This window comes from Chiloscyllium plagiosum, unplaced genomic scaffold (genome assembly GCF_037043375.1).
Source record: "Chiloscyllium plagiosum isolate Xiang-an unplaced genomic scaffold, Cpla_swu_hap1 HiC_scaffold_7, whole genome shotgun sequence".
NCBI classification, from domain to species: Eukaryota; Metazoa; Chordata; class Chondrichthyes; order Orectolobiformes; family Hemiscylliidae; genus Chiloscyllium; species Chiloscyllium plagiosum.
Genome location: NW_028270145.1, coordinates 116,453,713 through 116,525,801, shown reverse-complemented (window position 1 = coordinate 116,525,801; position 72,089 = coordinate 116,453,713). Strand labels below are relative to the sequence as shown.

At 44.1% G+C, this 72,089-nt stretch overlaps 1 protein-coding gene across 2 annotated transcripts; it reads right to left on the bottom strand.

Annotated features, from left to right (window-relative positions):
- Positions 1-23,933: 23,933 nt before the first annotated feature.
- Positions 23,934-64,039, bottom strand: cxcr1 (chemokine (C-X-C motif) receptor 1). 2 transcript variants are annotated; one of them, XM_087989421.1, is made up of 2 exons: positions 63,868-64,039; positions 23,934-25,792 (listed from the first exon to the last, which is right to left on the bottom strand). In XM_087989421.1, the coding sequence occupies exon 2, from the start codon at positions 25,787-25,789 to the stop codon at positions 24,728-24,730; it is 1,062 nt and encodes a 353-aa protein (XP_087845547.1). In that variant the 5' UTR covers positions 25,790-25,792; positions 63,868-64,039; the 3' UTR covers positions 23,934-24,727. The 2 variants fall into 2 exon arrangements, with proteins under 2 accessions (XP_087845547.1, XP_043550316.2); XM_043694381.2 differs by lacking the exon at positions 63,868-64,039 and adding an exon at positions 36,793-36,944.
- Between the last annotated feature and the right edge of the window lie 8,050 nt (positions 64,040-72,089).

Genomic DNA, 72,089 nt, shown 5'->3' with positions numbered 1-72,089 from the left:
TATTAGGTAAGTACATGAATAAGAAAGGTGAGATGGAAATGGACTAAGCACAGACAGGTGGGATTAGTTTAGTTTGGGATTATGGTTGGCATGGACCAAATGGTCTGTTTCCATGCTGTATGACTATGAAACTATGACAAATAGAGAGAGAAAGTGAGGACTACAGATGCTGGAGATCAGAGTCAAAAGGTTAGTGCTGGAAAAGGACAACAGGTCAGGCAGTATCCAAGGAGCAGGAGAATCGATGTTGCATTCCTGATGAAAGGCTTATGCCTGAAATGTCATTTCTCCTGCTCCTTGGATGCTGCCTCACCCACTCTATGACAAACTCAAGGTAAGAATTTAATTCAGGTTTAACATATTCTAACAAATGTCCTAGAAACAGAAAACTATTGACTAGTTTGTCGGAAGATACTTCAACAAAGGGCATGAGTGTGCTTTCTCTGAAGAAGACCAAATTGGTAATCACCTCTACGCCAATTATGGTCTTCAGAAAGGATCTTCTGGGCAAGGATAAGGGTGATGGCCATTGACATATTATTTGGAGGTGAATAGAATCTAAAGGCCATCATAACAATTACATGTTTAGGTGCTGTCAATACTACTGCAGTCAGCAAAAAACAAAAGACCAACAAGGTTGCAGTGTGACATTGACAGGATGCAGAGATGGGCTGAGAGCTGGCAGATGGAATTCAACCTGGATAAATGCGAAGTGATGCATTTTGGAAGGTCGAACTTGAAAGTTGAGTACAGGATTAAAGACAGGATTCTTGGCAGTGTGGAGGAACAGCGGGATCTTGGTGTGCAGGTACATAGATCCCTTAAAATGGCCACCCAAGTGGACAGGGTTGTTAAGAAAGCATATGGTGTTTTGGCTTTCATTAACAGGGGGATTGAGTTTAAGAGTCGTGAGATCTTGTTGCAGCTGTATAAAACTTTGGTTAGACCGCACTTGGAATACTGTGTCCAGTTCTGGTCACCCTATTATAGGAAAGATGTGGATGCTTTGGAGAGGGTTCAGAGGAGGTTTACCAGGATGCTGCCTGGAATGGAGGGCTTACCTTAGGAAGAGAGGTTGACTGAGCTCGGACTTTTTTTGTTGGAAAATAGAAGGAAGACAGGGGACCTAATTGATACAAGATAGGCATAGATAGAGTTGATAGCCAGAGACTTTTTCCCAGGGCAGAAATTGTTAACACAAGGGGTAATAGTTTTAAGCAGTTTGGCAGAAAGTATAGAGGGGATGTCAGAGACGGGTTCTTTATGCAGAGAGTTGTGAGAGCATGGAATGCGTTGCCAGAAGCAATTGTGGAAGCAAGGTCATTGGGGATATTTAAGAGACTGCTCGACATGCATATGGTCACAGAAATTTGAGGGTTTGTACATTAGGTTTACCTTACATGAAGATCAATGGTCGGCACAACACCGTGGGCTGAAGGGCCTGTTCTGTGCTGTACTGTTCTATGTTCTATGTTCTAAGATTGATAGCAGATGTGGTCTGTGAAACATACATAAAAGCCAACCAGCTTTTCCTCACATCTCCAAACCATGTGGAACATTGGACATGCTTATGCAGGAAATCTAGTTTCAAAACGATCCAGACCCCAGAAGAAAGCACAGGTGAACAACAAGAGAGTATGATACCACAACACTGGCAGCAGGAGAATATTAAGAAGGATACAAAGACAAGCTCATTGATGCAGTACATAGTTAACAGAAGAATAGACAAATGTCAGATGATCATACTCTCTACATTCTAGCTGAGACTTCCTCAAGAATCTCCAGTAAATTAGTCAGATAAAATTTCCCTTTCATGAAACCATGTCAGGGCTTTGGAAAGATGCCTTGTTGTCAACCACATACACTATGTCAATGGTACAAGACAATCAGAAACATTTACATAGCTGTTATGAAGATGTGTGTGTACCTTTAAGAGAGTGAAGGGCTTGGCAAGTACACTGAGTGCTGGAGAATTTACAAAGTAACATTGGATTCAGAACAATAGCACTCACTGAGTCGCTATGAGACAAAAACACAAATTCGAATTCGGCCAATTGGTTTAAATTATACCCCGAAAAACTATCAAACTTCAATCCAATTTGAATTGAGTATATTGACAATTTTAAAAGCCAATGACATAATCCAATGCTCTGGGGGTATATGACCAGGAAAATTGAACAGTTGAGAGGAGAGCTGCCAAGCGCAGCATGTAAACAGACTTCTTGAAAAACAGCTCTCTTAAAAGTACCTTTTCAATCAGTAACCTGTGACACAGAAATTCTTAAGAAAAAGAAAAGAAGACACAGGAAAATCTGAATAGAAGAATGAAAGCTGCCTGGTTTTGAGATAAGAAATGTGATTTTGTAAATCTTAATAGGGAGTTTTATCGGACTAGTATTATAGAAGGTAAAAGATAGGTTAGAGGAAGAAATCATAAATAGTGGTTAGTTAATTATTCTCTGTTACACTTTAAGAAATAAAGTTGTTAATTTTTACTTTAAATAGTCCTTGGCCACTCGATCTTTTGCAGATTACTACATGGGATAAATCTTTTCTGTGTTGCTGATTTTAAATTAATCAGGAGAGTTTACCCCGTGTCGTAACATAGCATAATTGACCAATCTTAAAAGCTAAAATCAACACAGGAGCTGATGTCCATACATTATCATTACTCTTCCTGAAAGAAATGTACCTGAGAAAGTATCGTCCCTGTCAGAAAAGTGCCACATGATTTAGAGATGTGAGGAAAAGCTGGGTGGCTTTTATGTACGTTTGAAACCACATCTGCTATCAATTATGTTGGTCTTGTGTTTGACTCAATTATTAAGGAAGTAATAGCAGTATATTTGGAAAATCATAATCTAGTCAAGCAGAGTCAGCATGGCCTCATGAAAACGAGGTTGTGTCTGACTAATTTACTGGAGTTTCTTGAGGAAGTCTCACCCAGAGTGGATAGAGTGGAACCAGTCGATGCGATACATTTGGACTTCCAGAAAGCATTCAGCAATGTACTTTATGAAAGGTTAAGTCATAAGTTAAGGGCCCACAGTATTGAAGGTAGTACATTGGCCTGGGTGCAGAATTGGCTGATGGGCAGGAAATAGTGAGTGGGGATAAGGGTTGGTAACCTATGAACGGTGGGGTTCGACAGAGATCAGTTCTGGGACTGCAACTGTTTACAATAAATATTAATGACTTGGAGTGAGGAATGAATGTAATTCAGAGAATGTAATCCATACAATGAATGTAACCCTGACAAATTTGCATTTCACACAAAAAAACAGTGGAAAAGCGAGTTATGAGAGGGATAGCGGTTACAGAGAAATATTGATCGGTTAAGTAAGTGGGCAAATAGTTGACAAGTGGAGTACAATAGGGGAAAATATTTTTCATTTTCAAAGGGAGAAAGAAAGAACAGTATTATTTAAATGGAGATAAACTGCAGAAAGCTGCAAAACAAAGGGACTTGGGGGGGACTTGTACATGTAACACTGAGAGCTACCACTCAAGTGCAGCCAGATAATAAGGAAGGCTAATGGAATGTTGGCTCTGATTTCAAGGGAGCTGGTGTATAAGACTAGGGAAGCCTTATTGCACCTGTACAAGTTACTGGTGAGACCTCATTTGGAGTGCTGTGAACAGTTTTGATCCCTTACTTAAGGAAAGATATAATTTCATTTGAGGCTGTTCACTAGGATGATCCTTGATATAGAGAGATTGTCTTATGAGCAAAACCTAAACAGACTGGGAATCTTGTCACTGGAGTTTAGAAGAAGCTACCTGATGAAGAAGCAATGCTTCAAAAGCTAGTGCTTCCAAATAAATCTGTTGGACGATAACCTGGTGTTGCTTGTTTCAATACAGTTTTTGGCACGCAATTTCCTGGTTGTAAACCACCTTTTCGACTGGGACAACACATCTATCCTGGGACAGGCTAAGCAAAGACAAGCCAGAGAATTCCTAGAGGCCTGGCACTCCAACCACAACGCTATAAACAAACACATAGATCTAGATACCATCTATCAACCCCTCAGAAAACAAACAGGAAATGACATCACCACAAACCCCAGGAACCCCATCCAGGACAAACATATAAATAGAAAGCAGGAGACAATAGCTTCGCTGAACTTGGAGGTCACCACTGATGATGTTACCTAGCCAGGTAATGAAATGTCTGGGTATCAAACTTACAGCTCAGCGAGCCAACCTACACCCTAAACCTCAACCTGAGCTACAAACCTTCACAAACCTTGGGACAAACCTATCCAGCACTATCAGCAAGTGCTCCCTAAACAGCCTCCATATTTCTGTTGTGCTTTTCCCTGAGAACATATGTTCCCAGTGTAGGCACCCCAGTTCCTGCCTAATAGCATTGTACTTCCCCCGCCCTCAATTAAATATTTTCCCGTACCATCTGCGCCTATCCCTCTCCATGAGTAAAAGTCAGGGAGTTGAGATCACTATCACCAAAATGCTCTCCAACTGAGAGATCTAACACCTGGCCTGGTTCATTACCAAGCATCAAATCTAATATGGCCTCCCTTCCAGTCAGCCTATCTACATATTAAGTCAGGAATCCTTCCTGGATACACCTGACAAAAACTGCTCCAGCCAAACTATTTGAACTAAAGAAGTTCCAATCAATATTAGGGAAGTTAAAGTCACCCATGACATCAACCTTGTTACTTCTGCACCTTTTCAAAATCTGCCTCCCAATCTGCTCCTCATGTCTCTGTTGCTATTAGAGGATCTGTAGAAAACTCCCAATAAAGTGACTGCTCCTTTCCTGTTTCTGACTTCCACCCAGACTGACTCCTCGATGACCTTTCTTTCTGCAGCTATGATACTATCCCTGATTAGCAATGCCACTAACTCACCTCTTTTACTCCCCCTATTCCTTTTGAAACATCTAAACCTTGGAACATCCAACAGCCATTCCTGTCCCTGTGATATCCAAGTCTCTGTAATGACCACAACATCATATTTCCAAGTGTTGATCCACGGTCTAAGTTCATCACCCTTATTCCTGATACTTCTTGTGTTAAAGTAAGCACACTTCAACCCTTCACACAGACTACTACTTAGCGCAATCAACTGTCTACCCCTTCTCACAGACTCTCTGTACGCTATATCTGGCTATTCATTAGCTATTCCTTCCTCAGATCCATAGCTCCGATTCCCACCCCCCTGCTAAATTAGTTTCAACACTCCCGCAGAGCTCTAGCAAACCTCCTGCCCAGGATGTTGGTGCCCCACCAGTTCCGGTGCAACTTGGAGTTCCAGGATTTTGAGCAGCGGCAGTGATGGAACAGTGATCTATTTCCAAGTCAGGATGGTGAGTGGCCTGGAGAGGAACTTGCAGGTGGCATTGTTCCCCTATATCTGCCACCCTTGTCCTCCTAGATGGAAGTAGTCCTGGGCTTGGAAGGAGCTGACTAAGTAGCCAAGGTGAATTTCTGCAGTGCATCTTGTAGATGGTACACATTACTGCTACAAAGCTTCATGGTGGAGGGAGTCGATGTTTATGGTTATTGTACCAATCAAGTGGGCTGCTTTGTCCTGGATGGTGCCAAGCTTCTTGAGTGTTGTTGGAGCTTCACTCATCCACACCAGTGGGGAATACTTCAACACAGTCCTGACTTGTGCCTTGTAGATGGTGGACAGTAATTTGGCAGCCAGGAGTAGAGCTGGATCCCTAGCCTCTGACCTACATTTATAGCCACTGTATTTATATGCCGAGTCTAGTTCAGTTTCTGGTCAATGGTAACCTTCAGAATGTTGATAATGGGGGCACAGTGATGGTAATGCTATTGAATGTCAAAGGGAAGTGGTTAGATTGTCACTTGCCACTTTCCAGCCCAAAGCTGGATATCATTTAGAATACTGTGTACAGTTCTGGTCGCCACATTACTACAAGGATGTGGACGTTTTGGAGAGGATACAGAGACGGTTTACGAGGATGTTGCCTGGTATGGAAGGTGCTAGCAATGAAGAGAAGTTGAGTAGGTTAGGATTGTTTTCATTAGATAAATGGAGATTGGGGGGGGGGACCTGATTGAGGTTTACAAAATCATTAAGGGTATAGACACGGTGGATAGAGACAAGCTTTTTCCCAGGGTGAAGGATTTAATAACGAGAGGTCACGCTTTCAAGGTGAGAGATGGAAAGTTTAAGGGGGGTACACGTGGCAAATACTTCACACAGAGGGTGGTGGGTGTTTGGAACACGTTGCCAGCAGAGGTGGTAGAGGCAGGCACGGTAGATTCATTTAAGATGTGTCTGGACAGATGCATGAGTAGGTGGGGAGCAGAGGGATACAGATGCTTAGAAATTGACTGAGAGGTTTAGACAGTACATTTGGATTGGCTCAGGCTTGGAGGGCCGAAGGGCCTGTTCCTGGGCTGTAAATTTTCTTTGTTCTTTGTTCATCCAGATCTTGTTGCATTTGAACTTGGACTGTTTCACTATCTGAAGAGTTGTAAGTGATGCTGAACATTGTGAAATCATCAGTGAACATCCCCACTTCTGACCTTCTGATGGAGGGAAGGTCATTGATGAAGCAGCTGAAGATGGTTGGGCCAAGGACACTCCCCTGAGGGACTCCAGCAGAGATGTCCTGGAGCTGAGATGACTGACCTCTAACAACCACAACCATCTTCCTCTGTGTCAGATTTTATTCTAGCCAGGTGTTCCAGTAAAAACTAAATAATTTGATCCTAAATTTTTCAGGTTCAGATTCTTTTTGAAAGATGCATGGCTCCTGGTCTATCCATTTACTAGAGAACTCCAGGAGTTCATGATACTTAGGATGCCAAGTTGACGATACTATCTCTGACTATTTGGGCTATCAGTTACCCAAGGCATAATTAGCAGCCCATGGACAGGGTTACTGAGAGTGTACCTGACTCTTTGTAAAGCTGGTGATGTCGTGATCTTTGGTCAGAGAATTAATCAGAGGATGACCACAATGATGGCAGTAGCACCATGACATAAAATGCCAGGTCAAGGTCAGCCTTAAAATCCTTAATGGAGGCCATCTCAAGACAAGATGTTTAAGATCAAAGGCAATAACCTAATGCTGACCCCACAGAATAAAGAGGATCTGCAACTTTTTTGTGAAATGTTTAACCTCCTGTCATCATATACCCAACTTCATGGAAAAATATTCTTCACTGAGAGATTTGCTCAAATGGATATCCATTTTATTAAGAACAGAACGGGCCATGGAAGAATATCGGAAGAGTAGGACAAGTCTTAAACGAGGAATCAAGCGGGCTAAAAGGGGTCATGAAATAGCTTTAGCGTGCAGAATTAAGGAGAATCCCAAAGCATTTTATTCTTATAGAAGAAGCAAGAGGGTTACTAGAAAAAGGATTGGTCCACTAAAGGATAACGAAGGAAGGCTGTGTGTTGAACCTGACAGAATGGGTGAGATTCTGAATGATTACTTTGCATCAGTGTTCACTGAGGAAAGGAACATGATGAATGTTGAGATTAGAGATAGAAGTTTGATTAGTCTGGATCACATTGAATAAGTAGGGAAGAAGTGTTGGATAGGCTAGAGGTTATTAAGGTGGATAAATCCCCAGGACTGGATGGGATCTAACCCAGGTTGCTGAGGGAGGCGAGAGAGGAAATAGCTGGGCCTCTGACAATTATCTTTGTGGCATCCTTAAACACAGGTGAGGTGCCGGAGGACTGGAGGGTTGCTCATGTTGTCCCCCTGTACAAGAAGGGTAGTAGGGATATTCCGGGTAACTACAGACCAGTGAGCCTGACATCGGTGGTGGGAAAGTTGCTGGAGAAGGTACTGAGGGATAGGATGTATTTATATTTAGAAAAGAATGGGCTTATCAGTGATAGGCAACATGTTTTGTGAGGGGGAGATCGTGCCTTACCAACTTATTAGAGTTCTTCGAGGAAGTGACCAAGTTGATAGATGAAGGCAGGGCTGTTGATGTCATATACATGGACTTTAGTAAGGTGTTGATAAAGTTCCCCATGGTAGACTAATGGAGAAAGTGAAGTCACATGGTGTGCAGGGTGTTCTAGCAGGTGGATAAAGAACTGGTTGAGCAACAGGAGACAGAGAGTAGTAGTTGAAGGGAGTTTCTCAAAATGGAGAAAGGTGACCAGTGGTGTTCCACAGGGGTCAGTTCTGGGGCCACTGTTGTTTGTAATATACATAAATGATCTGGAAGAGGGCACTGTTGGTATGATCAGCAAGTTTGCAGATGACAAAAAGATTGGTGGAGTAGCAGAAAGCATAAGAGACTGTCAGAGAATACAGAAGGATATAGATAGACTGGAGAGTTGAGCGGAAAAATAGCAGATGGTTTTCAATCCAGACAAATGTGAAGTGATGCATTGAGGCAAGTCTAATTCTAGAGCAAATTATACAATGAATGGAAGAGCCTTGGGAAAAGTTGATGAGCAGAGGGATCTGGGAGTGCAGTTCCATTGTATCCTGAAGGTTGCTGCACAGGTGGATAGAGTGGTCAAGAAGGCATATAGTATGCTTGCCTTCATTGGACAGGGTATTGAGTATAAGAGCTGGCAAATCATATTAACATTGTACAAGACATTGGTTCAGCCGCATTTAGGATACTGTGTACAGTTCTGGTCGCCACATTACCAAAAGGATGTGGACGCTTTGGAGAGGATGCAGAGAAGGTTTACGAGGATGTTGCCTGGTATGGGAGGTGCTAGTTATGAAGTAAGGTTGAGTAGGTTAGGTTTATTTTCACTAGTAAAAAGGAGATTGAGGGGGACTTGATTGAGGTTTATAAAATCATGAAGGGTATAGACAGGGTAGATAGAGACAAGCTTTTTCCCAGGGTGAAGGATTCAATAACAAGACGTCACGCTTTCAAAGTGAGAAGTGGAAAGTTTAAGGGGGATACATGCGGCAAGTACTTCACACAGAGGGTGGGCATCTGGAACGCGTTGCCAGCAGAGGTGGTAGAGGCAGGCACGGTAGATTAATTTAAGATGCGTCTGGATAAATGCATAAGTAGGTGGGGAGTAGAGGGATACAGATGCTCAGAAATTGACTGAGAGGTTTAGACAGTAAATTTGGATCGGCTCAGGCTTGGAGGGCCGAAGGACCTGTTCCTGCGCTGTAAATTTTCTTTGTTCTTTGTTCTTATGCGACAAAATGACCATCTTCAATTCTCTGATGCAGGTTCTGGCTGACTGCGATACTGCAACCCCCCCCCAGAAAGAATGATTCTGGAAGCAGATGAATCACATAAAAGCCGAGACTTGTGTCTTTTGCAAGGTGAACTTTTCTTGCTTTTGGTTCAAAACTCCAATAATCTGTGCAACGCAATAGTCAATATGGAGCCCAAGACATTTGCTCTGGTGTTTGGCATCACTCAGTTATCTACTTGCATATTCAGCATTGAATTCATTGTTGAATCAGATCATAGGAAATTATAAATGATCTACTAGAAAGCACCAATGTGTGCCCCACATTTACAGTGTTTTCTTGTTGAGATGCACAAAATATGACTTTGATGACATGATTACATCTGAGGCCTTGAACAAAATGTCCAATACACACAAAAGCCAAGACATTCCAACGACATAGGCAGGAAGAAAGGTGGCGATCTAAGGCAGAAATTCAGAGAGCTATGGTGGAATCTTAGAGCTAGAATAAACAGAGTTGTTATCGCTGGTTTGTTGTCCGTGCCAGGATCTAGTGAAGCGAGGAACACAGAGAGAGCAGAGCTGAACACGTGGCTGCAGGGATGGTGCAGGAGGTCTCTTTCTGAGGAAGAAGGGACCTCTACAAACAGGATGGTCTTCACCTGAATCAGAGGGGTATCAATATCCTGGGGGTTTATTTACTGGTGCACTTCAGGGGGGTTTAAACTAATGCAGCAGGAGGATGGGAACCTGAATTGTAGTTCCAGTGTACAGGCGGTTGATGGTAGTGAGGTCAGGGATAGGTTTATAAGGTCGCGAGAGGGCACCAGCAATCAGGATGTTGGTTTGAAATGGGTGTACTTCAATGCCAGGAGCACCTGGAATAAGGTGGGTGGACTTGCAGCATGGGTTGGTACCTGGAATTTCGATGTTGTGGCCATTTCAGAGACATGGCTAGAGGAGGGACAGGAATGGTTGTTGCAGGTTCCAGGATTTAGATGTTTTAGTAAGAACAGCGAAGATGGTAAGGGAGGGGGTTGGGGTCCGTGGTGGTGATGATGGCATTATTAATCAAGGGTAGTATTCCAGCAGCTGAGATAACATGTAAGGACTCATCCACTGAGATAGTTTGGGCTGAGGTTAGAAACAGGAAAGGAGAGGTCACTTTGTTGGGAGTTTTCTATAGGCCTCTGAATTGTTCCAAAGATGTAGAGGAAAGGATAGCAAAGATGATTCTCGATAGGAGCGAGAGTGACAGGGTAGTTGTTATGGGGGCTTTAACTTCCCCAACATGGACTAGGAAGACTATAATTCAAGCAGTTTAGATGGATCAGTTTTTGTTCAATGTGTGAGGACAGTTTTCTGACACAGTATGTAGACAGACCAAAACGGGAGATGCCATATTGGATTTGGTACTGGGTAATGAAGGTGTTAAAGTTGGAGGTAGGTGAGCACTTTGGTGATAGTGACCACAATTTGGTTATGTTTACAATAGCAATGAGCAGGGATAGGTATATATTGTGGGGAAAGAGGTATAACTGGGAGAAAGGCAATTATGATGAGATTTGGCAAGATTTAGGAGAGAGAAGGAAACTGCAGGGGATGGACACACCTGAAATGTGGAGCTTATTCAAGGAACAGCTGCTTCAGGTTCTTGGTAAGTGTGTACCTGTCAGGCAGGGAGGAAGTTGTCGAGAGAGGGAGCCATGGTTCATTAAAGAAGTTGAAGCTCTTGTCAAGAGGAAGAAGAAGGCTTATCTGAGGATGAGGCATGAAGGCTCAGATGGGGGATTGAGTGTTATAAGTTAGCCAGAAAAGATCTAAAGAGAAGACTAAAAAGAGCTAGGAGGGGAGATGAGAAGTTGTTGGCAAATAGGATCAAGGAAAACCCTCAGGCCTTCTATAGGTATATCAGGAATAAAAGAATGACTAGAGTAAGATTAGGACCAATCGAAGATAATAATGGAAAGTTGTGTGTGGAATCTGAGGACACAGGGAAAGCATTTAATGAATACTTTACATCGGTATTCACAATGGAAAAGGGCAGTTAGTGAGAATATGGAGATTTGGCTACTAGATTAGATGGGATTGTGGTTGACAATGAGGAGGTTTTAGAAATTTTCAAAGATCTGAAAATAGATAAGACCCCTGGGCAGGATGGGATTTATCCTAGGATTCTCTGGGAAGCCAGGGAGGAGATTGCAGAGCCTTTGGCTTTGATTTTTATGTCATCATTGCCGTCAGGAGTAGTGCCAGAAGACTAGAGGATGTGGTGTATATGGACTTCAGTAAGACATTTGATAAGGTTCCACATGATAGGCTATTGCATAAAATATGGAGTTTCGGGACTGAAGGTGATTTAGCAGTTTGGATCAGAAATTGGCTAACTGAAAGAAGACAGAGAGTGCTGGTTGATGGGAAATGTTCATCCTGGAGCTCAGTTACCCAGTGATGTGCCGCAAGGATCTGTTTTGGGGCCACTGCTGATTGTCATCTTTATAAATGATCCTGATGTGGGCATGGAAGGATGAGCTAGTAAATTTGCGGATGACACTAGGGTGGGAAGAATTGTGGATAGTGCCAAAGGATGTTGTGGGTTACAGAGGGACATAGGTAAGATGCAAAGCTGGGCTGAGAAGTGGCAAATGGAGTTTAATGCAGAAAAGTATGAGGTAGTTCACTTCAGAAGAAATAACAGGAATGTAGAGTACCGGGCTAATGTTAAAATTCTTGGCAGTGCAGATAAACAGAGAGATCTTGGTAGATGAACAGATAGATTATGGGTACATAACTCCCTGAAAGTTGCCACCCAGGTTGATAGGGTTGGATAAGAAGGCATATGGTGCATTGGTATTTATTGGTTGAGGGATTGAATTTTGTAGCCACGAGGTCATGCATCAACTGTACAAGACACTGGTAAGACCACACCTGGAGTATTGCATACAGTTCTGTTCACCACATTATAGGAAGAATGTGGAAGCTTTGGAAAGGGTTCAGAGGAGATTTACTAGGATGTTGTCTGATACGGAAGGAAGGTCTTACGAGGAAAGGCTGAGGGAACTGAGGCTGATTTCGTTGGAGAGAAGAAGGTTGAATTAATCGAGACGTATAAGACAATCAGAGGGTTAGATAGGGTGGACAATGAAAGCCTTTTTCCTCGAATGGTGAAGGCTAACACAAGGAGGCATAGTTTTAAATTGAGGGGTGTTAGATTTAGGACAGATATCAGGGTAGTTTCTTTACTCAGACAGTAGTAGGGGCATGGAACGGCTTGCCTGCAACAGTAGTAGACTCGCCAAATTTAAGGGCATTTAAACGGTCATTGGATAGGCATATGGATGAGAATGGAATAGTGTAGGTTAGATGGGCTTCAGATGAGTTTTACAGGTTGGTGCAACATCGAGGGCTGAAGGGCCTGTACTGCGCTGTAATGTTCTATGTTCTTTGTTCTTTGTTCTATGTTCTCTGTTCTTCTTGATCTACACATTGATGCTGCAGACTCGAGGACTGAAGACATTCTCAGTGGTTCCAGAACAAGAGGGAACAGTTACAATCACATTGAAGATGAGTAACTACAAAAGTTCGAAAGACCATTCAGCAGTCATGGCCTGAGTTTACTAATGAATATTCCTGTGAATATACTTTCATTTTGACCATAGAAACAAACTTGTTTTTATTGCAACATGATTTTGCAAGGCAAACCAGTTCTAATACCAAAAACATTACAATGTCATCACTGTGTTACCTTAGGGACATGCAGCTATTGAACACACAAAGCAGTTAGCAGGTCAGTCTGTGTACTGGCAGAGTTGAATTCGGGCATTCAACAACTCATGAATGCATGTGAGGTCTGCCAAACATTATCAGCCCTGCTATAATGTTCTACCCACTCATTGGATGAAAATAGCAGCTAATTTATTCACACTCCATGGAATCATAGAATCCCTACAGTGTGGAAACAGGCCCTACAGCCCAACAAGTCCACAGCAAATCCCCAAAGAGTAACCCACACAAACCCAATCCCCTACCCTATATTTACCCCTGACTAATGCACCTAACCTACACATTCCTGAACACTATGGGCAATTTAGCATAGCCAACTCACCTAACCGGCACATCTTTAGATTGCGGGAGGAAACCAGAACACCTTGAGGAAACCCATGCAGACACGGGGAGAATGTACAAACTCCACACAGTCACCCAAGACTAGAATTGAACCTGGGTCCCTGGAACTGTGAGGCAGCAGTGCTAACCACTGAGCCCCAGTGCTGCCCATAATTGCATACTTGAGACAGAAGATTTCTCAAAATTTCCTTTTCCTAATAAGTGCTAATAACATGAAGACTATTTTAAGTTTGTTTGGTGTCCCAGAACCAATAAGGAAACAGAAAGGAAATCCCAAACGCACTTACCAGGAAATGTGGGCAACATGTGTGCAGCACGGTGGCACAGTGGTTAGCACTGCTGCCTCACAGTGCCAGAGACCCGGCTTCAATTCCCGCTTCAGGCTACTGTCTGTGTGGAGTTTGCACGTTCTCCCTGTGTCTGCGTGGGTTTCCTCTGGTTTCCTCCCACAGTCCAAAGATGTGCAGATTAGATGAATTAGCCATGCTAAATTCCCCTTGTGGTAGATATAGGGGAATGGGTCTGGGTGGGTTGCTGTTTGGAGGGTTGGTGTGGACTTGTTGGGCTGAAGGGCCTGTTTCCACACTGTAAGTAATCTAATCAAATGTTGGCCTACATTTTTTCCAGTCTACAGATCAGATTGAAACAATGTGGTTTCATGCCTCCCCTCCTGCCCCCCCCCACCCCCCCCCCCCCCCCCCCCCCCACCCACCACCTCTCCAGCATACTCCTGGCAAATGTCCAAGCTATTGAAAACAAGCTGGACAAACTTAAAGCTAGACTCGCCTACCAAAGGATGCTTTCCTTCATTAGCCAGGGCATGAATATAGGAGCAAGGAAGTCTTACTTCTTTGCTCCCACAACCTCTGAGTGGAAAATTCCAGAAGTTCATAACCCTCTGAGTGAAAGGAAATTCTCCACATTTTGGTTCTAATTGGTACCCCCTTATATTTAAATTCTACTTTGTATATCCCTTTTAGTATTTTATAAGTTCAATGAGATCACCTCTCAGTCTTTGCAAGTCTAGAGAATACAGGAACAGTTTGCCTAAACACTCTTCACAAGATAGTCCTACCACCCTGGGAATAAGGCTGGTGAACCTTCACTGGACTCCCTCTATGGCAATAATATCTTTCTTGAGGTAAAGAGAACAAAATTCTGTCTCCTCATTGTTTGAGCTCTGACCCACTAGGGTGATGGCATCAGGTAATTTGTAAATGGAGTTAGCAATGAATTTGGTCACCTTAGGGTACAGGTGTTGAAGATTATTTTGGAGGAGATGTCACCTATCCAACCAGCTACACTATCCATGCGTCTCATAGTTTTATACACTTCTTTCAGGGTGCCCCTCAGTCTCCAAAGCTCTTGGGAAAACAATCCAGGTTTGTCCAACATCTCCCTATAGCTAATACACTCCAATCCAGGCAACTCTGATAAATTCTTTTGTACCCTCTCCAAAGCCTCCCCATCCTTCCTATAGTGTGACAAACAGAACTGCACACAATACTCTAAATGTGGCCTGACTAAAGTTCAATATATCTCCAATATGGCAACTTTTATACCCTGTGGCCAAACTGTCTCTTTTAAGCAGCTATGGACTTGCCCTTTCCACCTCAATCAGATCCCTTTGTGTATCAATGCTAATATGTCTTGTCCTGCAAATCTCTTGCATTTGACCTTCTAAAATGCACCACCTCACACCTGTCTGGATTAAACTCCACCTCCATTTCTCCAGCCAATTTCCCAACTTAACTTTCCTAATATTCCCCGACACTTATACATACACACACTCAAAGAAAGAAGACAAGGTACCACTATTATGGGTGGAGAAGGAAGAAGGGTCAGAAAAGCTCAGTTTTGGCACTACTATGGATCACTGACATGAATCAGTTGTTTTCTTTCATTTCCCTTTGATTCCTTTCAACTCTTTGGTGAGGACACGAGGTTGTGAACATGCCAATTCTTGATCTTTTGCAGTTCTTGGCACACATGCCCATGTCTGATAACATGTCTTACCTTTACTGTTACAAATTCACTTTTGGCTAGATTTATTACTAAGCTAGCAAACTGCACTTACTTAAACAGGTTCTCTAATTGCTTTCAATATGTTAGTGCATATTATGACATCATTTAAATAAATTACATGGTTAGATACTTTAGCTTTGACTTGATTCATAAGTATCCAGAAACTAATTGTGACATTTCGACATAAATGGCATCATTCAACATTCTTATAACCCATTCTGTTTAACAAAGGAGCTATCTCTTCAGCTTTTGTTGTTAAGTAATCTTCAATAGATAAATTTTAGAATGAAATGAAGAACTGCCACCTCTGTTGATATATACTTATAACCCGGAATCTGTTTAAATTACTGCATTTACTTTTCTGTGGTCTATGTGGAATATAGTTGATGCATCTCGTTTAGGAACCAACAACAGCAATATCTTTTCCCACTTGTAGCTCACGGTGCAAAACATATCTCTGAAACGGTACAAAGTTAGAAAGTGCAGATGTACAAAGGGATCTAGGTGTCTTCTTGATAAGTCATTAAAGGCTAACATGTACATCCAGCAAGCTATTATGAAGGCTAATGGAATGTAAGCCTTTATCACAAAAGGATTTGGACAGGAATGGTGTAGTCTTGTTTCAATTGCAAAGGAGTTTGTTTCCAGTCTAGTCAGTACTCTTGAGTTGGACCGAAGAGTCTGTTTCCATGTTGTGTGACTCTTTGATTCTTACCAATTTTTATGGATGGACTTTCCAAAGCATCCTATCCAGATGCATCACAGTTTGGCATGGCAACTACTTTGCCCAAGATGGCTAGAAATAACAGAGAGTTGTGAACACAGTCCAGTCCATCTCAAAAACACCATTGATTTATACAATTAATGGTAGGGTCTTGGGTAGTGTTATAGAACAGACAGATCTAGGAGTTCCGGTATATAATTCTTTGAAGTTTGCACCACATATAGATAGGGTAGTTAAGAAGGCATTTAGCATGCACTTCTATTGTGAATAGAAGTTGGGAAGTCATGTTGAGATTGTACAGGATGTTGGTGAGATTTCTTCTGGAGTACTGTGTCATATCCTGGTCTCCAAATTACAGGAAGAAGATTATTAAATTGGAGAATTTGCAAAAGAGATGTTGCTGAGAACGGAGGGTTTGAATTTATAAGAGAGGATGGATAGCTGGGAGTTTGTTTCCTTGAGTGTAGGAGGTTGTGGGGGGGAGTGGCCTTATGAAGGTTTATAAAATCATGAGAGGAATAGATAAATGAATGACAGGTGTCTTTTCCCTAAGGTGGAGCATTTCAAGAAGGGAGGGCATTTTTTTAAGATGAGAGGAGAAAGTTTTAAAAAAAGACATGAGGGGCAATTCTTTTACACATAACGGTTTGTGTGTGGAATGAACTTCCAGAGGAAGTGGTGGATGCAAGTACAGTTACAACATTTTGTTAACTACACGAATAAAAATGTTTAGAGGAATTTGGGCCAGGCGTAGGTGGGACTAGTTTAGTTTGGGATTACAGTTGGCTGGACTGGTTGGACTAAAGTGTCTGCTTCTGTGCAGTAGAACTCTACAACTTCCCACTGCCTTGAGAAAGTAGGAAATATAATCAAAGACCTATCCCACCCCGGTTATACTCTCTTCCACCCTCTTCCATCTGGCAGAAGATACAAAAGTTTGAAAGCATGTGCCAACAGTTTTAAGAACAGCTTCTCCCCTGCTGTTATCAGAGTTTTGAATGGACCTCTCATTTATTAAAGTTGATTTCTCTCTGCACCTTCTCTGTCGATGTCACACTATATTCTGCATTCTGTTCTATTACCCTGATGTAATTAGGTAAGGTATGATTAATCTGGTTAGCATGCAATGCAATACTTTTCACTGTATCTCAGTATACATAACTATAATAAATTTAATCAAATAAGCATATTTACGGTAAGAGTGATTACTGGAATAAAGCCAGAGACCAAAACAGGATTTAGAGACAGAGGCAGAGGGGATGAGTGAGGTGTTAAATTAATTCTTTGCATTTATCTTTATCGAAGAGGAGGATTCTGCCCAGGCCATGGTGATAAAGGAGGAAACTCTGTCACTAGATGATGTTAAAATTAATAAGAAGTATTGGATAGATTGTTATCACTTAATGTCAACAAAACACCAGGGCCAAGGATTTGGAAGCTAAACATCACACAACACCAGCTTATGGTCCAACAGGTTTATTTGGAAGCACTAGCTTTCGGAGAGCTGTTCCTTCATTACCTTCACAACCACCTGATTAAGGAGCAGCAGTCCGAAAGCTAGTGCTTCCAAATAAACCTGTTGGACTAGAACCTGGAGTTGTGTGATTTTTAACTTTGTACACCCCAGTCCAACACCGGCATCTCCAAATTGTAAGGATTTTGAAGGAAGTGAATGTAGAAATTACAGAAAAAGTCACATGGATAAAGATGAGTTGGGTTAGGAAGAATCAGGCAGATAACACTAGGTTCCCCTGTGGTCCTGCTCTGTAATTGATCTTCCATTCTTGAAGCTGAGGAAGGCACTGGTACTTCAAGGGAATGCAGTCAGAGCCAGGCTTCTGGCATCACATGTGATCTGATTGCACAGGAGGGAAGGAAGAAGAAAGCAGGAGTAATAATGATAGGGGATTCATTAATTAAGGGAACAAACAGGCATTTCTGTGATTGTAGACAAATATGCCATTGCGTGGAGATGGTGCCCAGATAGAGAGAAAGAAAGTTGGGCAGACAAAGGGATCATTGACACCATTCCAAAAATACCATCCCTTTGTCTGCTCTCTGGTCTCCATCTCCACCTATCACCTATTTTTCCCTTCGTCCAATTCTCTGTCGCCAGCATAACACTTAGACTTATAGCTTACACTTTAAGCAGGAAGTGAGTTACTGACCATTGAATTCCTTACCTCTGACCTGCACTTGCAACCACTGCATTTATATGGCTATTCTAGTTCAGTTTCTGGTTGATGATAACCTTTTAGGACATTGATTGCGGAAGATTCTGTGAAAGCAATATTATTGAAAGTCAAGAGATGATGGTTCGATTTTTCTCTTCTTGGAAATGGTCATTGTCTGGCACTCGTGTCACACAAATGTTACATGCCACATGTTAGCCCAGTCCCGGAAGTGCCCAAATGTTTCCCAGGTCCAACTTGTCAAAGGCTGCAGCCAAGTCGAGTAGGACAAGGAGGAAAAATTTACCATTGTCAAATTCTCAAATGATGTCAATGATGGCATCTTGACTGTACTATAGGCGCCTTAACAGTCTGAGGGAAATAGAAGAGCAGATATATAGCCAACTTTCAGACAAGCGTAAAAATAATAGGATAGTAATAGAAGGGAATTTCATCTGCCCCAACATTAACTGGTAGAGGAGCAGGAGGCTGGAAGAACTCAGCAAGCCAGGCAGCATCAGGAGGTGGAGAAGCCAATGTTTCGGGTGGCTTGCTGTGTTCTTCCAGCCTCCTGCCTATCTACCTTGGATTCCAGCATCTGAAGTTTTTTTTTGTCTCTAACCATGTTTGTATCACTGCAAAGTGTCTGCCTCCAACACTATCTGGACTGGTCATTATGTGAAAGGTTTAGCAGGAGTGGAAATTTTAAATGCATCCAGGATAGCTTTTTAAGTTAGTACGGAGAAGGCCTTACATGAGAGAGCGTGATCCTGGATTTAATTTTAGATAATAATGCTGGGCAAATGGTTGAAGTATCAGTGGGAGAGCCAATATATTTATACCATATGATTGAGCTACTGTCATGATACTGTGACTGAACAACTAGGGTATTATTTAGAAGTCTTCTAGGAGAAAGTGAGGACTGCAGATGCTGGAGATCAGAGCTGAAAATGTGTTGCTGGAAAATCACAGCAGGTCAGGCAGCATCCAAGGAGCAGGAGAATCGACGTTTCGGACATGAGCCCTTCTTCAGGAATGAGGAAGGTGTGCCAAGCGGACTAAGATAAAAGGTAGGGAGGAGGGACTTGGGGGAGGGGCGTTGGAAATGCGATAGGTGGAAGGATGTTAAGGTGAGGGTGATAGGCCAGAGTGGGGGTGGGGGCGGAGAGGTCAGGAAGAAGATTGCAGGTTAGGAAGGTGGTGCTGAGTTTGAGGGTTGGGACTGTGAAAAGGTGGGGGGAGGGGAAATGAGGAAACTGGAGAAATCTGAGTTCATTCCTTGTGGTTGGAGGGTTCCAAGGCGGAAGATGAGGCGCTCTTCCTCCAGCCGTCATGTTGGTATGGTCTGGCGATGGAGGAGTCCAAGGACCTGCATGTCCTTGGTGGAGTGGGAGGGGGAGTTGAAGTGTTGAGCCACGGGGTGGTTGGGTTGGTTGGTCCGGGTGTCTCAGAGGTGTTCTCTGAAACGTTCCGCAAGTAGGCAGCCTATCTCCCCAGTATAGAGGAGACCACATCGGGTGCAGCGGATGCAGTAAATGATGTGTGTGGAGGTACAGGTGAATTTGTGGTGGATATGGAAGGATCCCTTGGGGCCTTGGAGGGAAGTAAGGGGGGAGGTGTAGGTGCAAGTTTTGCATTTCTTGCGGTTGCAGGGGAAGGTGCCGGGAGTGGAGGTTGGGTTGGTGGGGGGTGTGGGCCTGACAAGGGAGCCACGGAGGGAGTGGTCTTTTCGGAATGCTGATGGTGAGGGGAGGGAAATATATCCCTGGTGATGGAGTCTGTTTGGAGGTGGCGGGAATGAAGACGGATGATATGATGTATATGGAGGTTGGTGGGGTGGTAGGTGAGGACCAGTGGGGTTCTGTCCTGGTGGTGATTGGAGGGGCGGGGCTCAAGGGCAGAGGAGTGGGAAGTGGAGGAGATGCGATGGAGAGCATCGTCGATCACGTCTGGGGGGAAATTGCGGTCTTTGAGAAGGAGGCCATCTGGGTTGTTTGGTATTGGAACTGGTCCTCCTGGGAGCAGATTCGACAGAGACGAAGGAATTGCGAATATGGGATGGCGTTTTTACACAGGGCAGAGTGGGAGGAGATGTAGTCTAGGTAACTGTGGGAGTCAGTCAGTTTATAGTAAATTTCCGGTTTGATTCAGTCGTCCAAGATAGAAATGGAGAGGTCTAGGAAGGGGAGGGAGGAGTCTGAGACGGTCCAGGTATATTTGAGGTCGGGGTGGACGGTGTTGGTAAAGTGGATGAACTGGGAGCACGAACAGTCATCGATGTAGCAGAGGAAAAGGTGGGGGGTGGTGCCAGTGTAGTTGCGGAAGATGGACTGTTCCACATATCCTATGAAGAGGCAGGCATAGCTGGGGCCCATGCGGGTGCCCATGGCTACTCCCTTGGTTTGGAGGAAGTGGGAGGATTGGAAAGAGAAGTTGTTCAGAGTGAGGACCAGTTCAGTCAGTCAAAGGAGGGTGTCAGTGGAAGGGTACTGGTTGGTATGGCGGGAAAGGAAGAAGCGGAGGGCTTTGAGTCCTTTGTGATGGGGGATAGAGGTGTACAGGGACTGGATGTCCATGGTGAAGATAAGGCGTTGGGGACCGGCGAAGCGAAAATCATGGAGGAGGTGGAGGGCGTGGGTGGTGTCCCGAAAGTAGGTGGGGAGTTCTTGGACTAAGGGGGAAAGGACCGTGTCGAGGTATGCAGAGATGAGTTCGGTGGGGCAGGAGCAGGCTGAGACAATGGGTCAGCCGGGACAGTCAGGTTTGTGGATTTTGGGCAGGAGGTAGAAACGGGCGGTGCGGGGTTGTGGGACTATGAGGTTGGAGGCGGTGGATGGGAGATCCCCTGAGGTGATGAGGTTATGGATGGTCTGGGAGATGATGGTTTGGTGGTGGGAGGTGGGGTCATGGTCAAGGGGGCAGTAGGAGGAGGTGTCCGCGAGCTGGTGTTTAGCCTCAGCGGTGTAAAGGTCAGTGCGCCAAATTATTACCGCGCCTCCCTTGTCTGCCGGTTTGATAGTGAGGTTGGGGTTGGAACGGAGGGAGTGGAGGGCTACACATTCCGAGGGCGAGAGGTTGGAGTGGGTGAGAGGGGTGGAGCGGTTGAGGCGGTTAATGTCGCAGTGGCAGTTGGCTATGAAGAGATCGAGGGCAGGTAAGAGGCCAGCACAGGGTGTCCAGGTGGATGGGGTGTGTTGGAGGCGGGAGAAGGGGCTGTCAGAGGGTGGGCGAGAGTCTTGATTGAAGAAGAAGGCACGGAGGCGAAGGCGGCGGAAGAATTGTTCAATGTCTCGCCAAGTATTGAACTCGTTAATCCAAGAGCGTAGGGGAATGAAGGTGAGGCCTCTGCCGAGGACAGCCTCCAACACACCCCATCCACCTGGACACCCTGTGCTGGCCTCTTACCCGCCCTCGATCGCTTCATAGCCAACTGCCACTGCGACATTAACCACCTCAACCTCTCCACCCCTCTCACCCATTCCAACCTCTCACCCTCGGAACGTGAGCTCTCCACTCCCTCTGTTCCAACCCCAACCTCACTATCAAACCGGCAGACAACGGTGGCGCGGTAGTAGTTTGGCGCACCGACCTTTACACCGCTGAGGCTAAACACCAGCTTGCGGACACCTCCTCCTACTGCCCCCTTGACCATGACCCCTCTTCCCACCAACATCATCTCCCAGACCATCCATAACCTCATCACCTCAAGGGATCTCCTATCCACCACCTCCAACCTCATAGTCCCACAACCCCGCACCGCCCGTTTCTACCTCCTGCCCAAAATCCACAAACCCGACTGCCAAGGCCGACCCATTGTCTCAGCCTGTTCCTACCCCACCAAACTCATCTCTGCATACCTCGACACGGTCCTGTCCCCCTTCGTCCAAGAACTCCCCACCTACATTCGGGACACCACCAACGCCCTCCACCTCCTCCATGATTTTCGCTTCCCCAGTTCCCAATGCCTTATCTTCACCATGGACATCCAGTCCCTGTACACCTCCATTCCCCATCACGAAGGACTCAAAGCCCTCCGCTTCTTCCTTTCCCGCCGTACCAACCAGTCCCCTTCCACTGACACCCTCCTTCGACTGACTGAACTGGTCCTCATTCTGAACAACTTCTCTTTCCAATCCTCCCACTTCCTCCAAACCAAGGGAGTAGCCATGGGCACCCGCATGGGCCCAAGCTATGCCTGCCTCTTCGTAGGATATGTGGAACCGTCCATCTTCCGCAGCTACACTGTCACTACCCCCCAATTTTTCCTCCGCTACATCGATGACTGTATCGGCGCTGCCTCATGCTCCCACAAGGAGATTGAACAGTTCATCCACTTTACCAACACCTTTCACCCCGACCTCAAATTTACCTGGACCGTCTCAGACTCCTCCCTCCCCTTCCTAGACCTCTCCATTTCTATCTCGGGCGACTGAATCAACATGGACATTTACTATAAACCGACTGACTCCCACAGTTACCTAGACTACACCTCCTCCCACCCTGCCCCCTGTAAAAACGCCATCCCATTCTCCCAATTCCTTCGTCTCTGTCGCAGGAGGACCAGTTCCAATACCGAACAACCCAGATGGCCTCCTCCTTCAAAGTCCACAATTTCCCCCCAGACGTGATCGACGATGCCCTCCACCGCATCTCCTCCACTTCCCGCTCCTCCGCCCTTGAGCCCCACCCCTCCAATCACCACCAGGACAGAAACCCACTGGTCCTCACCTACCACCCCACCAACCTCCATATACATCGTATCATCCGTCGTCATTCCCGCCAACTCCAAATGGACTCCATCACCAGGGATATATTTCCCTCCCCTCCCCTATCAGCGTTCCAAAAAGACCACTCCCTCTGTGACTCCCTTGTCAGGTCCACACCCCCAACATCCCAACCTCCACTCCCGGCACCTTCCCCTGCAACCGCAAGAAATGCAAAACTTGCGCCCACACTTCCCTCCCTACTTCCCTCCCAAGGCCCCAATGGATCCTTCCATATCCACCACAAATTCACTTGCACCTCCACACACATCATTTACTGCATCCGCTGCACCCGATGTGGCCTCCTCTATATTGGGGAGACAGGCCGCCTACTTGCGGAAGTTTCAGAGAAAACCTCTGAGACACCCGGATCAACCAACCCAACCACCCCGTGGCTCAACACTTCAACTCCCCCTCCCACTCCACCAAGGACATGCAGGTCCTTGGACTCCTCCATCGCCAGACCATACCAACACGACGGCTGGAGGAAGAGCGCCTCATCTTTCGCCTAGGAACCCTTCAACCACAAGGGATGAACTCAGATTTCTCCAGTTTCCTCATTTCCCCTCCCCCCACCTTGTCTCAGTCCCAACCCTCGAACTCAGCACCAACTTCCTAACCTGCAATCTTCTTCCTGACCTCTCCGCGCCCACCCCCTCTCCGGCCTATCACCCTCACCTTAACCTCCTTCCACCTATCGCATTTCCAACGCCCCTTCCCCCAGTCCCTCCTCCCTACCTTTTATCATAGACCACGTGGCACACTTTCCTCATTCCTGAAGAAGGGCTCATGCCCGAAACATCGATTCTCCTGCTCCTTGGATGCTGCCTGACCTGCTGCACTTTTCCATCAACACATTTCAAAGTGTCAGCATTATGAATTTGCTCAGAGATACAGAAAGCAGAACATTATGGTAACAATAATGCAAAGATGACCATCTCAAAGAATGGCCAGAGAGCCTTAGAAAACAAGGAATCACACTGAAGGAATTCAATCTTTATTTCTTAAGTGATAATATCATCTAATAACTGTTTGTTAACTCAGCTAGAGCTTCAGTACAAACCCTTTATACACATGTGGAGAGACAGAAACAATTAGATTAGATTAGATTACTTGCAGTGTGGAAATAGGCCCTTCAGCCCAACAAGTCCACACCGATCTGCCGAAGCGCAACCCACCCATATCCGTTCCCCTACATTTACCCCGGCATCTAACACTACGGGCAATTTAGCCTGGCCAATTCACCTAACCTGCACATTTTTGGACTGTGGGAGGAAACTGGAGCACCCGGAGGAAACCCATGCAGACACGGGGAGAACGTGCAAACTCCACACAGTCAGTCACCTGAGGCGGGAATTGAACCCGGGTCTCTGGCGCTGTGAGGCAGAAGTGCTAACCACTGTGCCACCGTGCCGCCCACAATGCAGCACATACCAAGGAGTGAGCCCTCTACAGGCAGAGTGATGGGCTAATCTTCAACTCAACAAATGCATTGGAGGTGCCGGTGTTGGACTGGGGTTGGACTTCATCATGTGGTTGTGAAGGTGATTAAGAGCGCTAGTACTGAACTTGTTGGACTATAACCTGGGGTTGCGTGATTTTTAACTCAGCAAATGAAGGGGCTGTCATTCTGATCTATTTTCTAAATAGAACTTAAAAACTAGCATTGCTAATCAATTAGTTACTAAGTCAGTTATTCCTTTTCATCTCTTGCTTTTTCTTTTAAGTTGCCATCTTGCTGATAGTTTAATAGTTATGTCACAAAGATTCTACATGACAGTTGAGGAAGAGGATGCAGATCTCATATATCGTGAATCATTGCTTTGCTTCATGATTCCTTTTGTAACCAAGAGTTTGACCAGATGCCTCCTGAATTTCACCCCAATAAACCCATATATGATTGGGTTAATGCAGCTGTGCAAGAATCCCAAACTTTGAGTTACAATGAGAGCTCTGTCAATGTGATTACGCTTCTCACAAGTCTCAGCAATGAGTTTGCTCCTCATCAGTGTGTCGATGAATACCGTAATATTGTGTGGGAACCAACAAATGAGAAAAGCCAACACCACCACGATGATGACTTTCATGGCTTTATGTTTCCGAAATCCCTTCGTTTGACACAATTTCTGGATTGTCGCACTGTAGCAGAATACCATGGCAACCAGAGGGATAAGAAACCCAATAAAATGCCGCAAAAATCTGGTGATTATTCTCCACGTTTTTGCTGATTCTCCATCAAGTGTCTCATAACACATCTGTCTGTTGGAACCAGGTGGAGTATATTCACCCTTGTATAAAACTGATAAAGACAGAACCATAGCCAGCAACCAAACAGTAGCACAAACCAGCATAATTATAAATGGTCTCTTCTGCTTGTGGGATTGTGTAGCATAGACAATGGACAGATAGCGATCAATACTGATACAAGCCAGCAATAAAATCCCACTGTAGAAGTTAATCTCCTGTAACATGCTGATAATTTTACACATGGCATCACCAAACACCCAGCCAGATATGGCATCCACTGCCCAAAAAGGCAAGGTCACGGCAAAGAGCAGATCAGCCACTGCCAGATGAAGCAGGTAGATGTCTGTGGATGAGATGGTCCATCGATTATAAAGTAGGACAGTCATTACAATAATATTCCCTGTCACAGCGAGGAAGCACACCAGGCTATAGATAACAGCCAGAGCTGTGTTGATTGACTCATTCACGACAGAAGTACAGGGCGACGTGTCTGAATCAATTTTGTAACCATCATAATTATTTGTATAATTTTCAAATAAATCACCAAAGTCAATATCTCCAAATTCAAACTGCTTGATGTCCATTTTCTGAAAGAAAGAAGATCAGGGAGTGAGAACAATCTATAGATAATAGCCAGTGTTGCATTCATTGATTTGTTTCTGGTGAAAGTACGGGAAAATGTGTTTCAATCATCATCAACTTCAGCATGACCAGCATAATTTAGATCGGAGTGGTGCTGGAAAAGCACAGCAGGTCAGGCAACATCCGAGGAGCAGGAAACTCGACGTTTCAGGCTAAAGCCCTTCATCATAGCTTTAAATTAAGGGGGGGGTAGATATAGGACTGATGTTAGGGGTAGGTTCTTCACTCAGCGAGTCGTTAGTTCATGGAATGCCCTGCCAGTAACAGTGGTGGACTCTCCCTCTTTATGGGCATTTAAGCGGGCATTGGATAGGCATATGGAGGATAGTGGGTTAGTATAGGTTAGGTGGGCTTGGATCGGCGCAACATCGAGGGCCAAAGGGCCTGTACTGCGCTGTATTCTTCTATGTTCTATGTTCTATCATAAATGATCAGCATAATTGTCAAACAGCTTGTTCGATTTGTCTCAAGTCTCTTTCCAAAAGCAAATTAGCTGTAACTGAAGAATCAGAATAAAGCCAATTTATGATCTTTTAAGAAACTTTGTAACTAGGCACACATAGAGAAACCAAATGCACACAGGAACAAAGGGCTTATGAGCAGGAGTCGACCATTTGACCCTTCAAGCCTGTCATGCCACTCAATAAATTCAAGGCTGGTGGCTCTGAAGGCCATTTCCTGTCAGTCTCATTCTCACGCTCCTCCCCCTCTTTCTGCATAACTCTCAATTCTGTTGAATAGAACCGTACAGCACAGGGACGGGTCATTTGGCACTTTCTGCTGAACATGATGCCAAATTAAACTAATCCCTTCTGTCTGCCCATGATCTATATCCCTCCATTCCTTGCATATTCATGTGCTCATCTAAAAGCCCCTTAAACCCCATTATAATATCCGCCTGCACCACCATCCCTGGCAGTGCATACCAGACTCCTACCATCACTGTATAAAAATCTTGCCCCTCACACCTCCTTTGAACTCCCCCTCATCTAAAATGCATGCCCCCTAGTATTAGACATTTCAACTTTGGGAAAAATATTCTAACTGTCAATCTTGTCCATGCATATCATAATTTTACAGACTTCTATCAAGTCTCCCCTCAGCCTCCACCACTCCGGAGAAAAGTACCAGAGTTTTTCTAGCCTCTCCTCATAGCTCATACGCTTTAATCCAGGCAATATCTTGGTAAACCTCTTCTGCACCCTCTTCAAAGCCTCCACATCCTTCCTGTAATGTGGTGATCAGAATTGAACACAATATTACTGAAACATTTCCCATGAGTTCATCATACAGCTAAGTTGCAATGTGACTTGTAAGTCAGACACAAAGAGACTACAAAGAGGTATGGACAGGTAAACTGAATGGACATCAAGGCAGAAGATGGTTCAAATTTCTGTTAAAAATCACACAACACCAGGTTATAGTCCAACAGGTTTAGTTGGAAGCACTAGCTTTCGGAGCGCTGCTCCTTCGTCAGGTCATTGTGTCACACAACCACCTGATGAAGGAGCGTCGCTCCAAAACCTAGTGCTTCCAATTAAACCTGTTGGACTATAACCTGGTGTTATGTGATTTTTTAACTTGGTACACCCCAGTCCAACACCGGCATCTCCAAATCAAATTTCTGTGATAGCAAATCCCTCATCTCAGCCTATTCCAAATTCTTAGACTGTGACCCCTGGCTCTTGACTTCCCGGTTATTGGAACATCATTCCTGCATCTTCCCTGTCCAATCCTGTTAAAATTTTATCGGTTTCTATGAGATCCACCACTGATCTCCAGCAAATAAAGTTTTAATCAATTCAACCTCTCCTCATCCGTAAATCTTGTTGTCCTAGGAATCAGTCTGGTAAATGTTTGTTGCACAGCCTCCTGAGCCAGGATATCTTTCTTCAGAGAAGAAGACCAGTACTGCACACAATACTCTACTGAGGTGCATGTAACAATAATAAATCAAATCAAAAATTGAATTAACTCAAATTAGTTCCCTGTTTAGGGTTTTTAATCTGATTCAGTCAGGGACCCTGGCTGGCATATAAAAAAGAGAGTGTCAGAGATACTGACACTCTAAGAGCTGACTGTGAAGAGTCTGTACTAAAGTCAAGAATTGTTCATCAGGAAATAAAGAATGTCTTGGTGATGGATACCAACCTCTGTGGAGTTGCTCATTAGTATTCATTAGAATGGTGTAGCAAAATGCAGGGGATGGGGACAATTGAAAGGTGGAGCTGGTTTAAGGAACAGATATTGTGTGTCTTTGATAGGTATGTCCCTGTCAGGCAGGAAGGAAGTGATAAGGTAAGGGAACCATAGTTTACTAAAGAAATTGTATCTCTTGTTAAGCAGAAGAGAGAGGCTTATGTGACGTTGAAACAAGATGGTTCAGTTGAGGCGATGGAGAGGTACAGTTAAGCTAGGAAGGATTTAAGAAGAGCAAGGAGTGGATATGAGCAGTCTTTAGCAGGTAGAATAAAGGAGAACCCTAAAGCTTTCTATAGATATGTGAGGAATAAAAGGATGAGTAGGGTAGGAATAGGGCCAGTCAAAGACAGAAGTGGGAAGTTTAGTGTGGACCCTGTGGAGATCGGAGAGGTACTAAACGAACATTTCTCATTGGTTTTCACTCAGGAAAAGGAGAATATTGTAGAGGAGAAGACTGAGATACAGGCTATTAGACTAGAAAGGATTGAGTTTACTAAGGAGAAGATGTTACAATTCTAGAATGTGTGAAAGTAGATAAGTCCCCTGGGCTGGATGGGATTTATCCAAGGATCCTCTGGGAAGCTAGGGAGGAGTTAGCGGAGCCTTTGGCCTAGATCTTTGAGTCATCATGATCTACAGGTTTAGTACCAGAGAACTGGAGGATTGCAAATGTTGTACCCTTGTTCAAGAAGGGCAGTAGAGATGACCCAGGTAATTATAGACCAGTGAGCCTTACATCTGTTGCAGGAAACGTTTTTGAAAGTTTAAGAGATAGGGTTTATAATCATCTAGCAAGCAACAGTTTGATTGGAAATAGTCAACATGGTTTCGTCAAGGGCAAGTCATGACTCACAAACCTCATTGAGTTTTCTGAGAAGGTGACCAAGCATGTAGATGAGAGTAGGGCAGTTGACGTGGTGTACATGGACTTCAGTAATGCCTTTGATAAGGTTCCACATGGTAGGCTGATGGAGAAAATGCAGAGGCATGGGATTGAGGGTGATTTAGCAGTTTGGATTAGAAACTGGCTATCTGAAAGAAGGCAGCAAGTGGCGGTTGATGGAAAATATTCAGCCTGGAGTCCAGCTACTAGTGATGTGTCACAAGGATCTGTTTTGGGAACCACTGCTGTTTGTCATTTTTATAAATGACTTGGACGCAGGCATAGGTAGATGGGTTAGTAAATTTGTAGATGACACTAAAGTCAGTGGAGTAGTGGACAATATGGAAGAATGTTGCAGGTTGGAGGGGGACTTGGATAAACTGCAGAATTGGGCTGAGAGGTGGCAAATGGAGTTCAATGCAGCTAAATGTGAGGTGATTCACTTTGTGAAAAATAACAGGAAGGCAGAGAACTGAAACAATGGAAAGATTCTTGATAATGTGGATGTGCAGAGGGATCCTGTTGTCCATGTATATAGATCCCTGAAAGTTGCCACCCAAGTTGATAATGCTGTTTCGAAGGCATACAGTGTGATAGGTTTTATTGGGAGAGGGATTGAGTTCTGGAGCCATGATGTCATGCTGCAACTTTACAAAACGCTGGTGCGGCCGTACTTGGAATATTGTGTACAGTTCTGGTCATCCCATTACAGGAAGGATGTGGAAGCATTGGAAAAGGTGCAGAGGAGATTCACCAGAATATTGCCTGGTCTGGAGGGAAGGTCTTATGAGGAAAGTCTGAGGGACTTGGGTCTGTTCTCATTGGAGAGAAGAAGGCTAAGAGACGATTTAATAGAGACATACAAGATGATTACAGGATTAGACAGGGTGGACAGTGAGAGTCTTTTTCCTCGGATGATGATGTCAGCTTGTATGAGGGGACATAGCTGCAAATTGAGGGGTGATAGATTTAAGATAGATATCAGAGGCAGGTTCTTCACTCAGAGCCTCGTAGGGGCATGGAATGCCCTACCTGCCAATGTAGTTAACTCAGCCATATTAGGGACATTTAAACAATTCTTGGATAAGCATATGGATGATGATGGGATAGTATAAGGGGATGGCTTAGATTAGTTCACAGGTTGGCACAACATCGAGGGCTGAAGGGCCTGTTCTGCGCTGTATTGTTCTATGTTCCTTTGAGTTTGAGCATGTTCCGCCTGTGCCGTATGGTATCAGTCACAGAATCACAGAAGTGATGCAACAGAGGAGCCATTCATCCCAGCATGCCTCAAAGGATCATTATGACTTAGTGTCAAACCCTTGTCTTTTCCCTGTACCCTTTCATGTTGCTCTCTTCAAGTAATCATTGAAACCCTACTGAATATCTCAATTGTCTTCATCTCCACCAAATTTCCAAGGAGTGCATTCTAAACCAGAAAATCTCATTGTGTGAAAAAGATATTTGTCACATCACATTTGTTACATTTGCATATTACTTTAAATCTGTATCTTCTACCTTATTGATACTTTTAAAATCAGGACAGTTTCTTCCTTATCCCCACATCTATTTCGAAGATTTTGAAATATTCTATCAGATCTTTGCTTCGCCATTTTCTATTCATTCACGGGATGTGGATGTTGCTGGCTCAGTCAGTATTTGTTGCCCATTCCTAATTGCCCAGGGGGCAGTTAAGAATCAACCACGTTGCTATGGGTTTGGAGTTACACGTAGGCCAGACAAGATAATCATGGCAGATTTCCTTCCAAAAGGACATTATTCAACCAGATGGGTCTTTTCAGAAAATTGGCAACAATTTCAAAGTTATCATTAGACTTCTTATCCCAGCTTTTTATTGGATTTGCCATGCAGGATTTGCCATGCAGGATGAACATGGGTCCCTGGGATATTACCTGGACTCTGGGTTAATAGTCTAGTGATATATATATATATATATATATATATATATATAGTGATATATATCCCTGTCTAAACCAGGGATCATCCTACTGAACCTTTTGTGAACTGCCCCCAGTGCAATAATAGCTTACCATAAATATGGGGACTAAAACTACTCACAGTACTCCAGATGTGGTCTTACCACACCTTGGACACTTACAAAGTCAGAAGTCACACAACAGCAGGTTATAGTCCAAAAGGTTTATTTGAAATCCAAGCTTTTGGAGTGCTGCAGCTTCCTCAGGTAAAGTGACTTACTGTTACAGTAAGACTTCCCTACTCTTTTACTCAAACCCCCTTGAAATAAGGGCCAACATTCCATTAGCCTTCCTGATTACCTGCTGCTCCCATATGTGAGCTTTCTGTGCCTCGTATACAAGTCATAGAGTCGTAAGAGCCATAGAGATGTACAGCACAGAAACAGACCCTCTGGCCCAATCCATCCATGCCGACCAAATATCCTAAATTAATCTAGTCCCATTTGCCAGCAATTAGCCCATATCCTTCTTAACCCTTCTTATTCATATACCCATCCAGATGCCTTTTAAATGTTGTAATTGTACCAGCTGCCACCATTTCCACTGGCAGTTCATTCCATACACGCACCACCCTCTGTGTGAAACAGTTGCCCCTTAGATCTCTTTTAAATCTTTTTCCCTCACCCTAAACCTATGCCCTCTAGTTGTGGACTCACCCACCCCTGGGAAAGTGCCTTATCTATTCACTCTATCCATGCCCCTCATGATTTTATAAACCTCTATAAGATCACCCCTCAGCCTCCCACGCACCAGCAAAAACAGCCCCAGCCTATTCAGCCTCTCCCTATAACTCAATGCTCCAACCCTGGCAACAGCATTGTAAATCTTTTCTGAACCCTTTCAATTTTCACAGCATCCTTCCAATAGCAGGGAGACCAGAACTGTATGCAATATTCCAAACATGGCCTAATTAATGTCCTGTCCAGCTGCAATATGACCTTCCAACTCCTTTACTCAATGCTCAAGGAACTATGAACCTGCACTCTAAGGTCTCTATTCAACAAAATTTCCCCAGGACCTTACCATTAAATGTATAAGTTCTGCCTTGATTTGCCTTTCCAAAATGCAGCACCTCACATTTATCTAAATTAAATTCCATGTACAACTCCTTGGGCCAAGGGCCCATCTGATCAAGATCCTGTTGTAATCTGAGGTAACTTTCTTCGCTGTCCACTACCCCTCCAATTTTGGTGTCATCTGCAAATTTACTAACTATACCTCCTATGTTCACATCCAAATCATTCATATAAATGACGCCCTTTGCATTTCAGCTTTCTGCAGTTTTTCTACATTTAAATAATATCCTGTTCTTTTGTTCACCTTTCCAAAATGAACAACAATCTCGTGTTCTCCCAATGTTTGTATGAGTTTCTTCTGGGTGTCCCAGTTTCCTCCCACAGTCCAAAAATGAGCAGGTAAGGTAGATTGGTCATGCTAAATTGCCCTGTAGTGTCTAGGGAAGAGCAGGTTAGGTGGGTTAACCGTTGTAAAATGCAGGGTTACAGGGATTGTATTGGGGTTTGATCTAGATGGGATCCTTTTCAGAGGGTCGGTGCAGACTCGATGGACTGAATGGCCTCTTTCCACACTGCAGGGATTCTATGATTTATTATTCAAATTTTCACAATTATATTCCATTTGCCAGCTTTTTGACCATTTACTTAACCTATCAATACCTCTCTGTGAACTATGAACTCTCACAGGTTGTTATGGTAACAGAGATACCTACTCTGAGTAATGAATACAGATGATGGTATATTTAGACTTCCAAACGATGTTTGATAAAGTGCCATGTGGACTTGTCAGCAAAAAAATTAAGCTCACATATTAAAAGGTAAGGAATTAGAACTGATCAGAAATCAGATGAATTGGAAACAGAGAGTGGCAGTGAACAAATGTTTTCTGGTTTAGATAAGGTAATCCAAGATGGAGGACAGGAAAAATTTCTGCTGTAAGAGCTGCTCCTTTTTTTGAGGTATTTAAGGTGTTGGAGGTGATTTCCTCGAATTCCAGGAGCAGCAATTACTGTTTTATATGCTGTTGCATTGTTTTGGAACTTTGGGAAAAAAAAGTCAAAACAACAGCAGTTTAAAAGGGAAAAGAGCAGACAACGGAAGCACATGGTGAGGACAGTGCAGGAGAGAGAGAGAGAGAACCTGCACAGTTACTGCCTTTGCTGTTTGAATTTGTATATCGCTGGACATCAGAGTGCATCTGGGAAAATTAACAAACAGTGAAATTCACAACTAATCTTGGAGGAACTGTTGGGCGAATTTCACAGCACAGCATCAGATAAGTTAATTGTTGTTTTAAGTCTGTCCAAGAGAAAGGCTGCAGTAGTGAGTATAGTGGATTCTTTCTTGATTATATGTTTTTGGAGATAAGTTTCTTGATTAAACTTAAAATATAAGTCATAGCTATTAATTTAACCTGGGGCAGTGTTTGTAGAGGAATGAGACGGTGTTATTTTCTGGGTCTGTAGATTGTGAAGGAGCAAAAATGGCCTTTGCAGTGATATGTACTTCTTGTCAGATGTGGGGATTTAAAGAGAGTTTAAGGGTTACTGTGGATTATATCTGCCATAAATGCTGTTGGATACAAACCTTACCAGATAGAGTTGGAGAGACAGATAGAAGCGATGAGGAATTTGCAACAGCAACAGTATGAGATGGATGGCAGTTATACGAAGGGGGGAAAGTCTCAGATACAGTCACATAGATGGGTTAACTCCAGGAAGGGTAAGAGAGGTAGGCAGCTAGTGCAGGAGTCTTTTGTGGATATACCCATTTCATACGGGTATGCTGTTTTGGAAAATGTAGGGGGTGATGGATTCTCAGGGGAACGTAGCACGAACAGCCAAGTTTCTGGTGTTGAGACTAGACCTAATAGAATGAGGAGGATGTCAGCTTCCAAGAGATCAATTGTGTTAGGGGATTCTGTAATCAGAGGTACAGACAGATGTTTCTGTGGCCAGCAGAGAAAAAGCAGAATGGTGTGTTGTTTCCCTGGTGCCAGGATCAAGGATGTCTCAGAGAGGGTGCAGCATGTTCTCACGGGGGAGAGGGGCCAGCAGGAGGTCATTGTCCACATTGGAACCAATGACATTGGAAGGGAAAAGGTTGAGACTCTGAAGGGAGATTACAGAGGGTTAGGCAGAAATTTAAAAAGGAGTCCTCAAGTGTAGTAATATCTGGATTACTTCCAGTGCTACGAGCTAGTGAGGGCAGGAATAAGAGGATAGAGCAGATGAATGCATGGCTGAGGAGCTGGTGTATGGGAGAAGGATTCACATTTTTGGATCATTGGAATCTCTTTTGGGGTAGAAGTGACCTGTATAAGAAAGACATATTGCACGTAAATTGGAAGGGCACTAATATACTGGCAGGGAAATTTGCTTGAACTGCTTGGGAGGATTTAAACTCGTAAGGTGGGGGGTTGGGACCCAGAGAGATAGTGAGGAAAGAGACCCAGAGAGATAGTGAGGAAAGAGATCGATCTGAGACGGGTATAGCTGAGAACAGAAGTGAGTCAAACAGTCAGGGCAGGCTGGGACAAGGTAGGGCTAATAAATTAAACTGCATTTATTTCAATGCAAGGGACCTAACAGAGAAGGCAGATGAACTCAGGGCATGGTTAGGAACATGCGACTGGGATATCATAGCAATTACGGAAACATGGCTCAGGGATAGGCGGGACCGGCAGCTTAATGTTCCAGGAAACAAATGCTACAGGAAGGATAGAAAGGGAGGCAAGAGAGGAGGGGGAGTGGCATTTTTGATAAGGGATAGCATTACAGCTGTGCTGAGGGAGGATATTCCCGGAAGTACATCCAGGGAAGTTATTTGGGTGGAAGTGAGAAATAAGAAAGGGATGATCACCTTATTGGGATTGTATTATAGACCCCCCCAATAGTCAGAGGGAAATTGAGAAACAAACTTGTAAGGAGATCTCAGCTATCTGTAAGAACAATAGGATAGTTATGGTAGGGGATTTTAATTTTCCAAACATTGACTGGGACTGCCATAGTGTTAAAGGTTTAGATGGAGAGGAATTTCTTATGTGCTTACAAGACAATTTTCTGATTCAGTATGTGGATGTACCTACTAGAGAAGGTGCAAAACAGTGTGAAAAGCCCTAGCTCACTCAACCTCTCTTGATAAGACATGCTGTCCAATCCAGGTAGCACTCTGGTAAATCTCCTCTGCACCCTCTCTAAAGCATCTACATCCTTCCTATAATGAGGTGACCAGAATTGGACACAATATTCCAAGTGTGGTCTCACCAGGGTTTTAGAGAGCTGCAGCAAAACCTCATGGTTCTTAAACTCAAGCCTCCTGTTAATGAAAGCCAAGGGTATAAAAGGTAAGAGATGGAAATGTGTTACTGGAGAAGCGCAGCAGGTCAGGCAGCATCTAGGGAACAGGAGAATCGACGTTTCGGGCATTAGCCCTTCTTCAGGAATGAGGAAAGTTTGTCCAGCAGGCTAAGATAAAAGATAGGGAGGAGGGACTTGGAGGAGGGGCGTCGGAAATGTGATAGGTGGAAAAAGGTCAAGGTGAGGGTGATAGGACAGATAGGGGTGGGGGCGGAGAGGTCGGGAAGAAGATTGCAGGTTAGGGAGGCGGTGCTGAATTTGATGGATTTGACTGAGACAGGCTGGGGGGAGGGGAAATGAGGAAACTGGTGAAATCCGAGTTCATCCCTTGTGGTTGGAGGGTTCCTAGCCGGAAGATGAGGCGTTCTTCCTCCAACCGTCGTTTCGCTGTGGTCTGACGATGGAGGAGTCCAAAGACCTGCATATCCTTGGTGGAGTGGGAGGGGGAATTGAAATGTTGAGCTTCCACTTCCTCTGGCAGCTCATTCCATACACTCACCACCCTCTGTGTGAAAAAGTTGCCCCTTAGGTCTCTTTTATATCTTTCCCCTCTCACCCTAAACCTATGTCCTCTAGTTCTGGACTCCCCGACCCCAGGGAAAAGACTTTGTCTATTTATCCTATCCATGCCCCTCAAAATTTTGTAAACCTCTATAAGGTCACCCCTCAGCCTCCGACGCTCCAGGGAAAACAGCCCCAGCCTGTTCAGCCTCTCCCTGTAGCTCAGATCCTCCAACCCTGGCAACATCCTTGTAAATCATGTCTGAACCCTTTCAAGTTTCACAACATCTTTCTGATAGGAAGGAGATCAGAATTGCACGCAATATTCCAACAGTGGCCTAACCAATGTCCTGTACAGCCGCAACATGACCTCCCAACTCCTGTACTCAATACTCTGACCAATAAAGGAAAGCATACCAAACGCCTTCTTCACTATCCTATCTACCTGTGACTCCATTTTCAAGGAGCTATGAACCTGCACTCCAAGGTCTCTTTGTTCAGCAACACTCCCTAGGACCTGTTTTTGCCTTTCCAGAATACAGCACCTCACATGTATCTAAATTAAAGTCCATCTGCTGCTCCTCAGCCTATTGACCCATCAGATCAAGATCCCGTTGTACTCTGAGGGGCATGGATAGGGTAAATAGACAAGGTATTTTCCCTGGAATGGATGAGTCCAGAACTAGAGGGCATAGGCTTAAGGTGAGAGGGACCTAAGAGCAACTTTTTCACGCAGAGGGTGGTATGTGATGTGGAATGAGCTACCAGAGGAGGTGGTGGAAACCGGTTCAATTACAACATTTAATAGGGATCTGGATAGGTATATGAATAAAGGTTTAGATACGATATGGGCATGATTTTATTTACTTTCCTATTGAATGCTCAGTCACAATTACAATATAAAACAGGAATCAAACAAAGATAAACACAAATATTATTTTTTTTACAAAATCAGTTAAATTAAACTTCTGATTAAAATTAACATACCTTCTCAGACAGTGATTGATGTATCCTGTAAGTAAGCTGAAAATATAATTTTCTTGACCATCTAACTTTTTAGTCACAAGCAAGCTCATTCAGAGGCTTCTACAATGTTTGGAGGCATGAACAAAGATCTTGCTGCAGAGTGGCAGAGCTGTCCAGAGTGTGTCCTATTAAATAGAATTGAGTGTTCTGTAAAGAACGAAGTGTGTTGCAATATGTGACGTAATTAAAAGCAAGAAATGCAGAATCCACGTAAGAATTGACTCAAGTGCTTTTAACAAAATGGGACAAATTACCATAAATGATCACTTGCAACATCATAGAACGCAGAACACAGAACACAGGACAGTACAGACAAGAACAGGCCCTTTGGCCCACTATATCTACGCTGATCAAGATACCATTCTAAAGTAATCCAATCTTCCTGCACACTGTTTATATCTCGCCATTCGTCTGTTCCCATGCCTGTCTAAATGCCTCTTAGACCTCATTATCAAACTTGCTTTTACCATCTCCCCTGGTAACAAGTTCTAGGTACCTATCACCTTCTGTGTAAAAACATGCCTTGCGCATCTCCTTTAAACTTTCCTTGCCTCACTTAAACCAATGCCCCTAGTATTTGGCATTTCATAATGTTATATACTTCTATCAGCCCCTCAGCCTCTGACAGTCTTACAAAAGTGATCCAAGTTTGTTCAACCTCTTGTTATAGCTCAATACACTCCAAACCAGACAACATCCTGGTAAACCTTTTTTTGCATCCTCTCCATATCCTTCCCATTGTGTGGTGACCAAAACTACATACGATACTCCAAACATGGCCTAACTAAAATTTTCCTGCTCCTCGGATGCTGTCTGTCCTGCTGTGCTTTTCCAGCACCACTCTGATCTAAACTCTGGTTGCCTGCATCTGCAGTCCTTGCTTTTGCCTAAAATTTTATACAACTGCAATATGACTTGCCAACTTTTATACTCAATTGCCCAACCATAGAGTCATAGAGTGCTACAGCATTGAGACAGGCCCTTTGGCCCAAACTGGTCCATACCGACCAAAATGTCCATCCACGCTAACCCCATTTCCCTGCACTTGGCCCATATCCTTCTAATACTTTCCTGTCCATTTTCTAATCCTTTCCTATTCACATGATTACCAATTAAGGTTAGCATACCATATGCCTGCTTTACCACCTTATCCACTTGTGTTGTCACCTTCAAGGAGCTCTGGACTTGCACCCAAGATCCCTCTGTATATCAGTGCCTCTAATGGTCCTGCTATTTACCATATACTTTCCTTTTGCATTTGACCTTCCAAAATGCATCACCTCACACTTCTCCAGATTAAACTCCATCTGCCATTTCTCCTCACGAACTTCCCAACTGATCTATATCCTGTTGTATTATTTGACAACATTGGTCACTACCCACAACTCCACTAATTTTTGTTCTGTTTGCAAACCTAATAATCAGATCACATACACTTCTATTCAAATCATTTACATATACTACGAACAATAGAGATCCCAGAACTGATACTTGTGGAACACTACTGGTCACAGACCTCTAATAAGAAACACACTAGCCACAACTACCCTCTGTCTTCTATGATCAAGCCTATTTTATGTCCAAATTACCAACTCTCCATGGATTCCTTATTACTTCATCTTCTGGGCAAAAGTGAGAACTGCAGGTGCTGGAGATCAGAGTCAGGATTAGAGTGGTGCTGGAAAAGCACAACAGGTCAGGCAGCATCCAAGGAGCAGGAAAATCGACATTTCGGGCAGGAGCCCTTCATGGGCTCCCGTCCGAAATGTTGATTTTCCCGCTCCTCCGATGCTGGCTGACCTGCTGTGCTTTTCCAGCACCACTCTAATCTTAATCTTCTGGACCAGCCCACCACGATGGACTTGTGAAATGCTTTAGTAAAGGCAATGGAAACAATTTCAGTAACTCTACTCTCATCAATTAACTTAATCACTTCCTTAAAAAAGTTAAACAAATTTATGAGACAAGACCTCCCTTACCCAAAGCCATCCTGACTATATCTAATAAGTGAATTATTTTTTCAAATGCAGGCAGATCCTGTCCCTAATAATCTTTTCCAATAATTTCTCTACTACTGATGTAAGACTCAACCGCCTGTAATTTCCTGTATTGTCCCTGCTGCCCTATCTGGGCAAGGATCAACATTGGCTAATCTCCAGTCTCTTGGACCTCACCTGTGGCTAAAAAGGTTATAAATATCTCTGTCAATGCCCCAGCAATCTCCTCCCTGGAGTCCTTCAGTATCCTGCAATACATCTAATCAGACCATGGGGACATATCTATCTCATTGTTTCTCAAGACACAAAACACCTCTCCCTTTTTAATATCAACATACTCATCCATTATTTTATTGTGATAACTCTGGTATCCTGTCACCAAATCACCCTTTATTTACACGTGGGAAGTCCTTGACAGTGATCCAGCTCCATCAGAACCAGCTCACAGAGCGTCAGAATGTTTGATACTTCTTTGCGGCAGGTATGGGGTGGTATGTGACAGACAGGAGCAAAGGTGAGATCACCATGTTGATCGCAGATTCAGAGGTGTCTTCAACACTTGACCAAAATGGAGAACCCTCAGGTTCCAACAGCCCTTTGGATTGTTCCAAGGAGCAGGTCACATTTTGCTTCTGTACCACAAGCAACTTTGCAACATTCATATGGTCCATTTGCATGTCCTGGACCATTGCTCTTACCCGAACGCTCTGCATTAGTGTTCCTGCCCTTGCATTGACCAACACTCTGACACGTGGAGGGCCATTCCCGTGGTTCCTACACCCAACTGTCTCTCTTGTTTGGCCGAGTCATGTATTCAACATGGGCATTCCTGATGCTGTTTCACACTCTTGCCACCCCCCCCCCCCCCCCCCCCTCCCCGCCCCACCCCAGATTTGACCTGGTGCAGACTCCTCTCCTCATTAGCAACTCTGTTGGAGCTATCTCTGTAGCTGCATGAGGAGTGGTCCAAATCAAATAGGAACCAAGACAGTTTGGTATCTAGCAAAGTTGTAGGCTGCTTCTTCAAGTCTACCTTTAAAGTTTGAACTGCTCTTTCTATCAGGCCATTGGGTGATAGATGGAATAGGGCTGTCCTTATATATCAAACCCCTGGATGACCCAAGTGGAGTTCAGTCAGGATCTGACAGTGACCTTTGCCTGAGGCCAGTCACTCTTGCTCCCCATAATGGTATGCCATTCTCTTTGGTGATTTGGTCTCTCTGGATCCAAAAATGTTTCATTTCTGGTCAGGACAACCCTTTGGTTTCCCCATCGTCCACCAGTTATTTCAGTTTTGCCAGGACTGAATCTTTCTGCGATCATAGTCTGATATTGTCAGCTGTGACTGGGAGTGTGTCAAGAAAATTTAAAACCATTACGGACCCTTCCAATGGTGTTATCACCAGTGATGTATCTGCCAGATGGAGGCGGCTCAATTCATCCACATTTGCTACTTGGCCTCCCAGACAGTATTCCAACTTGTAATTATACACACTGACTATTAGAGCCCATCGCTGAATTCAGCCTGAAGCTATGGGTGTCACTGCCTTGTTCTCATTAAATAGAACGTGTAGGTGTTTGCGGTCTGTTATTATTACAAATTTATGTCCACAAGGTATTGGTGGAATTTCCTGACTTCAAATATGACTGACACACCTTCCTTCTCTATCTGGGAATATTTACACACTGCATTAGCCAAAATTCAGGATGCATAAGCTATTGAGCATTCTGCTCCATTGGGCTACCTATGAGCTAATACTACCCCAAAGCGGTACGGGAAGGCATTGCATGTCAGTACCAGATCTCACTTGAGATCAGCGTGTGCCAGCACTGTAGAGGGTGGTAGCTGTTTCTTCACTTTCCTGAAAGCTATGGCTTGGCTACACAACCAGTTTCAAGTCTGACCCTTTTAAAGAGTTGATGTGATGATGCCAGGTTGGAGGCCAATTTATGAATGAACTTTCAGTAATAATCGGAGGGTTGGTGTGGACTAGCTCGGCCAAAGGGCCTATTTCCACACTGTAGGGAATCTAATCTAATCTAATCTTCACTAGCCCAAGGAAACACCTAAGATCCAGTACAGACATCCAGCGGGATACCTTTGATTGTCCTAACTTTATCTTCAATGGGTGTAACCCAGTCTTGTCAACTCTGGAACAACATTTTTCCCTTCATAGGCATATGCCCGCCTGGGAGAAATGTCTAAGGATATGTCCAAGTTCTCCAAGTGCTCCATATTCACCTTCCATGTTATTAGCATATCATCAAGATACATGGCAACCTGGGGTAGACCTTGTAAAATGTTTCCCATCGTCTGCTGAGGCATTGGGCCCAGTGCTTAGGAGAGTGGACCCAGTGCAGATATTGAGTGGGTTAGCTCTAAGGAGAGTGGACACAACGTGGATCTCAAGTGGGCTCAGCACAGAGGAGAGTGGGCTCAGCACTGGCTCTAAGTATGCCGTTACTTACTTTTCCAGAGTGAGTACAGGGCTTGGCATCAGAATTGGTGAATGCTGCACTGGTGGAGGTGAGGTCGGCCCAGCTGCAAATGATGGCACCTAAGGATCGGAGACTTCATTGTTGGTTGGGTGTATGTTGCTGGAAAAGCACAGCGGGTCAGGCAGTATCCAAGGAGCAGGAAACTCAATGTTTTGGGAAACGTCGATTTTCCTGCTCCACATGCTGCCTGGCCTGCTGTGCTTTTCCAGCACCACACTATCAACTCTAATCTCCAGCATCTGCAGTCCTCACTTTCGCCTCATTGTTGGTTGGGTCTGATGCTGGCGGTGGTGAAGTTGTAATGGAAGAGCATCACGGCGCAATGGATGAGGTGGGCCCAGTGGTGAGTGACATGACTCTGACATTGCTTGGTCCAGTACAAATGGGGCAAGGCGGTGGCGGAGGAGTATCAGCCAGGCAGCACCTGAGGATTGGTCACTTAACCGTTGGTTGGATTCAGTGTAGATGGCAATGACGCAGTGAAGGAGGGATGGCTGTGCTGATGTCATTGATGATGATGAGCTGGCTCAGGACCAATGGACCCTCTTTAAGCTGGATCTCTCTTTGTTTTCTTGTTCTTAAATTATTTAAAATGGTGCCAAATCAAATTGACAAATTAAAGGTTTTTACTGTATTTTGTTGTATTCTTATTGTTAAATATACGTGACAATAAAAATCATTCATTCATCAAAAGACTCCCACATATCAGATGTGGACTTACTCTAAAACAGCCACCCCCAAAATCTAATTTCTCCAGCTCCTGCCTAATATTGTTGCAATTAGCCTACCCCCCCCCCCCCCCCCCCCCCCCCACCCCATTTAGCATTTTCTCTCAAGGACCAGTTTTATCCTTACCGTAACTCTATTAAAACTTGCTGAATTATGTTCACTGATCTCAAATGCTCACTATATAAATCATACTTAAATTATATTTGTAAAATTGGAACAGAACAGAAATGTTGCAATTAGAATTGAGTTACCAATCTGTCTGTGTTTGAATTGGGTTCAGTAAGTTGGAAGATCATTTTTCTGTGGAATAACCAAACTAGCTGATATTGTATGGGCATAAATTGCTACTTTCCACAGCTGTGCTGTTTCTTGGGGTGCACTGGTTATACTGGAACATTGAAAGGTATGGTTGGAGTGTAATTGCACAATATGGTTTTCTCACTCCATGTCCCTGTGCCACACATTACACTCTACTCAGAAAAGAAAGCTGTCTTCGGTAAGCCCCTGTCGAAAATATAAATCTTTTGTTTAATATTTGTGCAAAAGATGTGGGTGTAGCTGGCGAAGTCAGCATTTATTGCATCTGGAGTCACATGCTGGCCAAGATAAGGAGCAGCAGATTTTCTTCCCTAAAGTACTTTTGTAAACCTGATGGCTTTTTATATAAGAGTCGACAGTGTCTGCATTGTCATCATTCATCCAGCTTCTTACTGAATTCACATTTCACATTCTGCCATGGTGGTATTCAAAACTATGTCTTGAGAATATTAACCACGGTTTCTGGATTGCTAGACCAGAGAAATTACCAGTACACCACCACCTCCTCTATGTTTGCATGATTATATATCTCCATCTTTCACAGTCATCGACATTTCTCACAGTATAGATGATTCCTATATTCTAGAACCTGTGCAAAGATGTGTGTAAGATCAGAAGATTGGGCAGAATCTAAAAAACAGCAAAGAATGACCAAAAACCAAATAATGTGTGAAAACTTTGAGGATGAATGAAAGCTAGCCAGGAATATTTTTTAAAAACAGATTATAAGCATTTCTCTGAATTCGCAAAGTGAGCATTGGTCTTTAGAAAGTGAGTTTGGAGAATTAATAATGGAAACTAAGGAAATGGCAGATGAATTGAATATGTATTTTGCATCAGTCTTTGCTGAGGTGACACCCCCAGAAGCAGCAATAAATTATGAAATGGGAGTAACAAAGGAACTCTTCGGAGGCTGAGGGGTGACCTTATAGATGTTTATAAAATCATGAGGGGCATGAATAGGGTAAATAGACAAGATCTTTTCCCTTGGATGGGAGAGTCCAAAACTAGAGGGCATAGGTTTAAGATGAGAGGGGAGGAAGATTTAAAAGGGACCTAAGGGGTAAGTTTTCACACAGAGAGTGGTGAGTGCATGGAATGAACAGCCAGAGGAAGTGGTGGAGGGGGGTATAATTACAGCATTTAAAAGGATCTGGATGGGTATGAGATAGTGAGGCAGCGAGTGCAGCTTAACACGTGGCTGCGAGGTGCAGGAGGGAGGGCTTCAGATACCTAGACCATTGGGATACCTTCTGGGGAAGGTGGGACCTGTACATGAAGGACGTGTTGTACCTGAATTGGAGGGGCACAAATGTCCTGAGGGGGAGATTTGTTCGTGTGATTTGGGAGGGTTTAAATGAGTTTGGCAGGGGGTAGGAACCTGAGCTACACATCTGAGATGGGATAGTTGTAGATGAGGCAGTGACAGGATGTAGTGAATCTATCAGGAAGGTTTCTCATGTGATGAAACAAAGGGATTGGTTAAAGTATGTCCACTTTAACACAGGAAGTGTCAGAAATAAGTGTGATGAACTTAGAGCATGGATCAATACTTGAGACTATGATATTGCGGCCATAACAGAGACGTGAGTTTCACAGGGACAGGAATGGTTGCTTGATGTTCCAGGATTTAGAATGTTTAAAAAGAACAGGGAAAGGGGGAAAAGAGGAGGGAGTGTAGCATTGCTAATCAGAGAGTGCATCACAGCTACAGAAACGAAGGCTGTTGAGGAAGGTTTGTCTAATGAGTCAGTTTGGGTGGAAGTTAGGAACAACAAGGGAGCAGTCACCTCATTGGGGGTTTTCTACAGACCACCTAATAGCAGTAGGGAGATTAAAGAACTCATAAGCTGGCAGATTTTGGAAAAATGCAGGTGTAGCAGGGTTGTTGTTATGGGTGATTTCAACTTTCCCAATATCGACGGGAACCTCCTTAGTGCAGATGGTTTGGATGGAGCCGTTTTGTCAGGTGTGTTTCCTTACTCCTCCCTCCTGCGCCAACCTCGCAGCCACGTGTTAAGCTGCACTCGCTGCCTGTTCCTCACCTCACTATCTCATACCCATCCAGATCCTTTTAAATGCTGTAATTATACCCCCCTCCTATGTAGACAGGCCGACGAGGGGAGAGGCCATTTTGGATTTGGTGCTCGGCAATGAGCCAGAGCAGGTGTCAGATCTCGCGGTGGGAGAACACTTTGGTATCAGTGATCACAACTGTTTCACATTTACCATAGTCTTGGAGAGGGAAAGAAGCAGTTATTGAGGGAAGATATTTAATTGAAGGAAAGGAAATTATGATGCTATGGCGTTGGGAAGTACAGACTGGGAGCAATTGTTCCACAGGAAGGGCACAGCAGACATGTGGAGACTATTTAAGGAGCAGTTGTTGTGAATGATGCATAAATTTGCTCCTCTGAGACAGATAAGAAGGGGTAAGATTAAGGAACCTTGGATGACGAGAACAGAGGAGCTCCTCGTCAAAAGGAAAAAGGCAGCTTACGTAAGGTGGAGGAAGGAAGGATCTAGCACAGCTTTAGAGGATTACAGGCTTGCTAGAAAGGAGCTCAGAAATAGACTGAGGAGAGCCAGGAGGGGGCACAAAAAGGCTTGGCAGGAAGGATTAGGGAGAACCCAAAAGCATTTTACTCGTACGTGAGGAATAAGAGAATGATCAGGGAGAAGGTAGGGCCGGTCAGGGATAGAGGAGGGAACTTGTGCGTGGAGTCTGAGCAGATAGGGGAAGCCATAAATGAGTTTTTTGCTTCAGTTTTCATAAAGGAAAGGGATCTAGTTGTGAATGAGAACTTTGAGGAGCTGGGATACAGGTTTGAACAGATCAAGATTGATGAAGTTGATGTGCTGGAAATTTTGGCAAACATTAAGATTGGTAAGTCCCCAGGGCCAGACCAGATTTATCCCAGGCTGCTCCAGGAAGAGAGAAAGGAGGTTGCTAAGCCACTGGCAAAGACCTTTGCTTCCTCACTCTCCACGGGAGTCGTACTAGAGTATTGGAGGGAGAAGAATGTTGTTCTTCTTCTCAAGAAGGGCAATAGGGAAATCCCTGGCAATCACAGACCAGTCAGTGTTACTTGTGTGTCAGCAAGGTTTTGGTAGAATTCTAAGGGATCGGATTTATGACTATTTGGAAAAGCATAGTGTGATCGGATTTATGACTATTTGGAAAAGCAGTTAGCATGGCTTTGTGAGGGGCAGGTATGCCTCACAAACCTTCTTGAGTTCTTTGAGGAGGTGAGGAGACAGGTTATTAAAGGTCATGCAGTGGATGTATATGGACTTCAGCAAGGCATTTGGTAAGGTTCCCCATGGTAGGTTCATTCATAAGGTCAGGAGGTACGGATACAGGGAGATTTGGCTATCTGGATTCGGAATTGGCTGGCTGAAAGAAGGCAGAGAGTGGTTGTCGATGGAAAGTATACTGCCTGGAGGTCAGTGGTAAGTGGGGTCCTGCAGAGCTCTGTTCTTGGGCCTCTGATCATAGTCTCAAGTATTGATCCATGCTCTAAGTTCATCACACTTATTTCTGTAGTTTTTATAAATGACTTGGATGAGGAGGTTGAGGGTGGGTTAGTAAATTTGCAGATGACACAAAGATTGGAGGTGTCGTCGATAGTATTGAGGGCTATTGCAGGCTGCAGCGCGACATAGACAGGATGCAGAGCTGTGCTGAGAAATGGCAGATGGGGTTCGACCTGGATAAATGTGAAGTTATGCATTTTGGAAGGTCGAATCTGAATGCTGATTATAGGATTAAAGACAGGATTCTTGGCAGTGTGGAGGGACAGAGGGATCTGGGTGTGCAAGTGCATAGATCCCTCAAGTTGCCGTCCAAGTGGATAGGGTTGTCAAGAAAGCATATGGTGTTTTGGCTTTCATTAACAGTGGGATCAAGTTTAAGTGCCGTAAGGTTTTGCTGCAGCTCTACAAGTCCCTGGTGAGACAACACAAGGAATATTGTGTCCAGTTTTGGACGCCCTATTATGGGAAAGATATGGAGGCTTTGGAGAGGGTGCAAAGAAGGTTTTCGAGGAGAAAGTGAGGACTGCAGATGCTGGAGATCAGAGCTGAAAATGTGTTGCTGGAAAAGCGCAGCAGGTCAGGCAGCATCAAGGAGCAGGAGAATTGACGTTTCGGGCATGAGCCTTCCTGAAGAAGGGCTCATGCCCGAAAAGTCGATTCTCCTGCTCCTTGGATGCTGCCTGACTTGCTGCCCTTTTCCAGCAACACATTTTCTGCAAAGAAGATTTACCAGGATGCTGCCTGAACTTATGAAGAGAGGTTAACTACGCTCAGATTTTTCTCTCTGGAGAGAAGGAGGAAGAAAGGTGACCTGATTGAGGTGTACATGGATAGAGTCAATAGCCAGCAACTTTTCCCCAAGGCAGGATTGACTGGCGCAAGGGGTCATAGTTTTAAGATATTAGGAGGAAGGTATAGAGGAGACATCAGAGGTAGATTCTTTACGTAGAGAGTTGTGAATGCATGGAATGCGTTGCCAGCTGTGGTTGTGGAAGCAGAGTCATTCGGGACATATAAGCGACTGCTGGACGTGCACATGGACAGCAGTGAATTGAGGAGTGCGTAGGTTAGGTTATTTTATTTTAGATTAGGATTAATCCTCGTGAGCTGAAGGGCCTATTCTATGCTGTACTTTTCTATGTTCTGTGTTCTACGGGTATATGACTAGGAAGGGTTTGTATGTGGGTGTACAAAATACAAACAGAAGTTGAACCTTTGGTCCCTTGAGCCTATTCTGTCATTCAATATGATCATGGGTGATCTCTTTGTGTTTTAAATTCTGAATTCCATCTATTCCTGATAGTCATTGGGCCAAATGCTGGCAAATCAGTTTTAGGTCAGATTGGGATGCAGACGGGTGGAACTGAAGAGTCTGTTTTTGTGCTGTATAACTGTACGACTCTATTACTCAGGAATATCATAATCACCAGAGAAACGATACTGAATAAATTGTCAGAGCTGGGTTCTGATAAGTGCTTGGATCTTGATGAACTTCATTGTAGGGACTTAAAAGAAGTTGCTGGTGAGATAGTTGATACATTAATTTTAATTTTTCAAAATTCCTTTGATTTGGTTTGGTTTCATTACATTGGAAATTGAAAGCAGGAAACTATAAGGCTTAACATCTATCAGAGGTAAACATCTGCAGCCATTATTCAAGAAGTTATAGCAGGGCACTTGGATCAGTTCAAAGTATTCATTCAGAGTCACCATGATTTTGTGAAAGGGAAATTGTGTCTGAGCGATCTATTAGAGTTTTTGAGGAGGTAATGCATGCCTTGGATTAAGAGGACTTTGTGGGTGTACGTACAAACATACAAAATACAAACAGAAGTCGAAACTTTGGTCCCTTGAGCCTACTCTGTCATTCAATATGATCACAGGTGATCTGTGTGTGTTTTAAATTCTGAATTCCCATCTATTCCTGATAGTCATTGATAGCCCTATCTACCAAGAATCTATCCACCTCTGCCTTAAAAGAATAGGGAGTTAGATTTCCAGACAGCATTTAATAAGTTCCTTCATCAAAAGTTATTTCAGAAAATAAAAGTGAAGGTTTCAGGGGCAGCATATTGGCAGGGTAGAAGATTGGTTCCCTAACAGGAAAAGGGTAGATATCAAAGGGTATCTTTTCAGGCTGGCAAGATGTAATGAGTTATGTACCAAACGGATTGGTATAATGGAGACACTTCATATTTAATATTGTTTGGAAAACTTCAGCTTTGAACATTATGAAGAAAGGAATTTGCTTTCAAGTTTTGTGGAAGTGCCTTGATTGCTCTTTTCAAAAGAGAGTATTGGAAGTTCACTGGAGATAAGTGACGGGTTTTTTTGCGTTAAGACTTCCTAAAAATCATATGATTAGTGAGAACCACTGACTTTGCAGTAGACACCCTGGAGCTGTTCCTGGAGCAGTAGCTGCTAAGTGTGTGAGAAAGGTGGGAAAAGCTTACTGTAATCAAATGTCCGAGCTGATCTCACCCCATTTCTGAAACTCCTTCAGTAAACTTTGACAGTGCAGCATTCCCTCAATACTGATGCTCATTTTTCTAAACTCCATTAGTACAGACCTGGAGTCATCAATCACTCTTCATATGACAAGTTCTTCATCCTCAGGATTATTCTTCTAAACATCCTGTGGATTCCCTCCAAGGCCAGCACATCCTTCCTTTAATACAGGGCTCAAAACTGATCACAATATTCCAAAAGCTGTCTAACCAAAGTTTTATACAGCCTCAGCAGTACATTTATGCTATTGTATTCTAGCTCTCATGAAATGAATGCTAACTTTGCATTTGTCGACCCAACTGTCAACTGAACTTGCATGTTAACTTTAAGAGGTTCCTGAACTAGGACCCAGAAGTTCCTTTGAACTTCAGATTGCAGTAGCCTTTTCCCATTGAGAAAATAGTCTACATCTCTATTCTTCCTACCAAAGCGCTTAACCTCATACTTTTCTACATTGTTATCCATCTGCCACTTCTGTGCCCACTCTCACAACTTGTCCAAGTCCTTTTGCAACCTCCATACTTCCTCAGCACTACCTGTCCCTTCACCCATTTTTGTGTCATGTGCAAACTTAGCAACAATGCCCTCAGTTTCTTCATCCATATTGTTAATGTATAAAGTGAATAATTGTGATCTAAACACTGACCTCTGCAAAATGCCACCAGTCACTCACTGCCATCATGGAAAAGACCCCTTTATCCCCATTCTCTGCCTTTTACCAGACAGCTAATCCTCCATCCATGCTAATACCTTGCCCCTAACACCATGGGCCCTTATTTTATTTAGCAGCCTCCTGTGTTACACTATGTAAAAGGCCTTCTAGAAATCCAAATAGATCACATCTAGTGGCTCTCTTTTATCTAACTTGCTCATTACATTCTCAAAAAATTCTAATAGTTTTGTCAAACATGAAAGAAGGTTAAAAAAAAAACAGGTTTATTTGAAAGTACAAGTTTTCGGTGCGCTGCTCCTTTGTCAGGTAGCTAGTGGGGCAGGATCACAGAACACAGAATTTATAGTAAGAGATCAAAGTGTTATAGAACTGATGTGATGTAATGAACAAACCTAGCTGGCAGTTAAGTAGTTAGTCACTTAGATTGGGAAACAGGTTTTGATTAAATAGTATGTAAATCCCAGAATTTCTTTCAAGTCACAGCCCCCGAGAAAACTTAAGGTTTTATCAGTGAATAAAAATAAAGTGACATCTCAGCTCAGACAATGCATTAAAGGTGTGAGGTTAGAGTCTGGCTGTATCCCAACCAACCTGGAGTCAGATCGGTTTTATTTCCAAAGTAGGAATTTATAAAATGTCACATTGACTGACTGCCTACAGATTGTGGGCTTTTTGAACAAAATTGAATGTATCTGCAAATACAAACCTGCCAATTCAAATTCAGCCCATGGATTTATGTGTATGTATGAGGGAGAGGGAAAGTCTGTGTGTGTGGGAGAGGGAGAGAATGTGTGAATGTGAGGTGAGTGTGCTTTTATGTGAGAGGGTGTGTGGGTGTGTGAGTCTGAGTGTGAGTGTGTGCATGAGAGTGTGTGTTTTTGTCTGACGGTGCAGCATTCCCTCAGTACTGACCCTCCGACAGTGCGGCACTCCCTCGGTACTGACCCTCCGACAGTGCGGCATTCCCTCAGTGTTAAGGAGAAAATCTGGAATGAGTCTTGAATCTATCGCATTCTAACTCAGAAAATGTTACCCTGTCAAACCTCACTGTCATAGGATCAATATATATTTAATCAAGTTAATGATAAGACTATAACATAGAATCAGAAGTAGGCCTTTCAATGACATTCTGGTTCATCTGATGATCTTCAACTCCACTTTCCTGAACTATCCCATTATCCTTGAATTCCTCAATTATTAAAAACCTATCAATCTTAAAATGAGGAAAAAGTGAGGACTGCAGATGCTTGAGAGTCAGAGTCATTAAAGGGTGGTGCTGGAAAAGCACAGCAGGTCAGGCAGCATCCTAGGAGCAGGAGAGTCGAAGTTAATGGCATCAGCCCTTGATCCTGGGCTTATGCCCGAAACGTTGACGCTCCTGCTTTCCAGATGCTACCTTTTCCAGCGCCACCCTTTTTAACCCCAATCTCATAATGACTCAGCCACGTTCGAAGTAAAGATTTCCATTCTGTGAGCAAATAATTTCCTCCTCATCCACGATTGGGATAAGATGAACTTTTGGCCATAACCAACCAAAATAGGAGGAGAATAGGTTAAGAAACCCATCAAATGACAGAGCAAACTTTGATGGATCAAGTGGCCTACTATTGCTCTTACAGCATGTGGTCTAAAACCTGATGCAATGAGCTGCAAAAGTACAATGTGGATAGCCACAACCAATAACAAGAAAATAGAAGGGAACACGGAACAGCCCCCAGTTGTGAAAGAGCCAAGTGCTATATCATCTGTTTCCTGTCAGCAAGGTTCGCAGGAGAAGGACAGTGAGACCAGCAGGATATAACAATATTCACCACATCATCATGGTTCCAAATGGCACCACATCATCATGGTTCCAAATGGTGAAGTCTCTGATTACAACACAGGAAACACAGCAGCTCGTTGATGCACAATGAGAATCCACCAATAGTTATGCAGCTACTACTCAGAGCTGTTCTTTAGTCAGCTGGACTGAGGGTAAAATATAGCGGGGAGAACTCCATCCTGTTTCAAATACAGGTCAAAGGATCAATTACAGTGACCTGTGAGGACTGACCTCACTTTAAAATCTCAGCCAAAAGAAGCAATTCTGATAGTGCAGCATTCCCTCAGCTCTGACCCTCCAACAGTGCCGCACTTCCTCAGCACTTACCCTCTGACAATGCCACACTCCCTCAGTACTGACCCTCTGACAGTGTGACACTTCCACGGTACTGACCCTCTTACAGTGCCACACTCCCTCAGCACTGACCCTCCAACAGTGCGCACTCCCTCAGCACTGACCCTCCAACAGTACTGCACTCCTTCAGTACTGACCCTCTGACAGTACAGCACTCCCTCAGTACTGACCTTCCAACAGTGCAGCACTCCTTCATTACTGACCCTCCAAAAGTGCAACACTCCCTCAGCACTGACCCTCCAACAGTGCCGCACTCCCTCAGTACTGACCTTCTGAAAATACAGCACTCCCTCAGTACTGACCCTCTAACAGTGCGGCACTCCCTCAGTATTGACCCTCTGACAGTGTGGCACTTCCTCACTACTGACCCTCCAACAGTACAGCACTCCCTCAGTGCTGATCCTTTGACAATGTGGCACTCCCTCAGCGCTGACCCTCCGACTGTGTGGCACTCCCTCAGTACTGACCCTACGACAGTACAGCATTCCCTCAGTACTGAACCCCTGACAGTATAGCACTCCCTCAGTACTGATCCTCCGACAGTGCAGCACTTCCTCAGCACTGACCCTCTGACAGTGCAGCACTCCCTCAGCACTGACCCTCTGACATCAAAGTACTCCCTCAGTACTGACCCTCCAACAGTACAGCATTCCCTCAGTACTGACCCCCTGACAGGGTGACACTCCCTCAGTACTGACCCTCCAACAGTGTGGCACTCCCTCAGCGCTGACCCTCCGACTGTGTGGCACTCCCTCAGTGCTGATCTTCTGACAGTAGAGCACTCCAACAGTGCTGACCCTCCAACAGTACTGCATTCCCTCAGTACTGACTGCCTGACAGTATAGCACTCCCTCAGTACTGACCCTCCAACAGTGCGGCACTCCCTCAGTACTGACCCTCTGACAATACAGCACTCCCTCAGTACTGACCCTCCAACAGTGCCTCACTCCCTCAGTACTGACCCTCCGACAGTGTGACACTCCCTCAGTACTGACCCTTCAACAGTGCCGCACTCCCTCAGTACTGATCCTCTGACAGTATAGCGCTCTTCCGTGCTGACCCTCCAACAGTACAGAACCCCCTCGGTACTGACCCACCAACAGTGTGGCATTGCCTCAACACTGAATCTGTGACAGTGCAGCACTCCCTCAGTACTGACTCTCTAACATTACAGCATTCCCTCAGTACTGACCCTCTGACAGTGCAGCACTCCCTCAGCACTGACCCTCTGACAGTGCAGCACTCCCTCAGCACTGACCCTCTGACAGTGCAGCATTCCCTCAGTACTGACCCTCTGACAGTGCAGCACTCCCTCAGCACTAACCCTCTGACAGTGTGGCACCCCCTCAGTACTGACCCTCTGACAATGCGGCACTCACTCAGCACTGACCCTCTGACAGTGCAGCACTCCTTCAGTACTGACCCTCTGACAGGACAGCACTCCCTTGTGTTGTGGACTAGGCCAGATCACTCAAGACCTTCTTAAGCATGCAACTCAGACCATAAATTTGCAATTTGTTTCAGTAAGTGTGTGATGAAAATTACCTATAGTAAGTAAAATTATGCAATGAAACACAAAGAACAGAATAAAGAACCCCTACAGAACTAATTCTATCCAAACTAGACTTAATGATGCTGTTCCAAATATACACAACAGTCCCAATAAGCAAAACCCTGAAACACAGTAAAAATGAAACAAATACTTACAGGTTGAAGTTAGAAGGGCAGAAGAAGACAGAGTCTCACAGCCTGTTTCCACACAGCTCACAGCTGAACATCTAACTAGTTCTGGATTGAACTGCTCAGCTTTCATAAGTGACCACTCCCCTTTTATTACATAGGTCACTTCAAAACCATGACCACTTTGGCCTGAAGTCTCATCTGTTCATATGTAAACAAAAGGCCTCTCAAAATCTTTTTTCATCTCTGTACCAAACTAGCCACCTCAGAGCCAGGAGCAGTTTAGGACCCCTCTGATAAAAAACCAAGGACACAGTATCCTTGAGAAAAGGAACAGCTTTGAGAATGAAAGGGACCATTTTGTGACACCTCCTCCTTTAAAGAAAAATCAACAATATCAAAAGATGGTTTCATTTTTAAGCCCCGTCGAAATCCCAGTTAGAATTCTAAACACACATACACACTTGCGATGTTTGAGCAGATTTGCACCTCAGGTTGGTGATAAGTCAGTAAGTTTGCTCGCTGAGCTTGAAGGTTTGTTTTCAGATGTTTCGTCACTATACTAGGTAACATCATCAGGGAGAGTCTCCAGTGATGCGCTGGTGGTATGTCCTGCCTCTCTATTTATAGGTCTTGGTTTCTTAAAGTGATGTCATTTCCAGTTCCTATTTCAAGGGAAGGTAGATAGGATCTCAGTCGATACGTTTTTTGATGGTTCTGGTTAGAATGCCAGGCCTCTAAGAATTCTTGTGCGTGTCTTTGTTTCGCCTCTCCTATGATGCATGTGTTGTCCCAGTCAAAGTGGCATCCTTCTTTGTCTGTATGTGTAGAAATTAGTGATAGTGGGTCGTCTCTTTTGGTGGCCAGTTGGTGTTCATGTATCCTGTGGCAAGTTTCCTGCTAGTTTCTCCGATGTAGTGTTTTTTACAGTTCTTACATGGTATCTATTAAATGACATAGTTTTGCTGGTAGTATCTAATGTACCCTTCAGGTTCATTAGTCGCTGTTTATGTGTATTGGTAGGTTTGTGGGCTACCATGATGCCAAGGGGTCTGAGTAGTCTGGAAGTAATTTCTAATATGTCTTTGATGTAAGGTAATGTGGCTATAGTTTTGGTTGTATTGTGTCTGTTTGTTTGGGTTTGTTTCTGAGGAATCAATGGATTGTGTTTGTTGGGTACCCATTTTTCTTGAAAACGCTGTTTAGGTATTTTGCTTCTGCTTTTTGTGGTTCTTGGCTTCTGCAGTCTGATGTAGCTCATTGAAATAATGTCTTAATGCAGTTCCCTTTTTGGGTGTTGGGGTGATTGCTTCTGAAGTTAAGTATTTGGTCTGTGTTTGTTGTTTCTCTGCAGACATTGATTTGGAGCTCTCCGTTATCTGTACGTTCAACTGTCACATCTAGGAATAGGAGTCTGTTGTTGTTCTCCTCCTCTTTTGTGAATTTTATTCACCAGACACGCTCCCTGATTATGTTACCTAGTATGGTGACGAAACGTCTGAAAACAAACCTTCCAACTCAGCGAGCTAACTTACAGACACACAAATACACTATACTAACTACACACATGCAAACATGTATAACCGCATGCAAATTCAGGCCGCAGTGTACCCACCACCGAACGCCTCCGTATCTCATTTGAGTCTCGATAACGGATCGGCAATCACGTTTTCGTGACCTGCCACCTGCACAATCGTCAAATGGAACAGCTACAACAACAAGCTCCATCTAAACAGCCTGGTATTTTTGTCCTTAAATTTCTCCACAAATGTCAATGGGTTGTGATCAGTGTATACAGTTGTCTCAGATGCATTGTGGGAATATAAACACTGAAATGTTGGAATGCCAACACCAAGCTGAAAGTCTCTTTCTCCACCGTTGAATATTTCTGTTGATGAACATTCAACTTTCTGGAAAAATACCTGATGGGTCTTTCTATTGCCTCGTCATCCTCCTGCCGGAGCACCGCACAGACACCAACATCACAGGCATTGATAGCCCCCTTGAAAGGCTCCGTGTAACCCTGTGTGGCTAATACTGGGGCAGTGGTTAACACAGTTTTTAGGCTGTCAAATGCCTTTTGACAGTCTGCTGTCCACTAAAACTTCTTGCCCTTTTTTAACAATTCGGTGAGTGGAGCAGCCACACTGCTAAAGTTCGGCGCAAACATTTGGTAAAATCCCCCTCACCCCAGGAACCGTAGTACTGCTCTTTTCATCGACAGTGTGGAAAATTCCCCAATTACTTTTGCTTTCACATCCCATGGGTCCATTTGTCCATGTCCAATAACATGGCCCAGGAAGGTGACTTGGGTTTTGGCAAATTCACTTTTCGCTAGGTTTACCACCAAGTCTGCCTTCTGAAGTCGATCGAACTAGTCTGATAAACACTGTAAATGTTCCTTCCACGATTGACTAAAAATCACCAGGGCATCAATATACACCAAGCAGTTGGCTAATCTAGCAATGACCTTATTAGTCAGTCTCTGAAATGTGGCTGGAGCGTATTTCATAGCAAATGGCATGACTTTGAACTGATATAGTCCATTTGATGTTACGAAAGCTGAAATTGCCTTTGCTCTCTCTGACAGAGGTACTTGCCTGTAGCCTCTGAGCAAGTCCAACTTAGAATTGTAAGTTGCTTGCCCCACATTTCTGACACAGTCCTCCAACTATGGAATTGGATATGCATCAGTCTTTGTGACAGCATTGACTTTGTGATAGTCCACACATGACCGTTGGGTACCATCTGGCTTTGGCACCATGCCTATGGGTGAACTCCAGTCACTGTAACTCACTTCGATTATGTCATCTTGGAGCATGCACTCTATCTCCTTCTGAACCTCTGCCAACTTTAGATTGTTGTGTCTATAAGGATGTTGCTTAATCGGAACAGCATCTCCTATTTCTACATATGTACAATTAGGTTAATACTTCCCAATTTATTTCTGCATATCTCCCCATGTGATAGTAATATCTCTTTCAGGTCATTTTGATTTTCTTGTGGAAGATAACTCAATAATATATCCCAATTTTTGACAACATCCTCATTGTCCAATTTGATTTAAGGAATGTCCAAGTCAGAACCCTCTGAACGTGGTCCTCCCTTCTGTGCTGTAATCATTAACACCTTCTCCTCTTGCTTTCCTTCCCGATCAAAATACCTTTTGAGCATATTCACATGACACGCTCTGTGAGGTTTCTTCCTGTCTGGAGTCCTTATCAAGTAGTTCACCTCACTCAATTCCCTCTTGATTTGATAAGATCCACTAAATCTTGCTTTTAAAGGCTCACCTGTTACTGGGAGTAACACCGATACCTTATCCCCAATTGTAAAATTGTAAATTTGTAATTTCTTATCTGCTGCCTGTTTCATTGTATGCTGGGATACATTTAAATGCTGTCTAGCCAACTCTCCAGCTCTATTTAATCATTCTCTAAAATTTGACACATAGTCCAAATGGGTGGTCTCTGGATTCTGACTTATCAATTTCTCCTTCATCAATTTTAACAGCCCTCTTACATCATGCCCAAAGATTAATTCAAATGAACTGAATTTGGTCAATTCATTTGGTGCATCTCTGATCTCGAAAAGTACAAACGGGACTCCCTTATCCCAATCATCTGGATAATCCTGACCATAAGCCCTCAACATGGTCTTTAATGTTTGATACCATCTCTCTCACGCTCCCTGCAATTCTGGATGAACAACAAAGAACAAAGATTTGACTTGCAGTAGATTTGAATTGCTTTATTCCCAAGTAATCCATAACCTCCTTGAATAGTTTGGATGTGAAGTTTAATCCTTGATCTGACTGGATCTCTACTGGTAATCCATATCTAGTGAAAAACGTAACTAATTCTTCTCCAACCCTTTTAGCTGTGATGTTGTATAATGGGATTGCCTCTGGAAATCTAATCAATACATCCATTATTGTTAATAAATACTTCTTCCTACTTTTTGTTTGAGGTAGGGGACCTAAACAATCAATCAAGACTCTTGTGAAAGGTTCCTCAAATGCTGGAATAGGTATTAAAGCTACAGATTTTATTACTGCCTGTGGGTTTTCCGATTAGCTGACATGTATAACACATCTGGCAAAATTCAACTACATCCTTGTGTAGTCCAGGCCAGTAAAAATGTCTTTATATTTTAGCCTGTGTTTTCCTCACCCCTAAATGACCTCCAAGTGGTAGCTCATGTACCACTCACAGCACCTCCTTTCTATACCTTCCTGGCAAAATAATTTAATGAATCTCTGCCCATTTCTCATTTGCTTGACTGAGTGATGGTCTCCATTTCCTCATTAATACATCATTTGTTAAGTAATTACACACAGAGATGCATTCACTCTCTTTCTCTGTCAATGCCTTTTGATATAACTGTTTTAACTTCTCATCTTTCTGCTGTAGCTCAATAAGCATAACAGCACTAAAGATGTTTGTATGTTTACCTATTTGCTCCTTCTCTGTTCCACATATCTGATTGAAGCAGGTTTCGGAGAACACTAGGTCAGCTTCCTTATCTGTGCCTTTTGATCTCTCCTGCTTCAATTGTGCCTTTGTGATCTTGTGATCACACAATCTGGGAAAAATCCTGGATAAATAGTTGACTGTGCCTCCACTGGCTTTTCAACTAGAGTAGGCAGCACGCCTACCGGTGAATCAGCAATATCATTTGCAAGAATAAATTGTAATCCTGGAGCTGAGAGTTTGTCCAGTACACCTACCACAGATTCTCCACTCTTCTCTGGACTTTCCAGCCTCACTTTACACAATTGAGTGTTTTTTGTCTCACCATGAATTCCTGTGACCAGTACTTTTTCTGGCAATAGTCCCTCAGGAGTACATATATCCTCATCCTTCACACTGAGAGGATCCTGTGTCCCTTAATATTGTAACCTCCTTACTTACTACTCCTGGCCTATGTGAATAATAATTACCCTTGCATGTATTTTTTTTAAGCAGATCTGGCACTTCCTCCTTAACCAACCTCTGATCATCTTGTACACTCTGAGGCAGTTGTCTAACTTCCCTTGTGCTTTTTGTTACTAGCTGAAATGTGTTGCTGGAAAAGCACAGCAGGTCAGGCAGCATCCAAGGAACAGGAGAATCGACATTTCGGGCATAAGCCCTTCTTCAGGAATGGGGAAAGTTTGTCCAGCAGGCTAAGATAAAGGGTAGGGAGGAGGGACTTGGGGGAGGGGCGTCAGAAATGCGATAGGTGGAAAGAGGTCAAGGTGAGGGTGATAGGTCAGACTGGGGTGGGGGCGGAGAGGTCAGGAAGAAGATTGCAGGTTAGGAAGGCGGTGCTGAGTTCGATGGATTTGACTGAGACAAGGTGGGGGGAGGGGAAATGAGGAAACTGGTGAAATCCGAGTTCATCCCTTGCGGTTGGAGGGTTCCTAGGCGGAAGATGAGGCGCTCTTCCTCCAACCGTCGTGTTGTTGTGGTCTGGCGATGGAGGAGTCCAAAGACCTGCATATCCTTGGTGGAGTGGGAGGGGGAATTGAAGTGTTGAGCCACAGGGTGGTTGAGTTGGTTGGTCCGGGTGTCCCAGAGGTGTTTTTTGTTACTAGTCAAACTCCCAGGCTTGTCTGGTTTTCCTACATCTGGCTTTCTCCTAGCCCACCAACACTGTGACTTTGTGTGGCCCACTTTATTACAATGAAAACACTGGAGCATTTTAACTTCTTTGTCCCCCTCAAGGGTTTCTTTTTTACCCTGTGGTACATTATCCTTATGATCTTTACTGAGATCTACCTTTCCCTCTCCACGTGAGGATTTCTCTTTGCCCCAGTTTCTATCCCTCATGGACTGTAATTGATTCTGGAAGCCAAACGATGTTTTATGGACCAGCTCATAATCATCAGCCACTTCAGCTGCTAACCTCGCTGTTTTAACTCTCTGTGCTTCCACATGAGTTCACACTACTTCCTCACTAAGCTTACCCTCAGCCTTTATCTCCAGCCCTTTTCGCTTTCCGCAAAGACCATTCCCTCCGTGTCTACCTGGTCAGGTCCACGCCCCCCAACAACCAACCCTCCCATCCTGGCACCTTCCCCTGCCACCGCAGGAATTGCAAAACCTGAGCCCACACCTCCTCCCTCACCTCGATCCAAGGCCCCAAAGGAGCCTTCCACATCCATCAAAGTTTCACCTGCACATCCACCAATGTCATTTATTGTATCCGTTGCTCCCGATGCGGTCTCCTCTACATTGGGGACACTGGACGCCTCCTCGCAAAGCGCTTTAGGGAACATCTCCGGGACACCCGCACCAATCAACCACACCGCCCCGTGGCCCAACATTTCAACTCCCCCTCCCACTCTGCCGAGGACATGGAGGGCCTGGGCCTCCTTCACCGCCGCTCCCTCACCACCAGACACCTGGAGGAAGAACGCCTCATCTTCCGCCTCGGAACACTTCAACCCCAGGGCATCAATGTGGACTTCAACAGTTTCCTCATTTCCCCTCCCCCCACCTTACCCCAGTTCCAACCTTCCAGCTCAGCACCGTCCCCATGACCTGTCCTACCTGCCTATCTTCCTTCCCATCTATCCGCTCCACCCTCCCCTCTGACCTATCACCTCCATCCCCACCCATTGTACTCTTTGCTACCTTCTCCCCAGCTCCACCCCCACCGTTTATCTCTCCACCCTTGAGGCTTCCTGTCTCTATTCCTGATGAAGGGCTTTTGCCCAAAACGTCGATTTTTCCTGCTCCTTGGACGCTGCCTGAACTGATGTGCTTTTCCAGCACCACTCTGATCTAAACTCTGGTTTCCAACATCTGCCATCCTCACTTTTTCCTTTTTAAGTGTCAGTTTCTGAAGTTCAAACACACACTCTTTTTCCATCTCTTCTACTGCTCTCGCTTTTTCCCTCTCTTCTGCTTTTAATTGTAACTCAAACTGTTTCATTTCTGCTGCCCTTTCCTTATCATTTTCCTCGAATTCAAGCTGCTTCAATTGAACCTTGCCATCTCTGATAGATTCTGATGGTTTCTCTGGTAAGTTTAAATGCTGAGCGACTGCTGTAATTATCTCTCCTTTCCTCACAGGAGCAGGTAGCTCCAATCCCAGTTGGTCTGCTTGGTTTTATTCACCTTTTGCAAAACTTCCAAAGTCACTGCATCCACATCCAGAAAACCTTTGGTGGCTGAAAGAACCATGCCTATCCCAAGCTTTGTCTGCCCACCCGAACCAACACCCGAAATAAAGACACTAGCACCTGCCACTCACTGTTTAAAATCCCACAAAAGCCCCCACTCTGTTATGGACTAGGCCAGACCACTCAAAACATTGTTCAGCAGGCAACCCAGCCCATAACTTTGTAAGTGTACAATTAAAATTGCCCAGGATAAGTTAGCTAGGTTCGCGACCTGGTTTTAAAACAGACAAAAATTTGTGCACAAAATTACACAATGAAACACAAAGAACAGAAAAAGAAAGACAGAACTCAGTCTACCCAAACTGGACTTAATTATGCTGTTCGGAATATACACAACAGTCCCAATAAGCAAACTCCTTTAAAAACAGTAAAAATGGAACAAGTGCTGACAGATTGAAGTTAGAAGGGGAGAAGGAGAGAGAGGGTTTATCAGTCTGTTTCCACACAGTTGAACTCCTAACTAGTTCTGGACTGAACTCCTCAACTAGCGAGCTGACCACTCCCCTTTCTTTATACAGGTGACGTCTAAAACATGACCACTTTGGCCAGAAGTCTCATCTGTTTACAAATTAATAAAAGGCCTCTCAAATTTTTTTTTTATCTCTGTACCAAACCAGACTGATCGGAGCCCATCCTTTGAAAAAAATCAAGGACAGAGTATCTTTGAGAAAAGGAATAGCTTTGAGAAAAAAGGGACCAGCTTTGTGACACTGAGTACTGACCCTCCGACAGTGCGGCATTCCCTCAGGACTGACCCTCTGACAGTGCAACATTCCCTCAGTACTGACCCCCTGACAGTACAGCACTCCCTCAGTACTGACCCTCTGACAGTGCAACATTCCCTCAGTACTGACCCTCTGACATTTCAGCACTCCCTCAGTACTGGCTCTCCAACAGTGCAGCACTCTGTCAGCCCTGCCTCTCTGACAGTACAAGATTCACTTAGTATTGACCCTCTGACAGTACAAGATTCACTTAGTACTGACCGTCCAACAGTGCGGAACTCCGTCAGGACAGACCCTCCAACAATGCAGTGCTCTCTTAGTACTGATCCCCTGACAGTATAGTACTCCCTCAGGACTGACCGTTGGATAGTGCAGCACTCCATCAATACTGACCCTCTGATAGTACAGCACTCCCTCAGTACTGACCCTCCAACAGTACAGTGCTCCCTCAGTACTGACCCTCTGACAGTGCTGCACTCCCTCAGCACTGACCCTCTGACAATGCAGCATTCCCTCAGCACTGACCCTCTGACAGTGCTGCACTCCCTCATTACTGACCCTCTGACAGTGCAACATTCCCTCAGTACTGACCCTCTGACAGTGCAGCACTCCCTCAGTACTGACCCTCTGATATTTCAGCACTCCCTCAGTACTGACCCTCTGACAGTGCAACATTCCCTCAGTACTGACCCTCTGACAGTGCGGCACTCTCTCAGTGCTGATCCTCTGACAGCATGGCACTCCCTCAGTACAGACTCTACGACAGTGCAGCACTCCCTCAGCACTGACCCTCCAACAGTGTCGCACTCCCTCAGCACTGACCCTCTGACAGTGCAGCACTCCCTCAGCACTGACCCTCCGAAGTGCTGCACTCCCTCAGTACTGACCCTCTGATAATGCAGCACTCCCTCAGCACTGACCCTCTGACAGTGCAGCACTCCCTCAGCACTGACCCTCTGACAGTGCAGCACTCCCTCAGCACTGACCCTCTGACAGTGCAGCACTCCTTCAGTACTGACCCTCTGACAGTGCAGCACTCCCTCAGCACTGACCCTCTGACAGTGCAGAACTCCCTCAGCACTGACCCTCTGACAATGCAGCACTTCCTCAGCACTGACCCTCCGACAGTGCTGCACTCCCTCATTACTGACCCTCTGACAGTGCAACATTCCCTCAGTACTGACCCTCTGACCGTGCAGCACTCCCTCAGCACTGACCCTCTGACAGTGCAGCATTCCCTCAGTACTGGCCCTCCGACAGTGTTACACTCACTCAGTTCTGACCCTCTGACAGTGCAACATTCCCTCAGTACTGACCCTCTGACAGTGCAGCACTCCCTCAGTACTGATCAATTTATGCTATAGCAGAGTTGGGAGTGCCATTCAGCCAGACACTTCTGTTACCATTTGTCTTCAGAGGTCAGATTATTGTTGAACTGTTTCAAAGAATCATTCGTGCCCACTGTCAGACAATTAGTGAATCCTTAAGAAACATGATGGCTTTGAATGGTGGATGGTGCTGACCTGTTTTATTTTTGTAAAATTGACATCTAACAGGACAAGTACACATGTTAATTCCATAGTAGAATGGTGCCAAATGCCACATTGGACAGTGATCCACATTTAGTGTGCAGAATTACATGAGCCCTTATCGAAGTGAATCTTTGGGAAACAAGAACAAGAGTAGGCCAATTGTATCTGTATCAATGCAAGGAACTTGCCTTGTAAAGCAGCTGAAGTGAGAGCATATGGGAATGTGACCTCGAATCACAGAGTCATAGACTCCGACAGCACAGAGAGAGGCCCTTTGGCCCAAATCGGTCTATCCATGCTAACCCCATTTCCCTGCACTTGGCCCATATCCGTCTAAACCTTTCCTGTTCATGTATTTGTCTAAATACTGTTGAAATGTTGTTAATTACTCGCCTCAACCACTTCCGCTGGCATCTCATTCCATATGCGTACCACTCTCTGTGTAAAACAAATTGCACCTCAGGTTCCCTTTTATTCTTTACCCTCTAGCCTTAAACTGATGCCCTCGAGTCATTGATTTCCCAACCCTGGGAAAAAGACTGAGTGCATTCACCCTATCCATGCCTCTCATGATCTTATATACTTCTACAAGATTCCCTCTTCAGTCTCATACACTCTAAAGGAAAAGGTCCTAGCCTGTCCACCTTCTCCCTATAACTCAGACCGTTGAGTCCCGGCAACATCCTTGTAAATTTCTTCTGCACTCTTTCCAGTTTATTAACATCCTTCCTGTAGCAAGGTGACCAAAACTGATCACAATACTCCAAGTGCGGCCTCACCAATGTCCTGTACAACTGCAACATAACTTCCCAACTTCTATACTCAATGCCCTGACTGATGAAGGCCAGTGTGCCAAAAACTCTCTTCACTGCCCTGTCTACCTGGGACTCCACTTTCATAAAATCGTGCACCTGAACTCCAAGGTCCCTCTGTTCCACTACACTCCTTAAGGCTCTTCCATTCACTATGAAACTCCTACCTTGGTTTGACTTTTCAAAATGCAAGACCTCACACTTATCTTTATTAAACTCCGTTTGCCATTTCTCAGCCCACTTCCCCAGCTGATAAAGGTCATGCTGCAATTTCTGAGAACCTTCCTCACTGTCCAAAATACTGCCTATTTAAGTGTCATCTGCAAACTTACAAATCATGTCTTGTACATCCTCATTCAAATCACTGATATAGATAATGTTACAACAAGGGGTGAACCCCTCTGCTAATTTAACCCAGCGTCACAGATAAGATTCACCCCATACTGTAATTTGTTAACATTCAAGAGGCAAAGAACTATCCCAAAAGCCACTATTTAAAGTAAAAATTGACTTTTTTTTAAGTCTAACAGAGAATATTAACTAACAACTATTTCCAACTCCTTTCTCTTAAACATATCTTTTACCTACCCCTCTACAATACTAGTCCAATAAAGAAATTCCTGATTACGATTTCCAGAAAATTATCACATTTCAAAACCAGTCAGCTTTACTGAGTTACCTCTGTAGATTCTCTCTCCAGGTCGGTTTCAATATTTTCTCTGTGCAAACTCCTTCTCCAGACAGGTACCTCTCAGAGAGCTCTTACTAGCAGCCTACATTTGTTGGGCTTTTGGTAGTACTGTTTGCCACTCTGGCTAACTGTTCAAAATATCTGATATTTATTCAAAGTATGTGCGAAGATTTGTAGCTCGGGTGCTCATTGTTGTGGTTCTGTTCGCCGAACTGGGAATTTGTGTTGCAGACGTTTCGTCCCCTGTCAAGGTGACATCCTCAGTGCTTGGGAGCCTCCTGTGAAGCGCTTCTGTGATCTTCCCTCCGGCATTTGTAGTGGTTTGAATCTGCCGCTTCCGGTTGTCAGTTCCAGCTGTCCGCTGCAGTGGTCGGTATATTGGGTCCAGGTCGATGTGCTTATTGATTGAATCTGTGGACGAGTGCCATGCCTCTAGGAACTCCCTGGCTGTTCTCTGTTTGGCTTGTCCTATAATAGTAGTGTTGTCCCAGTCAAACTCATGTTGCTTGTCATCTGCGTGTGTGGCTACTAAGGATAGCTGGCCGTGTCGTTTCGTGGCTAGTTGGTGTTCATGGATGTGGATCGTTAGCTGTCTTCCTGTTTGGACATCATCAGAAATATACACACAGACAAGGAAGAAACTATGGCCTCATTCGATGTAACGGCACTGTTCACCTCTATCAACAAAACCCTAGCCAGAGAAACAATAGCCAACCTACTGGACATACAGAACAGACAACAAGACGGTGAACCTATCAACAAAGACGGCATACTCAAACTACTGGACTTGTGCCTCACAACACACTTCACATTCAACAACCAAATATATGAACAAATCAACGGCACACCCATGGGCTCACCCATCTCTGGACTCATAGCAGAAGCAGTAATGCAAAGATTAGAACAAACAGTCTTACCGCAAATTCAACCCAAACTCTGGGTCAGATATGTGGACGACACCTTTGTAATCATTAAAAACACAAATAGAGAAAACACACTGGATCATCAACGCCACACTGACAGGAATCCGATTCAGAGAGGAAGAAAAGGACAACCAACTCCCATTCCTAGACGTGATGGTACAGAGAACATCGAATGGAGAATTCACCACAAAGGTATACAGGAAAGCCACACACACAGACCAAGTCCTAAACTACGAAAGCAACTACCCCAACACACACAAAAGAAGTTGCATTAAGACACTGTTCAAAAGGGCCACAAGGGAAAGACAACAGAATGAGGATATGCCACAACCCAAAGGACTAGCCACTTTACCATACATCAAGAACATTTCTGAACTGACAGCCAGACTACTACGACCACTAGGACTCATAACATCACACAAACCAACAGCCACTCTCAGACAACAACTCACCAGGACAAAGGACCCGATACCCAGCATGTGCAAAACCAACGTAGTGTACAAAATCCCATGAAAGGACTGCACAAAACACTACATAGGACAAACAGGAAGACAGCTAACGATCCGCATCCATGAACACCAACTAGCCACGAAACGACACAACCAGCTATCCTTGGTAGCCACACACGCAGATGACAAGCAACATGAGTTTGACTGGGACAACACTACTATTATAGGACAAGCCAAACAGACTACAGCCAGGGAATTCAATAGACAATAGACAATAGACAATAGGTGCAGGAGTAGGCCATTCTGCCCTTCGAGCCTGCACCACCATTCAATATGATCATGGCTGATCATCCTTAATCAGTATCCTGTTCCTGCCTTATCTCCATAATCCTTGATTCCACTGTCCTTGAGAGCTCTATCCAACTCTTTCTTAAATGAATCCAGAGACTGGGCCTCCACTGCCCTCTGGGGCAGAGCATTCCACACAGCCACCACTCTCTGGGTGAAGAAGTTTCTCCTCATCTCTGTCCTAAATGGTCTACCCCGTATTTTTAAGCTGTGTCCTCTGGTTCGGCACTCACCCATCAGCGGAAACATGTTTCCTGCTGCCAGAATGTCCAATCCTTTCATAATCTTATATGTCTCAATCAGATCACCTCTCAGTCTTCTAAACTCAAGGGTATACAAGCCCAGTCGCTCCAGTCTTTCAGCGTAAGGTAGTCCTGCCATTCCAGGAATTGACCTCATGAACCTATGCTGCACTCCCTCAATAGCCAGAATTCCTAGAGGCATGGCACTCATCCACAGATTCAATCAACAAGCACATCGACCTAGACCCAATATACTGGACACTGCAGCGGACGGCTGGAACTGACAACCGGAAGCGGCAGATTCAAACCACTATAAATGCCGGAGAAAAGATCACAGAAGCGCTTCACAGGAGGCTCCCAAGCATTGAGGATGTCACCTAAACAGGGGACAAAACGTCTGCAACACAAATTCCCAGCTCGGCGAACAGAACCACAACAACAAGCTACTAATCTTCACACAAACTTTGAACACCTATGGGCGAGAGACGCTAAGACAAGCCAGGAAATGGGAATCCTGCGCTAACCGCCTAAGCGCCACATACGAACAACTCCGGTTCCTGCATGAATGCCGAAAGAATCGAATCCTTCCACAATGTGCCAGATACAGACCACCAGTCAACAACCCACAAGCCAGAGACACAGCCAGACAGAACAGATTCAGGATGATCCAGGTTATGATTACAGATGCACACAACAGACTACACAAATACAGACAAGAAATTGCGCGCTAAAAATCGTTAATTTCAAAAACCACCAATCAGGAATGGACCCAGACCATAGAACAGGCCATCACCATAGGACAGAACAGGACTACACACCGCAAAAAAACGGCACTAAAAGAAAAAATGGCCAAACTAACACACAACAGAGAGAGGACATCACAACACACACCTGGGTTAGAAACCTCTCCCACAGACAGCTCACAGACACAGAAGGAACAATACTGGCCAAGGGACTCAACTACAACCACAGGGACGCCAAGACAGCAGACTTCCTAGCAGCACTAGAATGCACACTCAGAAACAATGGACTGACAGAAAAGACACAATAAACAGTGAGACAAAGTATCATATCCCTGATAACAAGGAAAAGACAAACACATAACCTCAACACCAAGGAGAGGGAAGCACTAAAAGCACTAAGAAACGATAAGAACACAATCATACTACCAGCAGACAAAGGCAGAATGACGGTCATCCTGGACAAAGCAGAGTGCATCCAGAAAGCGCAACAACTACTTGCAGATACCAATACCCACCAAAAGACCCCACCCCACAGCTCACCAATAAGATAAACAACACACTGAGGAACCTACAAAAAAACGGGCAGATAACCAGGTTTGACCGAGAGAGAATGAAACCTGAAAGCAACACCACCCCCAGATTCTATGGACTACCTAAAGTGCACAAACCAGACATCCCACTCAGACCCATGGTATCACTACCAGGGACACCATCACACAAACTGGCTAAAGAACTACAGCAGAAACTGAAACACCCGATCAGCCGATCCAGACACTCTATACAATCAACACAGGAATACTTGGACATCATCAGAAATATACACACAGACAAGGAAGAAACTATGGTCTCATTCGATGTAACGGCACAGTTCACCTCTATCGACAAAACCCTAGCCAGAGAAACAATAGCCAACCTACTGGACATACAGAACAGACAACAAGACAGGAACCTATCAACAAAGACGGCATACTCAAACTACTGGACCTGTGCCTCACACACACTTCACATTCAACAACCAAATATATGAACAAATCAATGGCACACACATGGGCTCACCCATCTCTGGACTCATAGCAGAAGCTGTAATGCAAAGATTAGAACAAACAGTCTTACCACATATTCAACCCAAACTCTGGGTCAGGAATGTGGACGACACCTTTGTAATCATTAAAAACACAGAAATAGAGAACACACACCGGATCATCAACGCCACACTCACAGGAATCCGATTCACTAGAGAGGAAGAAAAGGACAACCAACTCCCATTCCTAGATGTGATGGTACAGAGAACACCTAACGGAGAATTCACCACAACGGTATAGAAAAGCCACACACACAGACCAAGTCCTGAACTATGAAAGCAACCACCCCAACAAACACAAAAGAAGTTGCAACAAGACACTGTTCAAAAGGGCCACAACACACTGCAGTACACCAGAACTGCAAAAAGAGGAAGAAGAACACCTATACAATGTATTCACCAAAAACGGATACTCCCGCAATTTCACCAACAGATGCCTAAGGGAAAGACAACGGAATGAGGATATGCCACAACCCAAATGGCTAGCCACACTGCCATACATCAAGAACATTTCTGAACTGACAGCCAGACTACTACGACCACTAGGACTCATAACAGCACACAAACCAACAGCCACTCTCAGACAACAACTCACCAGGACAAAGGACCCGATACCCAGCATGAGCAAAACCAATGTAGTGTACAATATCCCATGCAAGGACTGCACAAAACACTACGTAGGACAAACAGGAAGACAGCTAATGATCCACATCCGTGAACACCAACTAGCCACGAAACAACATGACCAGCTATCCTTAGTAGCCACACATGCAGATGACAAGCAACATGAGTTTGACTGGGACAACACTACTATTATAGGACAAGCCAAACGGAGAACAGCAAGGGAATTCCTAGAGGCATGGCACTCATCCACAGGTTCAATCAATAACCTGGACCCAATATACCGGTCACTGCAGCGGACAGCCGGAACTGACAACTGGAAGCGGCAGATTCAAACCACAATAAATGCCGGAGAAAAGATCACAGAAGCGCTTCACAGGTGGCTTCTAAGCACTGAGGATGTCACCTAGACAGGGGACGAAACGTCTGCAACACAAATTCCCAGCTCGGCTACCACAACCACAACATCTACCCCAAAACATCAGATCGTTTCATTGGTTATAATATTATCAACATGCTAAATTCAAACTTGATTGGTGTTGGTATCTTGGGGCATAATTTAAACTGATTGGCTGAATTTGAATTTGTTTTTGTCTCATAGCAACCCAGCTACTCTAGCTGTTCAACCAAATGCTACCTTCTTACTCAGTCCGTCAGAAAAACCAGTCTTCCTTCCATTGACTGTGTCTATACTTCACATTACCTCGGGAAAGCGGGCAATGTAATCAAAGACTCCTCCCACCCCCTTTATCCTCTCTTCCGCCCTTCTGCATTGGGAAGAAGATACAAAAGTATGAAAATACACACCACCAGCTTCAAGAACAGCTTCTTCCCTACTGTTATCAGAATTTTGAATGGATCGCTCATATATTAGAATTGATCCCTCTCTGCCCCTTCTCAGTAGCTGTAACACTATATTCTACATTCTGTTCTTTTACTCTGACGTACTGAGATAAGGTATGGTTTGTCTGGTTCACATGTGAAATAATACTTTTCACTGTATCTCGGTACATTTGACAACAATAAATCAAATCAAATTAAATCCTGAACCGCTGCAGTCTATGTGCTATAGGTTGACCCACAATGCCTCAGGAAGGGAATTCCAGGACTTGAATTAAATTGAATTTATTGTCTCATGTACTGAAGCACAGTGAAAAGCTTTGTCTTGCGAGCAATACAGGCAGATCACAGAGTTAAATAGGATGTGTTGTATCAGTTTTGGGGCTCGTCCAGGATTGAACAGTTTGGGAGCTCACCTGGGATTGAATAGTTTGGGAGCTTGTCTGGGATTAAACAGTTTGGGGGCTTGTCCGGGATTAAACATTTTGGGGGCTCGTCCGGGATTGAACGGTTTTGGAGCTCGTTGCCAGGATTTGAACAGTTTGGGTCTTGGATTTGTGATTTGAACAGGTTTAGACAGATCCAGTCTGAGATTTCAACAGATTTAAATAGATTATGGGGTTACAAAAAAGCCCAGTAGATGTACACACTTGCAGTTCTGTGTCCTGGATCTTTAAATAAAATGTAGGTGAGAATTTGTTTAATTTCGGTGAATTGTAGTTGATTAAATTAAAAGTGAGAGAAATGGCTTTCAAAATTGCGAAAGAAGTTCTGGAATTTGGAGATGATTCTCAAATTTGCCAAGAAGGTTGAGAAGGAAAGAAAAAGGCTATACTTTTAAAATTAGCAAGGAAATTAGATTTAGGTTTAACCAGGGACAAAAGTAAAGCTGAAATTGTAAAGGAATTGCTCAAACACTTAGGTGTGTCAGAGAAACAGACAAATGTAGTAGAGATAGAAAAACTTAAATTACAATTAAGGTAAATGGAGTTAGAAGATAAACAAAGAGAGAGAAAAAGGAAAGAGGGAGAGAAAAAGAGAAAGAGAGAGAGAAGAGGGAGAGAGAGGATAAACAGAGAGAGAAAGTTCTTGGTAGAGCAAAGAGAGAGAGAAGAAAGGGAAAGCGAAAGAGAAAGAGAGGAAAAAGAAAGAGAGAGAAGGTTCTTAGCTGAGCAAAAAGATGGAGATTTGAACTTTAGAAGTTGCAACTTAGTCAGCAAAGTCAACTTAACAAGATGGAAATTAAAAGAGAACATTGGGGTGGATTCAAGATGACAGCAACCCAGTAGGTCTGCTTTTGCTGAACTTTGCCCCAGAATCCAGATAAAGTGGGGCACTGACCCTCCCTTCACTGTTTAATTTGTTTAAAACTGTTTTGTCCCAACTCTTAGACCTGTTTTGCACTAGTTCTGAACAGTTTGGTGGTGTTTAGATATGATGAAGAGGAAAGAACCACAAAGCTTGCATTAGGCAGGGCCCCCCCCACATCAATGGATGCATCCATAGCCACGGCGTCAGCCTTCACGGCCGCCCCAGAGGACTCACCTGCAGAGCGGAGCCTGATCTCGGAGTTCGCAAAACTCCGAGAGAAGGTTGATACGTCGATGGAGGAGAAATTAATAAGTCAGAATTCAGAGACCATCCATTTGGACTATGTGTCAAATTTTAGAGAGCAAAGAAATAGAGCTGGAGAGTTGGCTAGACAGCATTTAAAGTATCACAGTGTACAATGAACCAGGAAGCGAATAAGAAATCTCAATTTTTCAATTAGGGATAAGATATTGATGTTACTTCCAGTAACAGGTGAGCCTTTAAAAGCAAGATTTAGTGGATCTTATCAAATCAAGAGGGAATTGAGTGAGGTGAACTACTTGATAAGGACTCCAGACAGGAAGAAACCTCACAGAGTGTGTCATGTGAATATGCTCAAAAACAAGAGGAGAAGGTGTTAATGATGACAGCACAGAAGGAAGGACCACGTTCAGAGGATTCTGACTTGGACATTCCTCAAATCAAATTGGACAATGAGGACGTTGTCAAAAATTGGGATACATTATTGAGTTATCTTCCACAAGAAAATCAAAATGACCTGAAAGAGATATTACTATCACATGGGGAGATAGGCAGAAATAAACTGGGAAGTACTAACCTAATTATTCATGATGTAGAAATAGGGGATGCGGTTCGGATTAAGCAACATCCTTATAGGCATAACCCCCTAAAGTTGGCAGAGGTTCAGAAGGAGATAGAGTGCATGCTCCAAGATGACATAATCGAAGTGGGTTACAGTGGCTGTAGCTCACCCATAGTCATGGTGCTAAAGCCAGATGGTACCCAATGGTCATGTGTGGACTATCGCAAAAGTCAATGCCGTTATAAAGACTGATGCATATCCAATTCAATAGTTGGAGGACTGTGTCAAAGAAGTGGGACAAGCAACTTACATTTCTAAGTTGGACTTGCTCAGAGGCTACTGGCAAGTAGTTCTGTCTGAGAGAGCAAAGGCAATTTCAGCTTTCATAATGCCAAATGGACAATTGCCAGATTACCCAACTGTGTGGTGCATATTGATGACATGGTGATTTTTAGTCACTCATGGAAGGAACATTTACAACATTCATCAGACTTGCTTGATCAACTTCGCAAGGCAGGCTTGGTGGTAAACCTAGCGAAAAGTGAATTTGCCAAAGTACACTTGACTTTCCTGGGCCATGTTGTTGGACATGGACAAATGGCCCCATGGGATCTGAAATCGAAAGTAATTGGAGAATTTCCCACACCATCAATATAAAAAGCAATACCATGGGTTCCTGAGGTTAAGTTGATTTTACCGAAAGATTCTGCTGAACTTTAGCAGTGTGGCTGCTCCACTCACCAAAGTGTTTAAAAAGGGCAAGAAGTATCAATGGACAGCAGACTGTGAAAAGGCATTTAACAGCCTAAACACTGTGTTAACCACTGCC

What these genes read in the sequence shown, in the direction of transcription:
- cxcr1 (XM_087989421.1), bottom strand. Translation starts at nt 25,789, where the DNA reads ATGGACATCAAGCAGTTTGAATTTGGAGATATTGACTTTGGTGATTTA.